The sequence below is a fragment of the Benincasa hispida genome, chromosome 12, assembly GCF_009727055.1.
Source record: "Benincasa hispida cultivar B227 chromosome 12, ASM972705v1, whole genome shotgun sequence".
Taxonomy (NCBI): Eukaryota; Viridiplantae; Streptophyta; class Magnoliopsida; order Cucurbitales; family Cucurbitaceae; genus Benincasa; species Benincasa hispida.
The window spans coordinates 51,948,235-52,020,323 of NC_052360.1; the positions used below are offsets into that span (position 1 = coordinate 51,948,235).

At 32.5% G+C, this 72,089-nt stretch overlaps 4 protein-coding genes across 7 annotated transcripts; 3 read left to right on the forward strand and 1 right to left on the reverse strand.

Moving 5' to 3' along the window:
• The first annotated feature begins 9,255 nt into the window (after window positions 1-9,255).
• Window positions 9,256-12,965, forward strand: LOC120092862 (kinesin-like protein KIN-10A). Its single transcript, XM_039051095.1, has 6 exons — window positions 9,256-10,109; window positions 10,546-10,701; window positions 10,797-10,904; window positions 10,996-11,106; window positions 11,217-12,470; window positions 12,562-12,965. Exons 1-6 carry the CDS (start codon window positions 9,450-9,452, stop codon window positions 12,784-12,786), a joined length of 2,514 nt encoding a protein of 837 aa, XP_038907023.1. The 5' UTR covers window positions 9,256-9,449; the 3' UTR covers window positions 12,787-12,965.
• A 1,911-nt stretch (window positions 12,966-14,876) lies between these two features.
• LOC120092712 (60S ribosomal protein L14-2-like) lies at window positions 14,877-16,509 on the forward strand. Its single transcript, XM_039050866.1, has 5 exons — window positions 14,877-15,015; window positions 15,121-15,222; window positions 15,791-15,920; window positions 15,998-16,110; window positions 16,195-16,509. Exons 1-5 carry the CDS (start codon window positions 15,013-15,015, stop codon window positions 16,246-16,248), a joined length of 402 nt encoding a protein of 133 aa, XP_038906794.1. The 5' UTR covers window positions 14,877-15,012; the 3' UTR covers window positions 16,249-16,509.
• A 2,259-nt stretch (window positions 16,510-18,768) lies between these two features.
• LOC120092841 (putative protein phosphatase 2C-like protein 44) lies at window positions 18,769-22,260 on the forward strand. Its single transcript, XM_039051069.1, has 5 exons — window positions 18,769-18,979; window positions 19,078-19,371; window positions 20,150-20,408; window positions 20,704-20,801; window positions 21,950-22,260. Exons 1-5 carry the CDS (start codon window positions 18,947-18,949, stop codon window positions 22,085-22,087), a joined length of 822 nt encoding a protein of 273 aa, XP_038906997.1. The 5' UTR covers window positions 18,769-18,946; the 3' UTR covers window positions 22,088-22,260.
• Window positions 22,261-23,654: 1,394 nt separating this feature from the next.
• Window positions 23,655-31,676, reverse strand: LOC120092840 (COP1-interacting protein 7). Of its 4 annotated transcripts, none has more exons than XM_039051068.1 (14): window positions 31,483-31,676; window positions 31,280-31,340; window positions 30,725-30,904; window positions 30,071-30,191; window positions 29,939-29,990; window positions 29,731-29,783; window positions 29,588-29,643; window positions 28,801-28,953; window positions 28,459-28,688; window positions 26,596-28,166; window positions 25,511-26,383; window positions 24,639-25,050; window positions 24,092-24,154; window positions 23,655-23,982 (listed from the first exon to the last, which is right to left on the reverse strand). In XM_039051068.1, exons 2-14 carry the CDS (start codon window positions 31,336-31,338, stop codon window positions 23,918-23,920), a joined length of 3,888 nt encoding a protein of 1,295 aa, XP_038906996.1. In that variant the 5' UTR covers window positions 31,339-31,340; window positions 31,483-31,676; the 3' UTR covers window positions 23,655-23,917. The 4 variants fall into 4 exon arrangements, 3 of the variants coding, with proteins under 3 accessions (XP_038906996.1, XP_038906994.1, XP_038906995.1); XM_039051066.1 differs by having other exon boundaries at window positions 29,921-29,990; XM_039051067.1 differs by having other exon boundaries at window positions 29,921-29,990; window positions 31,560-31,643.
• Window positions 31,677-72,089: the final 40,413 nt, after the last annotated feature.

A 72,089-nucleotide genomic window follows, 5' to 3' on the forward strand; every position in this document is an offset into this window, starting at 1 on the left:
CTCAGTGATCGCATAACCGATCTTCGACACGATGCGATCAACCCTTGATCGCTTATCCAATCGTCTACACAATGCGATCATCAGCGATCGCGTACTCCATCAACTGCATGATGAGATCAACACTTGATCGCATACCCCATCGTTTAACCGATGCGATCAACAGCGATCGCGTGCTCCATCATCTAGCCGATGCGATCAACAGCGATCGCGTACTCCATTGACTGCACGATGAGATCAACACTTGATCGCATGCCCTATCGTTTAACCAATGCGATCAACACTTGATCGCATACCTTCCTCGAAGAACCACAACGCTTTCTCTGATCTTCTTCGCGAACGATTCAAAACTCAAATAGACTTTGAATACAAAATCGATAACGATTATTAATGCCCAAAAATGTAGGGGCCTTTACAAACAACCGCAAATGTAAAGGAATTAAAACAAACCGAGGCTAACATCCACGTAAACATCTATAAATTCGCACATCCACAACAATTTAACGATTAAACAATGTAGAAATACACCCACCAAGAACGTATTTGCAATTCTTTTGCAGCAATGAATTGGAATATCAAAAAACCGAGTGCTCTGATACCAATTGAAGGAACTCTTATTTAAGAGTACCTACGAGTGGAAGCGAATCTTTCCTATTCATTGTGACAGAATTACCACATATACATTCAAACATACTTTCATGATGCAAAAGGGATCAAGAAATCATACCAGATGAAGATTTCTTCTTCACAACGACTCTGAAGCCCAACCGTCTACCTCGAACAGTCACCACTCAGACAGAAGGAATCGGAGAAGACAACACCATTTAGAGCTCTCAGTATTCTTGGAGTGAGAATCTAAAGTGTGAGCTTTGTTCGGATTTGGTAGAGGGAAGGAGGAAGAGCGACCATACACAACGATCAAGCAAGTGGGAGAATAGGTCATCTATCGCATAGATAGGATACTTGATCGTTTAGGTGAAGTATACGATCGTCTATACGGTTGTGTAGGAAAAGGTAAACAATCGTGTAGGAAATGGGTGAGCGATCGTCCAAAACGATCGTGTAGGAAAAACTAAGCGATCGTCTATATGATCGTTTAGTAAATACTGGGAGCTAAACGATCGCTTAGGAAAAAGGTAAACAATCGTTTAGATAATAGCGCGCGACGGTGTAATCGGTATGCAATTACTTAGTAATATCGTATATGTAAGCGATCGTGCAGTCCTATCGTATATGCATTGATTTTCTAAACGATAACACTATCTTCTTCACAATATTCGCGCATACCGAGATCAACATACTGTCTGCTATTTATAATGCACTCGTCCGTTATTTTAAACGAAGAGGCACCTTCCCATTTCCTTTAAAACCGTTCAATTAATGTGAACTTATCACATTCATAACTTATAAATTAATATCAAATATTAATTATAATTTTTTTCCTCTACTAGATATAAATCATATTTATATACAATTTTCTCTAAATTAATGTATCTCATACATAAAGTTAATTATATCATATTTAATTAACTCGTTCAATTATATCATATATAATTGAACTCCCTCTTGTCAATTTGAACATTTCAAATTGACCCAAAAACTGACTCCCAACTTGTATCCAAGCTACTAAGGGAACCTTATGGACCTATAGCTCGAAGCTCGAACGGTACGTGAATAGCTGACTAAACTCTTTAGTCATGATATCCACCATCCGTTAACTATCAGGCATTCCACTAAAAACCGACAGTTGAACTCTTCTTGCCATAGATGTATTTCTATGTCCATTGGATATAACCAATCATCAGTACAATGACCCTTCTCACATATGCTCGTAATTACAACAGGCCAATTTACCGTTTTCCCCCTGTAATTACATCTTCATTCTTAAGTACCATTGATCTCTCTAATGAACAATACAACATAGTCCTACTATGTGTGAACATCTCTCAGGCCATGAGAAGATGCGTGGCGCCACATCGTTCAAGCCCTAGAATCAGCCCTTAAGGGAGCTATCTATCTACTTGCCCCTACCTCGAGGAAGGAGTGAATTCCATCTTGTGTAGCTGAGTGCCCAGCTCCTAAATCAAACGAATCCCCAAAATGGTAAGTTTGAGTCGGTGTTCTGGCCACTCGCACCCATGCAAATCAAAGGACCGCCTTCAATGGCAGGAGTTTCCAACTCACTCAGGATTGAGGTCATGTTACCTATGGTCATCCTAGTGAAGTGAAGTCTCAATTATGAACGGTGTTATATAACGAGACATTAACATTTTGNGTGGTCAGGTCTTATACAAACTCTTTGCATAGGACGCCCCCGTGTCCCCTACACGAATGATCAGGATCAAATCATCTGTGAGAAGTCACAATACTTGTGACCATTCCAAAAAGCGGGCCACATCAGTAGCGTTACCAGGATGAGGTTTCCCTCCTATATCCATATGCTACAGACCATTTTGGTTATCACTCAAGACATGATCCACTTGTATGTCACCACATACATGCTTAAGTTACATACAGATAACCAGGGATCTTAAGTTTATTGGTTTGTGGTAAAATTAAAAAATATCTAAATGTGCAAAGTTAAGTAGTGAAGTAAATATCATTTATATTATACATCACAAGTGTTCGTACAAAGTTGTTTACAAACTACTGGACACGAGACTTTAAGGCACAAACCCCAATAGTTAATTGAATTCTGAGGCTGGTAATATTTGTTGGTGCTATTATTAATGGTCAATAACCACCCTTCTCCAACCACCCCTCTACCTATATAACATTGGTCTTTCTTTATTTACTGAGAGCCTCCATTGTCCGAGATTTAGTTTGTCAATCTGGTAAGTTGTTTAATTTGGTTTATCTTTCTACTTTATATTTTTTTATTCTGTTATTTTCATATTATTAACTTCCTAAATTTTAGTTCTTTGATGGGTGGTAGGGTGCCTCATTGTGTTTTGATCCGGCAACCCGTGGACTCTCCATCCAAATACTATTTCATAAAAGTTACATAGGCAATTCTCAATTCCAACTAGTTCTCTTCCTATATTTTAAGTATTTGTAGATTTTTTCTAACTACTGTTTTTTTTGTTTTGTTATGCAGCCCAAACTAATCTAGAACATTCAATTAGTTTGCGGTTAGTGTATTACTTTTTTTTTATTCCCCTATATTCTATGTTAGTTGTATTTTTTGGTATGCCTCATTGAGATTGTAGTTGTATTTTTTTGATGCGTCCATTGTGTACACGGGTTGTTTGACATTTTTTTGTGTTACTGACTGTTTATTAATTTTTCACTGTTTGACATTTTTTGTGTTATTAATTTTGGTGTAATAGACTGTTTACTAATTTTTAAATTTTAGATGCTTTCGATTCTGCCCGTAGTTGTAATACCCAAATTAACCTTCGATAATTTGATTTTATAAATTCAAATTAATGATATGGCTTTTTCAATGGAAGTTATCCAATCGTTAAAATCATATGAAAATAATAATATAAATTGAATCATATTTTTGACATAGTAACTGTTTATACTCTTCAATATGATTTTTATATTATTTAATCATTTTTCATTATTTTAGTATAAATTATAAATATACAAATTAACTAATCATTTTTAATTATTTTAGTATAAAATATCAATATACAAATTAACTAATCATTTTTAATTATTTTAGTATAAGTTATCAATACACAAATTTTGGTCAATTATCACTATTATAATCAATTTATTCATTAATTTATTCAATTTTAGTTATTAAGATAATCATGTTTAATTAAAAAAATTGAAACATTTTTTAAACTATCCTTTGTAATATAATCATGTCTTCCATTAATTAACTATTCATATAATGATGTCTTTAATTAATTTATTCATTTGTAGTAATCAATATAACTTTGAAATGTTTAATTAATATAATCATGTCTTTAATTAAGTAACTATTCATCTTAGTTGCACCATGTAAATTGTTGAATTAAAAACAGTCTTTGAAACGTTTCATTCCCAATAAAGATTTGAAACTAATATGGACTTTTGACCAGCTATGGCTAATGCAACAACTTTCACATACCTTTAACCAACTTATGAAAAGATTAATAAAAATGTAAATTATAGATTTTTAATATAATTCAAAGGTAAATTCTTACCTTTTTTTTATATGGATTTAAGGATGAGATGATTAATTTACCAATCTACTAGTTAAACTATCAAATAACTCATGAAGTTGTAGTAATGTATTTCAATTCAGATCCATCCCTGATAAAACTATTTTTCCTTTTGTATCCTAAGGATTTAGGTTTCTATCCCAAAATATGGAAAATGAAGAAGTTACTTTCTTTTCAATCATCACCACGTCCCAACGACAACTATTCCTAATATTGGCCCTATTACTAAATGACCATCGTAAAATAGAGAACCAACCCTCCTACACTAGACATCGAATTAGACAACTAAACTTCTTTCGATTTATTTATGAGAATGATGTCTGCTATCGCAAGAGCACGCGAATGGATTAACGGAATTTCGTCATCCTCTATGACATACTTTGACCGGTCATTTAGCACCTACTCAATGTTTTGACATCTAAGAGATGGTGGCAATTTTTCTCCACATTTTGGCACACGACGTTAAGAACTGAGTAGTTGGACGATAATTTGCACGGTCTGGTGAAATTGTTTCGAGGAATTTTAGGTATGTTCTGATAGCAGTACTACAACTTCATAAGTTATTGTTGAAAAAATCGGAGCCTATCACGAGCGATTGCACTGACAGTAGGTGAAAATGGTTTGAGGTATTACAACAATTTTAATTCCACTTCCAGTTAAATATCAGGTTCTATATTTTTTGGGAAACTAGAAAATGTTTATCTCTTTGTCAATCTATGATCCCATACAGAACTGTCTGGGTGCATTGGATGGCACAAACATAAAGATCAATGTAAGTGCAACCGATCGTCCCCGCTATCATACCCAGAAAGGTGAGATAGCTACGAATGTGCTTGTCGTCTGTTCACCAATTGGTGAGTTCATATTTGTACTGTCAGGGTGGAAAGGGTCTATAGTCGATTCTAGAGTGCTTAGGGATGTAATTTCTCAACCACACGGGTTGAAGGTTCCTAAGGGTATAGGCTTTTGTAATTCCATTGTCTGGATTCAAGAGTAAATAGTTTTCCAACTAATTTTTTGTATACCATGTCTAAGTTATTATTACCTATGTGATGTTGGATATTCCAATGTCAAGGGATTCTTGGCACCATATAAGGGAAAGTGGTACCATCTTTCAGAATGGCATGGTGTTGGAAATGCACCGACTAATCCATGAGATTTTTTCAACATGAGACATTCATCCACTAGAAACTGCATAGAAAGAGCATTTGGCGTACTCAAAGGTCGTTGGGCGATACTACGTGGGAAGTCCTACTCCCTAGTTAAGATCCACTGTAGAACAATAACGACATGTTGCCTGCTACACAACCTGATAATGAGGAAGATGGGCCAGACTACAATGTCTGGAACAACGAATGATGAAGATTCTATATCTAATGAGCTCGGCGATGAAAATATACAATTTATTGAAACATCCGACGAATGGACCAGTTTCAGGGACGAGTTAGTGACAAGAATGTTCGATGAATGGGAACAAGCATCATGAGCACAAAGTTTCTTGTTCAATTAGCTTTACTATGAATAACTTCCTCCTACTTTTAGACTATGTTATCTTTCGGTTTAAATAATCTACTATATTGAATTATCTTAATTTATGTTGTGTTAATTGGTTCATGTGAATGATGAAACATGTTCTACATTATTCATACTCAAAACTTTGTTTATCTAACTGTGCCCAATTTATTTTATTAAGTTATACATATGTATGTAGTTAAATGGCAAGACGTGAGAAAATGACAAAACACATTTGGACAAAGTGGAGTCACTATTGCACTTGGTAGAAACAGGTTGGCAAGCTGATAATGGAACATTCAAGTCTGAATATCTACAACAGCTACAACGTCTACTTATGGAAAAAATTCCTGGCTCTTCCATCGGGTTGTCGACAATAGAGTGCAAGGTTAGATTTTAAAGCCACAATATTGTGCAATCGTTGAGATGTTGAGTAATGTATGCAATGGATTTGGTTGGAACGACGAGTTCAAATGTACGGAAGTAGAGAAAGAGGTTTACGATGTATGGATTCGGGTAAGAGAACACATTATAGTATTATTATCTTACAATGGTGAACTCTTTCTAATATAATATTATGTTCTAACATAATATACGTTCTTGTTTGTAGTCTCATCCCAACGTGAAGGGTTTGAGACAAACCATTCCCATACTATGATGAGCTTTCAATCATATTTGGGAAAGATAGGGCCACTAGTGAAGGCAGTGACACCCCGTACGATCAAGCATCTACAACGGATGAACATTTGGAGGATATTCGATTGGGATCACAGGTTAATAAGCAACAAAAAAGTATACCTAACATGAACATATCTGACATGGACATACCGACCGTTGATGGGATGGATGAGGTTTTCCCAAATACACCAATCAGTAGACGTACTAAATCAAGAAATGATACGAGAGGAACGAAACGCAAGAGGACTCCCTTTACTGAAATGCTTAACATTGTACGTATAACAATGGATGTGCATGAAAGTAAAATGGAGAAACTTGTACAATGGCAGAAAGAGAAATATGAATTGGAGCTCAAGAGGCGTCCGGAGGTCATCGAACAGATCTACCAAGTTGAGGGTTTAGAGGAGGACGGTTAGTTGTCCCTCATAGATCTGTTGGTGAATGATATTCAGCGAACAGACGGTTTTTTAGTCATTCCACCACCATTAAGGAAAAGGTGTTGGATACATTTGTTGGCCAAGACTAACTAATTTTTTTGTCGGTGTTTACAAATTGGTTTGTTATTATTTTTTGTAACCTCCCCTAGTCTCTTATTCCATAGATTTTTAATATTTGTTGATTTTTTGTGACATGTACAAATGGCCCGTGGTATGTAGCCCTTAGATATGGATGAAAATATTTCTAACCAAGTTGTAAAATAGTCATGTATAAGGTCATCAAATTATGTAAAATCTTTTGAGGGGAATGAATTTAATGAATTTCATATTCGGTCTATTTTTTTTTTAACAGTGGAATGAATTTAATGAATTTCATATCTGGTCTAAATTAACACTATTTTGTAAAACCATTTGACTTTCTTTGATGAGAAGTTTGGAATGAATAATATGAAATTGAACCGTATACCATATCTTGAGATTGGAAAGAATAAAAAAAAATGCAATCAATGTCTTATTCCAAATAGGATGGATACAATAATTTGATTATAAGATCAAAAAAATAGTGTTCATATAGGCAAATTATTATAGAGTACAAAAACTGAACCAGATAGCACTAACATAATAATTTTGCACACCCAAACATAGACATATGAACTCAGACATAACGACTCTGCACACCCAAACACAGACATATCAACTCAGACATAACAACTCTGCACACCCAAATACAAACATCAGAACTCTCTAGATATCAGAACTCTCCACATCCTATATCATTTCAAATTATTTCATCACAATTTTTCCTGTGGCGTATGTGTTCGTGCGCGTGCGTGTACATGCGCGTGTGTGCATGCCTGTGTGAGTGTGAAGGATGAGAGAAATGATTGGTACATTGGGAATGTATCCTTGACAAGTATTACTCTAAAAACAATGGACATAAATTGTGTGATAGTTGAAGTAGAGTGATAGAAAGTGGCTTTTAAAAAAATAAATTAATTTAGGTCAAGATTGTTTGCCAATAAATATACAGATATTATGAGAATAAATGGAAAGAAATTTCTTCTCTCTTCTCAGAATATCTCATTATTCGTTTTTACAAATTCTTCAAATTGTTCGCGAGCAATATTCCTTTTAGATTGTATCATTATGCTACCTTTTTAACATGCACGGGAAGAGAAGGAAGAGGTTAAACTTTGAGGTTTTTTTTTTTTAAAAAAAATATATATTGTCATAAAATAATGAAATGGGATAAGATATTATGGCACCAATTAATCTAATCATCCTAGCTCATTTAGTTAAATCATATATAATGACTAAAAGGTCATAGATTTGAATTTTCAACCTTCCCACTTTGTTAATAAAAAGGATAATATGTTACCGGTCCGACAAGATTCTCAATAGAAACATATTTCCGATATTTTTTTTAATATGCTAAAGAACTAATAGAAATTTGGGGAATTAAATTTTACACCTAAATTTGTCAAATTATATCGACTTCATCAAACTAGACTCCAACTTAAATAGATGTTACCATTTTCACCCCTTTTCAATTATGGCTAGTATTCATCCATGATTTTCTATTAAAAAATGTGTATATATATATATAAAAGCTAAAACTAATTTGATGAAATAAAGGTTTACACAAAATTAAATTTGGTTAATTAAAAAAAGCAACCATTAAAAAATACCTTTAAAACTTACAAATTTATAAATAATTAAAAAAATCATGTTAAAGGTTAATTTTTTCCCTATGGTTGAGAAAATTTTATCCTATCATTCATAATACGGATTGAGGATACTTTTTTCAACGATTATTGAAGCAAAAGTCTATCATAAGTCAGAATTGCAACTCTTATCTTATTTTCCCTAATTCTTTTGATAATTCAATTAAATATAAAATTGGAAACCATGCCCCAAAACACCATTATTGGAAGGGAAAAAATATATTATTACAAACTTAATCTTCAGCTTTACTATTTGTATTTATTTAGTAGATGAACTTTTAAAATTATAAATTTAGTCTTTGAATTTTTAATATTTTTAATAAAAAATTCATGAATCTACTAGATATAAAACTAAAATTTAGGATCCCATTAAATATAAAATTTAAGTACATTTCTAATAGATTAATTCATTTAAAAAAAAATCAAAATTATCTAGAACATATTAGATATTAAACATAAAATTAAAAGTTGATGAACATAATTGAAAATTATATTGGAGAAATTAAAAAATTTATGAAATAGTTAGAGAAACTAAAAATCAAATAATTATTAAATAAGGTCGATTTTATTTTTAAAATTTTGATATGAAAAATGAAAGAAGAAAAATAATTTGGAAAAAAAATAAATAATGAAATTAGATAGTCCACAAAAGAGCGTGTGCGTGATGTGCTGTTGTTTGGGTATGTAAAAATGTGTACGTTAGGAAGAAGAAGCCGTAACGGCTATATTTTGTTTGAACTTCAAAACTCTCATTACGATTTTTGAACTTTCCATTTCTTCCTTTCTCTCATTTCAACGGATCTTCTTCTTCTTCTTCTTCTTCCTAGATTAGCTTTCTTGAACTCCATCGATTGAAAGCCCTAGTGATCTGCGAATCAATCTTGATATCAAATCAAGATATAAACTTCTTCTGCACTTCAGTTTTCTTCTGGATCGTCACTGTAATGGCACCAACACCGTCTTCTAAATCAAATCATGGTCACATAAGTCAATTGAGAACTCCTCAAGCGAAGCGGCTCAATTTCATCAACCCCCCTAGGCCACATTCATCACCTTTCCCCAATTCCGCCGTTAAAGACTCCCAATCGGAGCATCCGGTTGAAGTAATCGGCCGGATCCGAGACTATCCGGACCGGAAAGATAAACCGGTTTCGATTCTGCAGATAAATCCCGATGGACAGAACGTTCGGGTTCGGGCTGATTTCGGGTACAGGGATTTCAGTCTCGACGGAATTTCGCTGTCGGAAGAGGAAGATCTCGACTCGTTTTACAAGAAATTCGTTGAAGCGAGGATTCATGGTGTTAAGTTGGGTGAGAAATGTACGATTATGATGTACGGACCAACCGGTGCCGGCAAGAGCCACACGATGTTTGGTTGTGCGAAGCAGCCGGGGATTGTGTATCGGTCGCTTAAGGACATTTTAGGCGATGGAGAGAGTGAAGCCGCCACTGCCGTCGGAGAAGGTGGTGGCGAGCGGCTGAACGTTGGGATGTTTGTACAAGTCACGGTGCTGGAGATCTATAATGAAGAAATATATGATCTTCTATCGAGCAATTCTGGTGGAGGGCTAGGGCTGGGCTGGCCTAAGGGTAGTGCCTCTAAGGTAATATTATCAGAATCCCGAAAACACTTGTCTTGTGAATTAGGTTGAAATAATACTTTGGTTCTTGGTCTGGTCTTTATAGTTTTATGCTTAAGTTTAGTCCTATAGATGAGGGAACTGTTGAAAGTGGTTCAATCTGTTGTCAAAACATTTCATTCATGAAATATCAGTGTGTGGAACTTTTTTAACTATAGGGAAGGCTTTCCTGTTGAAATTGACTTCAAACTATCTGTTGGGACTATTTTTAAGATGTGGTTTTGAAGTGTAAGGACTAATTTGGATGTTTGAAAGTAGAGGGTATGCTGTTTTAATTGTTCGAACTAATAATTTTCATGTGAAAATGGAGAAAATGGAATCTGTTTTGGTTGTTTGGATCAATCTAGTTTGGACTGCGTTCGTGAGGGATTGAAAGTTTGAGACCATTATGTTGTTGCAGGTGAAGCTTGAAGTAATGGGGAAGAAGGCAAAGAATGCTACTTATCTATCTGGGAATGAAGCAGGAAAAATTTCTAAAGAGATTCAGAAAGTAGAGAAAAGAAGGATTGTTAAAAGTACTCTCTGTAATGAGAGAAGTTCTAGAAGCCATTGCATGGTATGTTTGAGGTTTTGGACTAAATATTGATTCCAGTATTCTTTGTCTAGATGATGAATATTTAATAATTTTGTTATCTTTTGGATGCTTCATAGATAATCCTAGACGTGCCGACTGTTGGTGGACGCTTGATGCTCGTCGATATGGCTGGTTCTGAAAATATAGAGCAAGCTGGGCAAGTTGGATTTGAGGCAAAAATGCAGGTGAAAATTGTTTTTTAAGAGCAGTCCTCACCCACACTCCACCCCTCCCCCCTCGTACTTTTTAAGAACTAAATATTGATTTCAATCACAGACAGCAAAGATTAATCAGGGTAACATTGCATTGAAAAGAGTGGTTGAATCAATTGCCAATGGTGATTCTCATGTGCCTTTCAGAGACAGTAAATTGACTATGCTTCTGCAGGTAGCTTTCTTCTTCTTCTTCCTCTCAGTGGAAATTGGTGCTTAGTTTTGTTTAGATTGTGATTGTAAAATTGATTTGATTTGATTTGGTTTTCAAATCCTTCTCTCCAGGATTCTTTTGAGGATGATAAATCCAAAATTCTGATGATTCTGTGTGCCAGCCCTGATCCAAAGGAATTACACAAGACAATCTCTACTCTCGAATATGGTGCGAAAGCCAAATGCATTGTTCGAGGTCCTCATACACCAACCAAGGATAAATGTGGTGCTGACGATTCTGCTTCTGCTGTTATTCTGGGATCGAGAATTGCAGCCATGGATGATTTCATCTTCAAGTTGCAGAAGGAGAACAAACTTAGAGAGAAAGAGCGAAATGAGGCACATAGAGAGCTCATGAAGAAAGAAGAGCAGGTATCAGCATTGAGAGCTAAGCTTGAGCTAGCAGGGTCGAAAGGATCAGGCGTGAGTGAGGAAGAGATCAATTCGAAGGTGAATGAGAGAACCCAACTTCTGAAACTTGAGTTGGAGAGGAAGCTGGAGGAGTGCCAGCGAATGGCCAATGAATTTGTTGAATTGGAAAGGAGAAGGATGGAAGAAAGGATACTGCAGCAGCAACAAGAGGTCGAAATGTTGAGACGGCGGTTGGAAGAGATCGAATCCGAGCTATTGAATTCAAGGGATGCAACAAACAACGACGTAAACAAATCAAAGGACATGGATGGCTGTAGGCTTGCTAAAAGGCTCTTAGGAGTATATGCTAGTGCAGAGGCAGGGATGGTGAAGTCCATGGACTTGGACATGGATGATCAAGAACCGATACACGAAGTAAAACTCATTGGCGGTATGGATTATCGACCAACTACCAACAATGGTATCCAAAGCCTACTAGACAAAGTGAATGAGAAAGTTGATCTTGACGTGTTTTCATCACGGTTTGGGGATGGGGATAGAGTATGCCTGAGTACCGTGTTCGAGGAAGAAGAAGCAGAGGAGGAAGAGGAGAAGGAAGTTATAGAAGAAAAGAGAGTGTGTACAGTTGAAGGGCTAACCAAACTGACACCGGATATTCCAGACAAATGTCAGAACAAAGATGATTTTCTCAAGGAGAGATCAGAGATTGGCATCGGATTGTTAAACGAAAACGAATGCTCCAAGGACACTGCATTCTCGAGAAAATTGAGAATTCAAAATATATTTACTCTTTGTGGAAACCATAGGGAGCTTTCTCAACAAATTGCCCCAATACCTGAGAAGAAGAGATCTGATGATGCTGAAAATCAGCACCCTTCATCTCCATTGAAGACAATTGGTGAAGTTCAGAAGCCTGCATCAGATCATTACACTCAAATTCTTTCAGACCTGACGGTAATAGCAATATAACATTTTTCGGTTCCAAAAATTTTTCTTTTCATTTTGTAATAACGATCATTATGGCTCTTTTTTGCTTACATTTCAGAACCAGAATGGAGCTGTATTGACAGAAAATGAGGAGACAATGCAGCCTATAAAGCTACAAGTAAAGGGAGGAGTAAACAGTCTTAGTGTTGTACCACTGAGTCCAATTCCATTGTGCTCAAAGGAAAACAAGCTACCCGTCACGCCAAACATCGTATCGCAGCAGAGTGATGGTCTATCACCGAGGCTCTGCGCTACGCCATTCATCACTGTAAGAAGACACTGAGGGAAGGAAAGGGAGAGATTTATGTTTAGGACTTTTGCCATTTTGTTGTGCTTGAGTATATAGAGATGAATATACTCTTGTGTTGAACTCCGAAGTTGTTAATAGGTTCATGAAATCTTCAATGTATTCAATTATATCTTATATACTTTGTTAAATATGAAAGCTACTCGTCCTTCCCATTATAGTTTCTTCTAGCATAACATATCAGTTTCAATTACTTTGGATTATATTTTTTTGGCTGCCTATACCATATACTTTCAAGTACCGATAGCCACTACTCCTTTGGACTCGATACTGTCAAGTATATAGGCCACTACTCCTTCGGACATGGTACATGTTTGAGAGTGACTATTAAATTATTAAAATCACTTGTCATATTTAAAATTGTTTGAAAATATGTATTTAATCACTCAAAATCAACTTAATGTTAATTTTACGCTTCAATGAAGCAATGTAGTCCTCTAACAAAAATGGGGAAATGTATTGAATGGAATGAAGTATGGTAAAATATAGATTACAAAACTTTTGCTATCTTAATATGAACTTTAAAAAGTGGATCCAACAAGGTTTCGTCCAAAAGTTTGATTTTAAAATTTATATATTTTTGGCTTCTAGGTTTTTTTTTTTTTTTTTTTTTGTCTAATTTCTATTTGGTCCTTAAATTTTAAAATGAAAGCAAGAATCAACAAGAATTTTCAAATGAGAATTACAAGGTATATTTGATATATACAACAATATGTATTTGAAATTTCTAGAAATAAAATAAGGTATATTTGATTAGTGCATGAACAAGACAATTTATACAATACATCATCTTATACACCAAACAATATATGTGATGTATATATTCACATTTTTAAGTTTATTTGTAAATAAACCAAAAAACAAACCATTGCATATGTGATGTAATTTTATATTTTTCAATATATTACCCGTATATTCAAGATATCTCAATGAATAGGTGGTTGATTTTAAGCGGGAAAAAAATCTCCTAAATTGAAGGAAATATCAATTTGTAATTTCATGCATTAAATGAATGCCAAGCAAAACTAATAAATAACAAAAACAAAGTCAAATTTCGAAAACGATGTTAATAAGGAAAGAATTAAATGTCAAAAAATTTATTAATGAAAGATGATGTAATTAACGATGTTACAAAAAAATAAGAATCCTTATATAATTAAAACTAAAGAATGACATATATTTTTTTTTTAAAAAAAAAAATCAAAATAAAAGGTGAGAGTGAATATATCAAAAGGTTAAAAATGTCATAAAATGTTGCTGAGATTTAGTTATGAAATATTATTAATTTTAGGACATTTGTAAAAGAGTAGTTAGGTAGCATGTTGATACCTAAAGCTTTCAATACTAAAAGTATCATAAATATTTAGAAAAAAAAAAAAAAAATACTTTTTTGGTCTCTAGGTTTGAGGTCGATCTAGGTTTCAAAATACATTTAATCTTTAAGTTTTGGATTTAGTTTCAATTTAGTCCCTAAATTTCAAAATGCTACAATTTTACTCTTAACAATTGTGTTTTGTTTGAATTTAGTCTCCAGATTTCAAATTTACATTTTTAACCTCAATTTTTTCATGAAATACTCGTTTTCCGTCTTCAATGTTAATGTATGGTAACGAGTTTAAAATAATTAAATGAATTCTAATTAATCAAGTTTCATTATTTTTCACCACTTTTAAAATTAAATTTAAAATTTGACTTCATAATTATTTTAAATTAATTAATAGACATGGATGTCAATGTTTGAAGAAAGTGAGTATTTGAAGAAAAATTAAGGTTAAAAAAATGTAAAATCTTGAAGTGTAGGGATCAAATTCAAATAAAGTTCAAATATCAAAGGTAAAATTGCATCATTTTGAAATTTAGAAATTAAATTAAAACTAAATTCAAAACTTAAGGACTAAATATGTAACATTTTAAAATTTAAAAGACCAAATAAAAATTAGAACTCAAAGGGATAAAAAAGAGGTTTATTTTCCCTATATCGTATAAAAAAGTGGGCCGGCAAAGGCCCAAAATAAAGCCTTTCAATTCAGTCTAAACTTCATTAGAAGGCCCAATTTTCTGGGCATCGAAAATGAAGCCCAAATAAATTCTGAGCCCTAGACAGAAGTTATTATAAAAGGCAGTAGGACGTCTTCTTCCCTTTCTCCCCTCCATCGGCGCCGCTGCTTTTCACAGTTGCTAACCCCTCGCAAGCCAGCAAAAATGGTGAGATTCTCTCTCTGTATCGCTAACTTCTCCTATTCTCTTAACTTTACCTTGTGTCTCACCGCTTCAATCTGTTCATTTTGGTCTTTGGTTGTGTTTCTTTAGCCGTTCAAGCGGTATGTTGAGATCGGAAGGATTGCCCTCATCAACTACGGTGAAGATTATGGGAAGCTTGTTGTAATCGTGGATGTAATCGACCAGAATCGGGTAAGCACACTCGTTGCTATTCATTCCACTTTTGTATTTGGTGTTCTGATGGTTTTAGTTAGGCAAGGAGAATGAAAAAACTTTGATGTTCTTTGCTTTTCAAAATAGCTAGATGGAATAACAGTAATACCTCAGTTTCTGCGGGGATTTTTACATTATATTCGTATCATAGGGTTTGGTGCTGAACCTGCTGGATAATGAACTAGTTTTGTTTCAGTTTTAAGTCTTCTGGGTTGCTTTTTTTTTTTTTTTTTTGCTTTAAAGTGTAATCCTTGAACTGATGGATAATGGAATTTTATAGATTTATGTTATTGCTTTAGAACTTAAGAGTGGCTGGATTTGTATAATGCTTTGTTTCAGTTGGAAAGTTTTTATAATGGTGGTTGTCATTTCGAACATCCTCAGGTCTATTGAAGTTCATCTATGTTTTCTACTTGGGGCTTTGTTGTTTGTTCTTGAGTGATTTTGAAACTTTTTGGAACGACAGTGATTACTATGACTTGTTTCTTCATGGAGTCTCTTGTTTAATCATTTGCTGCATGACTAGCTTGATTTTATGTATGGGCAGGCTCTGGTGGATGCCCCTGATATGGAGCGATCTCAAATGAATTTTAAGAGACTCTCCCTGACAGATATCAAAATTGATATTAAGAGGGTCCCTAAGAAGAAGGAGCTGATTGAAGCCATGAAAGCTGGGGGTATTGAGTAATTCCTTACAATTTTCTACTTATATTGTGTTTGCTTGCGCTTAATTGTTTTGCTGTTGAATAATCAGATGTCCAGAAGAAATGGGAGAATAGTTCTTGGGGCAGAAAATTGATTGTTAAGAAGAGAAGGGCCTCACTTAATGACTTCGACAGGTTCAAGCTTATGTTGGCAAAGATTAAGGTTTGTGTTGATTAACGATATGCACCTAAGTTTCTTTAATACAAATGTGATAACATTCAAATTGATGGGTTTTCGTTTTTGCAGAGAGCTGGATTGGTTAGGCAAGAGCTTGCAAAGTTGAAGAAGGCAGAGTCCTAGAGGTTCAATTTTTCAAGGGATTTTCTCATTTTGCTGTCGACTTTCTTCTCACTTCTATAGGTCGTTGATCTATAGTTCAAACTTTTTGTAGCAGTATTATTGCCTTAAGTTATCGTGTTCAACCTCTTCCATTTTTAATCTTATTACGCCAATTTCTTATTTCGATTTCAATTATCACAACTTTATCACCCTTTATGTAAGAGGTCCTTGTTTTAATTGGTGGTTTGAATGAGAGTACTGGTTTTCCATTTGTTTGAGAAAGTGACCCAGGGAAGGTAAGTTCTTGGTTTTTTTCTTTTTTTTTTAAATCTTTTGAAGTACAATACAGGTAGGTTAAGATGATTCGAACATATATCTCTTGGTCACTAACATATTCATTTTAGCCCGCTTTGGTGTAGTCAATTTTTGAGATGTGGAATTTGTTATAGGATTTATTAATAGGCCAATTGGTATCATGTCTGAAGTTGTATAATCTCGTTGAGCTCCAAAAAAAAAAAAATCTTAATCACAAGTGGACGTCTTTATTTATGGTTAAAGCAGAGTTGCTAGACTTTAGGCTGTACCGAGTTGTTCGTAGTTGTTCGTAATCATAGTTGTGTAATTGATTCATTCTAATTGAACAATGTAACATTTTAGTTTATTGTCTGGCTTGTATCCGAGTCTGTTACTCGAATTTTATCAGATAAATATAACTATTTAATTTGACTTGGGCTGTACATAAAGGTACTGAAAAACTGTTCCAGTTAAGGTCGGTTGGTTTTTGGTTTTCTTGTCATAGATTTTGGAAAACCGATCAACTGGTGTATTATTATTATTTTTTTAAATTTTAAAAAGTATCAATTAAAAAATAAGTCAAAAGATCAAATGAACAAAGTTTGAAAATCCCCATTAAGTGAACTTCTCATTCATCATGCGTTTGTGATTTATACTTCTATGTGCACGCAACCATGAATCTACGATATATCTTATGCGATGTTAATTAAAATGTTAAAAAACTATTGTGTTAACTTCCCCATTTTTTTCCCTCTTCAAAATATTCATAGATATGTATTGTTTTATTATTAAAAAAATGTCATGTATATTTCTATATTTTATAAATTGCATTATGTTAAGTCTTGTTTGGTAATCTTCGATTTTTAGTTTTTAAAAATTAAACCTATTTGTTCATAAACTAAAATCCACCAAACGAGATTTTAGTTAATATATCAATCATTTTTTACTAATAAGGTAGAATTTGAACCATCATCTATTTAGTTGGGCTTAGATGGACATTCAATATCAATTCATTTGATAGTATAATAAAAATATCCTTATTATAATCAATTAATTAGGTGAATGAATTTCAGGTGACAAATCCTAGGGAGAGTTTTAACATTTTACTCTTATTTCTTCCTCCCAATTAATTCCCAATCGCGGTTTGAAGTGAAAACAAACAAAATAGAGAGGGGGGAAAAAAAAAACACATTTTCTCACTTTTTTATTCAAAGAAAAAAATTAAAATTTTTCTCACTTTTGGCATAAAATGTTTGCATTTTGTAAATGCCAATTGGCTTAATGCTCTTAGTCCACTTTTAATGTTGATTAATCCACTTGACTTCCTCTCTTCCTCCACCTCCCACTATGATGAAATTGGATCATTTTTCTCTTTTAATAAAGTCTATATTGGAAATTTTAATGTGTTTCTAAATAGTTAAGAATTTGACTAGAATTGAAAGGCAAATTTGATATAGGTCTAAGAGGAGTTCGACCCCTTCAACTTTATACACTCTTTATTCATATATATAGTACTAATATTTGTGGCTAGCCTAGTGATAATTTTGGTTTTCAATCCCCTCTAGACCCAGCTTCTTTTTAGTTTTTATTTCTTTTAACCCTTTGATTATAAAGCTCCCGTCAACAAAATTTTTGGAACCACCATTATTAAAATCTAAATACAATTTTGAAACATTTCAAAAATATATTTAAAAAGTACTTCATAAACTAAAATCCATCTTGTTTTTTTTTAAATCAGTTCCTTATTTTCTTATTTTATATTCATTTTGACAAAAATCTAGCTGTTTACACCTCTAATATTAACTCTCACACAACATAAGGCCTCTTTCATATTGGACACAATTAAGTATATCAATTAAAAAAAAAACTTGATAAGGGCTTAATTTCATTCAATTTTCATTAATATATAAAAATTGAAGCGTTGGAAATTAAAATCAATAGCCAAAAAAAGGCAGTTTCAAATGAGCAATTTTTTGGGATTAAAGTTAAATCTGTTTTCTTTGCATTTTCATCTTCTTCTTCACGGGAAAGCGTCGAGTTTTACCTGTCTGAACTGAAAATATACAAAAAAGCTTAAACAAACCGTTACTTCACACTAAATTTTTGGTTATCTATATTAATTGGTAATTAGAATTTTAATTAATAATTATCTTGCCAATTCATTCGACCCAAAAATGGGGTTTAAAATGATAAATATATATTTTTTGTTTCTAGAAATTCTCTTTTTTCAAATAATACTCCCCACTAATTACAATAATTTCTCCCTAAGAAAGTCCAAACCCCTTGGCCTAATTGACTGATAAATCCCAGGAAAAATCTTTCGTTTTCCCTTTCAAAACAAGGGAAATACCACAAACCCACGTGAAAATTTTCGCTAATTTTTTCTTTGTTCATCGAGGGTTCTCATTTCTTCAGATTTCTCAAAATGGGTCTTAAAGATCTTCGTCTCAAACTCAAGGTAAACCCGTTTTCTTTTTCTTCTTAATCTCAGTTTCTTTTTCAAATGGATTTACTGTTTCATTGCATTAATGGCGGATACGGTGTAAATTTTTGTAGGGGCTTCGATTGGGGAGGTTTCTGATGAGGAATACAAGGAAGAACCGACGGGGGACGGTGGCGGAGGTGAGTAAGGCGTCGTGGATGGCGCCGGTGAATCATGGGTATCATGTGGTGGCGGATCAGTCGTGTTCGAGAATTTGGGAAGATGAATCGGATTATGACTCTGTTGTGGTTCAGAGAGAGCAGATGGAAGGGATTGAGTTATGGTTTTTTGGGGTTTTTGATCCTCAAATTGGTGATAAAGTGATCAAGTTCATGCAAACCCATTTCTTTGATAAGAACTTTCAAGAGGTAAATTCTCTGGATTTTCTTCATTCTTTTCTTTATTTTTTTTCTTTTTTGGGTTTTGAAATATTGTTATATCACAAATATTAGACAGTGGGTTTTGGATTTCAAATCTTCAATCTCTTTCTCATACTACATCAATTCAAATCTACACTTCGAATGCCTAAAATTATTCATTTAACCTTATAACATTTGAGTGTTAAAGAATCTTCTAAAATAGTAATTCGAATTAGGTGACTATCATTGATTGAATAATCTCATTAGATATTGTCTAACTCTATGACATCTAAGTGGCGATAGTACTTTTAGCATATCATTCTAGGACAATAGTGATTACGGATTGATATTCAAGTCTTTTGTTATATGTCTATGACCTTAATTGACTACTAGGCCAATCTAGAAAGGTCTTCTTTGAAGATGAGATACACTTCGAATGGATTGTTTTCTCCTGTAGCGTCACAAATTTTGGTCCTACAACCTTTGAAAGAATGACCATGCTTAGAATTGATTGTTTCTTTTTCCTCACATTACATTACATTACGAATAGTAAACAGTGATAGAGTTTTGGATTTCGCGTAAATAGTGAAAGAGTTTCGGATTTCGTTCGGATGAACATTTTAAAAACTTTTCTTGCTCCACAAACAAAGCTTTCACATCTATAAAACACAACCAATTTTGTTGTATGGTTGGTAAGTTAAAAGGTTATTTTGTACTTCAAATCATTTCATTATTCATGAAATGAAGGGGATGTTTAGTTATTCTAAAGAACAGAGTATGTCTGCAGTCGCAAGTAATAAAAGGGAAAGGAAGAGAAGCAATGAAGAAAGCACATCTGAGTGCAAGAACAAAGGTGAGAGAAGCAAAGGAAGGGAAGGTGTCATGGAAAATAGGATCATCTTCAGCATTGGTCATCGATGGAGATAAATTGGTGATTGCTAGCATGGGGGATTATAGAGCTATTGTATGTGAAGATGGCCTGGCTCATCAAATAAGCTGTGATCAAGATTCAGCCAGCCAACGTTGGCCTCGTAGATTAATGCTCGGTAATCTCTCTTTCGCAACTCTTTCGATTCATATTCTATTTTCAACCTCGAATGACATTAGGTAAGAACACAACCAAAAATCCCCATTAGAAGAGTATTATTAATCTATAAGTAAACACATTGCTTCTCTAGAACGAAACTTTTGTGACAAATAAAGTTACAGGTGAATGACAAATTAAGATACCACCAAATCTTGAATATGACCCAAGTTAGGGGTCTAAAGTGAATAATATTATACCAATATATATACTAACATTTCTCTTATAGCTTTTAACTCGAGCGAGTGTCTTCGTAGGAATGAAGCCTCGGAAAAGCTCTGAACTCGTGCTTGCAACCAAAAGAATCAACTCGGAAACTGAATTTGTAATATTGGGGAGCAATGGCATATGGGAGGTAAGATATAAACTCCAAGAACATTTAAAATCTTCCGCTTGAAAAGATCTTTGGTTCCTAATAAATGTAATTAAGACCCATATTTTAAAGCAACATCATATCTTAAGAATATTTTACGTGTGTATATGCACATATCTTCAAATTTACTCCATTGCACGTTCATTTTCAAAGTGCTTGCTTCAACTATGATTTTTTTAACCAAATAAATAAATAAATAAAATGGTTATCAAATAAACTCCACAATTTCAATTTCTACATTGTTTTCTTAGAGTTTATTTTTCATAACTTTCATTTGGGGTGAGTTTATTTTTCATAACTTTTGTTTGGGGTGTTCAAATGATCTGACAATCCGAACAATTCGAAGTACCCAACCCAAAATGTAAGAATTGGATTGGGTTTGTTTTGTTCTTTAGATTTGATTGAACTCTTTCCATTTTTGTTAGGTTAGATTGGATCACATATTGGCTTAAAAAAATCTGGATTGACCCAACCCAACACACACATATTTCGCTTTGTTTAAAATTTGATTAATTTGTAAACTTTTAAAATTTTTCTTTTAAAGTGAATATGATATCTGTCTTTGTTTAAAGTTTGTAATAAATATCGTGAATATTTGGTATTTAACATTTGAATTTTATGAAATTTTAGTTATTAATTATATGGTTGTAGATGAATTTACACGTTTTTAACTTTAAAAAAAAAGTTATAACCAGACAACACCACCCAATCTAACCTGAAGTAGGATTGGTTAAAAAAAACACCTCATTTTTGTTATGGAACGACCATAATATACCTTTCTCCCTTTTTCAAAGATAAGATTTAAGGTTTTTCACCTCCATCATTAGTGGAAAGCATTAAAATATGAAAAATTGATCTTTTTCCTTTTTGAATTTTAATAAGATTTTGTTAGATTTTTTGGTCAATGGTAATGGGAGACATTTAAAATCAAATAATCATGGAATTTCAATGCATTGAAAATTCCTTGGTAAAAAAATCACAAGAGAACTTGGATTTACATTTAAACTTTCTTTGTTGGTTTATATATATACATACATACCTACATATACATATATATATATATATATATATATATCAAAATTTTAAAATGTTTTATGTTATTAATTTTTTTGGGGGTGGGGGGAAATCAGGTGATGAAGAACCAAGAAGCTGTGAATCTGATAAGACACATGGAAGACCCACAAGAAGCAGCAGAGTGTTTGGCAAAGGAGGCTTTCACAAGAATGAGCAAAAGTAGTATTTCTTGTTTGGTCATACGTTTTGACTAAATTTAACATTTTCCAAATCCTTTTCTTCTAATATATTTTTCTATCCAATCTCTTCACAACTTGGGTTATAAAATGCTATGGTGTAAATATGAGCTATATAGTTTTTACTCTAATAGATTCCTTTCATAAACTCTCATCCAAAAACATAAAAATTTTGGAGACCTTATTGCTTAGATTTTCTTCATATATATATTTTTATAGTTATGTTTTTAAAATTTATTGTTAAAAGTTAGGTTGTTTAATATGTTCTACAAGAGTATAGCTCAACTCTATAGGAGAGATTCGAATCTTCTACTCCAAGGAACTAAAAAAATGTTGTATTATAATTATCAATGGACAAATAAAATAAAAGGCAATAACTTTATTATGATATTTCTTCTTTCTACTTAAAATATTCCCTTCCCTTTCTCCTCTTTTCATCTATCTGAAAAGTCAACTTTGTGGAACTTCCTTTAGAAAGGGAGATCTCACCAGTTGGGTACAGGTTTAACTTTCTTGATGTGAATGAAGTTAGCCACTCTAAACAGAACATTGAACATGCAAGTAAAAATAACCATTTCCGATGTGAAGGGATCAATTTGTATGCATACAATAAAAAGAAAGCTCCTTCAACTGGTTAAGATACATACCCTCAACCAAGAAATAAGAGGTGCAAATCTGCACATCTCAAATATTGTTTTGAATTAAAAAAGGGAAAAAGGAGAGGAAGAAGTTAAGGCATATACTCAACCTTGGTTGGAGGCTTGAATATTCCCATCGTTCAACTTAAAAGAATAATCATAATAACGTAAAAGAGCAAAAGGAGGCAAGTGAAAATAGAGCTAGCCCTATTATGACGTTAGAATCAACATTTGGGAGGATTAATCACCAACACAATTATGTATGTGTTACATTTATCACGCCCTCTAAGAAGGGTCAGTTTTTTTTTAGTCAACAGTGTGCAAGACTGGGATTTGAACTTCTAACATTTTGGTCGATAATACATACTTTAGGTAGGAAGGGAGGGATCTAGTTTTCATTACGTGATGTTTCCTACCCTAATTGGAGAGGTGCTGGCCTTTTCTTGTGCTGAAAATGAAATGAAATGATTTAAGGGGGCGTAAATGACCCCTTTCTAAAATGATATGCCTAAACACGTGTATATGATAGCTAAAATAGAATGATTCTACAAGTATTGAATCCACTGTGAGAGGCTATATTTTAGGGCAGCAGTGAGGATAATCGATGGAACAGATCCACCCACTTCCTCCATGAACGTTTTGTAATAGCTAGTAACTACTAGTAAGGCTGCAGAATCCATGATGATAATTCGATGATTGATTATCAAATTCATAACAGAAGTACCTATTTTAGACTTGATGCTCGTCCGGTGATCGAATGAGCACATTCGAGAATGATATGGCCTCCAGTCTCTCTTCTCTTACAACCATTTAGGATGATATAGTAAACATTACGACGATATTTGATTTTTCCCAAGCGATGTTCTTCCATCCCTTTAGTATGAGACACGGCCTTTTTTTTTCAGTTTGTGGTCATGGCTGCAACCAGCTTAAAACAGTAGATCAAATTTTGCATGATTTGAAACTGGTTTTCATTTAATAAGCTTATAATCCTACATGGAAATTCACCACTGGAAAAATATGTAAAATATACGACCATGTTTCAGATAACGTTATTAAAGATATTTTATATAGCCACAGTAATGAAAGAATAAATAACAAACCGGTGTATCCTACATAACCCAAGCACGCTTGCACTGTGCAAAAGACAAGCTTGAGCTTGATGTTACTCGACTTCACATAATTAATGGTACCACAAATCCGTGTTGTGTTATGCACTTCTCTTTTCACTGTTCTTACTTCGGAAAGGTGATAGCAGGGAAAATGCACGAGAAGCTGAATAAGAGCAAAAAAAAAATACGTTTGAATTTGAGATCATAATGATCTTACAAGATGAAGACAATAGGGGAAAAAATAGAAACATCAAATTTTTTAAAATGCTTACACTTATGAGTTTTGCTGGCAGTGGGGGTTTCGTCTTGAGATATCAGATTTTTCAGCGTAGGAACTGACGGCAGAAAACAAAGGGTATTAAAGATATATATAGTAAGCTCACAAAGCAAGATCAACAGAAACATACACATGGAGACATCTAGTCATATTTTAGTCAAACATGGACTTTGCATCATCCAACATAATGGTAGAACAAGAAAACCTGCCATATTAGTTGGTTAGTGTGGCATCTGACTTCTGATGAGTGGTTCACTTCTCCATATTTCTGTCTAATGTGAAAAGATGTACATGCGACTCAGCTAAATGAGTTTCAGTTCAAGATGAAATTTAATCATTGCAGCGTAGATAGTTAACATCATATATCTTAAGTGGTTCTTTTGATGGTAGAATCACTTTTAACGCATCATATTTGGACTCTCAGATTCATGTTAAGGAAAAAAAATGTAACTGATTGTTACTAGAGTTATAGGCGTTTCAGTCATCTGCTCAAGCATGTATCAATTATCAAGCAACTAAGACGCCATCTATTGGTATTTTACCTTCATCGTGAGAAGTGGAATTTGTCCCAACATCATTGGCTTCAGAACCATTTGTGCTGATATTATCTGATTCATCATTATGCTCATCTGTAGCTGGGCTTTGATTCTTTCTTCCAAACTTCAGTAGTAGTCTAAGTCCTTTTGATGATTTTTTTACCTCGGGCTTCTCCGATGCTTCAGGAATCTTTTCCAATTGTGCGTTTCCATAATCAGGAACATAAGCTTTTGCCGTTTCAGAGCCTTTTGCTGCACTCTCCAAATCTGATGGGGTTGCTTTTCCATACTCTGAAACACGAGTGCAAGGATCTTCAAAAGAAGAAACACGAGCATGTGGAGCTTTATATAATTTTTCAGTCGTGCTAGGAGATGAAAACTTTTGTGCTCCCTGATCTGATGCACCATTTGCTGTCACCTGCACATCAGAGATTTGTATGTAAGACTATCAAGGACACCTAGAAACGCTGTCCCAAATAAAGAAAAAAAACAAACAAAGACCCAACCTTCCAGGAGGGCAGGATAATGAAATCTGTTGAGTCAAAGAAAATAAATTAAAGGTGCTTTTTAAGTCGATAAAAGATGTACACATTATGTCGAAAGATTAAGGATTGAGAAACGAAGACCATAGACCGGTTAATGCACTCCCGGGGGGATGATAATGGAAAAATAATAAATAATCTCCAATTACTATAATTTTACTTCGAACTACTGTATGAAAAGAGTGAGAGAAGTGCAAGTGCAATTTGCTGCATTCTGACTATAATAAATTTCAATACTAGCTAATGAATATTATATTTTAAGGGCTTTACTTGTCCTCTAAGCATCACACCGTTGTCAGATAAACTTTCCACATCTGAGGTTGCAGCCAATCATACCTCATGAGAACTCAACTGACTCTGTGATTGGAGCTTGATGGGTTCTCTATTGACACCGGACACTTTAATTTGGGGATTAAGATTGTCTGATGAAGGACCTGTACGGATAGAGGGTTTCTCATATTCAAGCATTACAACGGTCTTTTCAACAACAGGGTTGTCATCCAGTTCATTATGATGTGAGACTTTGGCAGTGATTCCTTCCATGGAAGCACAAGCACCTTCAGAAACTGAAGGACAATTCACACTCTGCTTTGTTTCTTGTGCTATCGAGTTGCCAATTGTAGCACCAGGTCCCTTGGGCGTTCTAATTTTAAGTTCCGGAAGAGTTGCAGCCTTGCTCTTATCCAAATTCATTATAGCAGATATCTTCTTTTTGCTCTCAGTTTCATTTGTTACTTTTGCTTTTAAAGCTGGCTCACTCCGTGTCTTGATAGAAGCAGCATGATTGCTGATACTCATTTTTGGCTCTGATAATCTTCTAATTCGAGCCATGGATACTTTTTTGTCATTTGTGGCATCACTGTTCTCTTTCTTTAGTTTAGTTAATGAAGGTACAGATTGAATTAACCGATTGCCAGCTGAGTGATTTCCACCATTCAATCTGCTGGGTTTTGCAGCTTTGTTGGAATCGTTGGAACCAATTGAAGGCGTTCTGATGGGGAATCTTTGCAGAGGAGACGATGGTCCTGGATCTGAATCACTAAATTTTGATCCCTTCTGAGAGTTGGGTGACATTTTTGTTGGCAGGAGCTTTCTAGTTTGCTGAGAGGGCAATGATGACTGAGCAGTGTTGCTATTATTACCCCTTGCTGCAATTCTTTTCTGCCTCTCTAGCTTCAAAGTTTCTATTCTTTTTATTGCTTCCTCCTCCTGGATGGAAAATTTTAGAAGAAGTTATATATCCTGAACAAACTAGCCAGGAAAAAAGAAAAGAAACGGGGCGGGGGGGACAGACCCTGCAACTTTGAGACGTGACTAGCAAGAAAAATAATATATATGCGGGATAGAAACCATATCACTTGACTACTCTAGATTTAGGGTTCCGCTTAAATGTGTAAAGAAAAACACTACTAACATGGTACCTTCTCCTTCTTCAATTTCTGGAGATCAGCTTTATAAGTTCTTAGCTTTTCAGCACGTGCCCGTGCTTCATCTAAAGGACTCAACTTAGAAGGCTTTCCCTTCCTTATTGGCCCCCCAGTCTTCCTATCTGGAGTGGTTTTTGGCTTACGACCATTGTCCAACCTTTTAACCCCCTTTTTAACATCAGTCACTTCTTCCTTCTTTTTATCCACACCTGTTACCCGTCCAGCATGGCCCTGCATTTCATATTCGAAAGCAGGATCATAACCAGCAGGTTCATTTTCTGTTTCACGCTTTGGCATTAGATTCAGTACATCTGGCTCATAGGTAGCAACTCTATTGGACAATTTTTCTTCCTTACAATTTGAAGATGGAAACTCGGAATCCATGTCAACAGCAGTTCTACCTTCCTTTCCAACTGCATCCATTGACATCGATCTTAATGGAACTATGTAAGAATCACCATCCAAATTATTTGAAGAATTTTTATCATAGCTCATTTTTGTAATATCAGAGCCACTTACAGCTAATGGATCGAAGTGGACATTAGAGAGAGTTTGACCCTCTTGTCCATAAACCATAAAATCATCACTACCAGACCTCCTGTAGCCATTTCTTCCTCCATCAAGTTCTGTAGCCTGCATATTCAAATGACCATCCCCCGATAGACCATCTCTTCGAGAAGTTAATAATTCATCATTTGATGCCCTTGACATGCGGCTGATTCTTCCACCAACTCTATCAATATCTCTAGCACCATTTTCTTGGATTTCATCTCTGTTTGATCCTTGAGCAATTAATGGATCATCACCAACATTATTTTGGCGCCTTTTCTGCTTGGTCTCACGTTCCATGGTGAACAAGCTTTGCTCAGCATGTGGTTTGTCTGCATCAGCATCTCGAAGTAAAAGGCTTTGGAATGCCTGCCAATGTCCGTCTGCTTCTGGTGAAACAGTTTTTGCTGGAGTATTCGATTGATCTCCAAAATTTAGATGTTTTCCTTTGCTCCTTGATGATCTAGTAGATTTCTTCTGTTTAATTTCTGGACTAATAGCCTGTGAATCTCCATCTTCCCCACTTCCGCTTTCAGACAGTGAATCTGTTTCGCTGCCTGATGAATTGTGCCTCTTCGAGGCAATGTAGTTGATGTTGCGGATGACAACCACACCCGATTTTCTTTTACCTGAGCGACCGGCTTTTCTCAGATCTTCTGAAGCTTCTTGCTCTGATTCTGCATCATCAGGTATTCTTGTTTTTGAAGCATTCGTCTCCCAAGTTACTGGTTCGATGGAGTTATCTCCACTATCCATGGAGTGCCTTTTGCCTCCCATTTTTTTACCATCACCCACACGAGAATCCTCTGTCACTGGATAATGTGGATGAAAGAAAGGGCTACTTCCTGCATAGTTCTGATAGTAAGGCATTCCTTGCATGGGGTATCCTTGAAAGACAGGCAATGCACCTGGCGGAGAATTGATGGGCCAGGGAGGGTATACATGATGAGGATACTGCCCTTGAAGATACTCTTGGTGGCCTGGTGGTGACTGGTACATCATAGGTGTATTTCCATCTGGGAAAATGAGTGGACAAAAACTCCTTTAATACAAAATTGAAGAGAGTAAAAAAAGCAGCATTGTATAAGGCAGTGTAGTTCATGCAGACTCGACCAGTTAGTATTTAGGTTTGATCCAAAACCAGAAGACTGTAAATTCAACTTCAAGAACTAGTCCCATGGTTGATACTAAAACAAATATAATGGCGTAGCATGGATATTCTAAGTCTACGACGAAGACTTGAAGCTTAAGTTTAGAATACTTTTTCAAACCACAATTCATCAGATTTCTAATGTAATCATATCGCACCTGCACTTGCATTCCCCTTAATCATTGAAGATGGTTCTTGCTGAGATTCAGACCATGCTTCTCTAGATTCTGCCTGCTTGTCAGACAAACTTGTAAGTATAATTCCTGACGTATTTGTGGAAGGGGAAAAGTCTGGCCGGCTGGATAGTGTCTCTGCTGCTTCAATTTCAAGCCATTGGCCACTTTCATGCTTTCTTTTCCATAGTTCTTTGAATTTTAAGCATGCGTCCCTGTTTTTTGCAGCAGATTATTCAAATTATGAGTCATCAACTGCAAGAAATATGATGTCAACATCAACATAACGCTTTTGTATAATATTTAGAAATATCAATCTCTTCGTACATCAATCGTGAGGCTCCAAAGTTGTTCGCAAATGATATCAATGGGGACATCTGATCAATGTCAAAACCAGCAGCAACAGCTCGAGCAAAAGCCATTCCTTGCTCCTTTTGCAGCATAGCTTTGCGTGTCTCCAGGACTTTAAGAAGCTGAGCTCTAATGGGATTAAATGAAACTAAAAATACTCAGTATAGTCCTAAAATTTCATTGCATAACTATCCTAAACTAAAGGAGGCCAACACCAGATATACTTCAACTAACTTATTTATTTGAAAATTTATTAATTGTTTGCCATGGAAAGAGGAAAAAAAATGATGAGAGGAGAATCAACCCTGTACGATAGTTTGATTAAATAAAATAATGGGAGCACCTTTGCATCTGTGATATGGAAGTGAAGAAGTGCAAAACAGGCAAAAATTTGAGAAGAAATTTCCCAATTGTGATTACTGATCAGTCCTTTCTGTGTAAGGGCTTAGCAAAATATAAAACAGCTTTGAGACATAAGATATAATTCTCTAATTGCTATTATATAAGGTAAAAAAATTGAAAATTAGTTTGCAGAATGGAATCAAATAACATACTAGAATGTTAATAAGGTTGTCATTTGAGATTGTGATGTTAACTATTGTCATTATATCCAGACAAGACTTGCAATAGGCGTACATACACATATTAGCATTCAAGACTCTTTAAGTATTTCCAATTGTTCACTAGCGTAAATTTTATAATAAATCTATTCAAGTCAAGATGTTAGAGGACACAATTGACAATCACTAGAGATGGAATGTACTTTGAGTTCTCCTCTGACACCATATGTCCATTGGCCTCGAGTGAATCGGCATCAGGCTGCCAGATTTTTAAACAAAGCAAAGGTAGATTAAAATAAAGAAGTGAAATTTTGTTTGTTGAAGAGCATATTTGAGTGCCCCTTACCTTGTACAAAACAATGGCTTTCTCCTCGTTACCATCCAGAAGAGTCTTGCTTGCTGTTAAAGACCACATGAATCAATTTAGTTGTTAAAAATTGCAGGATCTAAGGAACATAAATATGACTTGACTAATGGAATTGAAACAAATGGAATATAATCTATGCTAAGAAAATGAAAGAGAATATTCTACAAACCTCCACTGATTTTAATACCTTCAGTGGTGCTTTCGGGAGGCTTTGTAGGCTTTCCTTGTTTGTCATCTACCTGTTACGTGAAACTGAATTGAAAGATGGACCTTTTGAGTCAACACGACAAGCATTAATAATATGCTAGAATTTACTTACAACATTTGGCCCCGTGTCATTGTTGCCCTGAATCAAGATTGCCTCCTCAATCTGTAATATCTCTGATTCGGTAGTGTACACCCGTTCCAAAATTTCAGGGGTGCTTACAAATCGGACAAACCTAAATGTGGCATTTTATCAGTATATCATATGACTATGTACTAACATAAGTTTCCCAAAAAGATTCAAGACTTATGCTGGGTAACACATGGCTGAACCTAAGACAATTTAGGCCAAAATTTAAACTTGCCTTACATTTTAAATAAAATTTACATTTACTACTTTAGTTATACATTTTTTTAGTCCCATCATTTCAGTTTCACTCATACTTATTCTGGATTTAGTTATAAAACTTCTATCAATTTTATTATGTGCTACACAAAATTTGGGAACTTGATAGAAAATGGGACCCTCTGGAACTATACGATCACTTCATTTACCTATACCCTAGGATGGGCACTGCAATAACAGGCCATTAGGATTAAGAACATGTTAATTTTTCAATGGTTGTTACCCGTTAGGCACTTAATATGAACACATTTATGTTGATTCTAGAGGCAATTAATAATATGAATAGAAACACATAGTTATTGAGAGTAATATTGATGCATATTTATGAATGGGAGAGATGTAGGTTTTTAATATCAATACAACCTCTCCATGGTACCCTTTGTGAACCATGTTCTATCACTGCGAGGGTCTGGCTCGAGAATAATGGAATAACCACCTCTGGCCATCTGTTCTTGTGCAATCTTCAAATGGGCAAGAAAAGGATTTAGTAAACCCGAAGCTATCTTCTCAGACTTTCCATTTGCAGATATAATCAAATCACACCTGATTAAGAGAGATGGTCAACTATCAATCACTATTAAAAAACTAGAAAGTTCAATGACTCGATGTTTACTTTCAGCAGAATGATGGTATAAGTAAAAATGCTACAATCTCAACAAATAAATCCTTAACTTTAAAGAGAAATGCTAAAAATTTTAAAAACTAAAATAAAACCATGGTAGAAGGTCAGAATGCTGACAAAATCCAACAAAATGAAACGAAAAGGATATTATGCAACAAGAACAAAGAAAGCTAAAATACTAAAACCATGAATTGGCTTCTAAAACAGAAGGCGACATAGCAGATCATCTAATCAAATTCTTCAAACATTGGCAAAGAAATGTAAAGTAACTCAAACAATAAGCCAATAGAATAAACCTTGTTCGAGTAGGTGTGAGTTGAAAAGTAGCCGAATCAAGCTTAGTCGAAGACTTCATTGCTGCAACGAAAAAAGAATCAGAAGAACAAAACTCAACAAGTAAGATACAAAAACCAAGGAATTAGCGTTACAAGTGAGATCAGAACAAGAAATAGAAGGAAATGAGAAAGAAAAGGAATCTGCGGAAAAAAACAGAAGATACCGAAAGACTACTAATAAGCAGGTTTGTGCCACCAAAAGAAGAGGTCGGAATTGTAAGTAAAAAGTTGAAGAAGAAACCTAAGGGAGAAAGGGCATTTAGCTCAAAAGATGAGCTTTAATGGCAGCTGCCATGAGAGAGAGAGAGAGAGAGAGGGAGAGCAGCTGCGGCAAGCGACCAGCGAAAGAATCCAAGACTAAGAGAGGAAAGAGAGTGCAACTTTTTGGCTGGGAATGGGATGAAAAGGTAAATATGGAAAAGAAAAGGGGTAGATTTGCAAAACAGAATAAAGTTGAGAAACAACGGCATGGTCGAAATGCTGCAAGAAAGCGACACATACGAAGCCAGAAAATGTCAACCGCGTTTTTTTTTTTAATATTAATGTCGTAAATAATATCGAGATGTCAATTTTAGTTAAATTAGTAAATATTAAATTTTCACAATTTTTAATGAAGTCAAATGCCTTTTTTTTTCTTTGAGTTCAAGAATATGCTAAATGGGAGTCCAAATTTTTAACATTTTGAGTAGGATCACGCTGATAATAAGTTCAAACTCGAGAGTAAAAGTTTAGTATTTTAAAAAAATGAAAATTCTTATAAATAGAAAATTTCTTAAAATATTCACATTTTATGGTAAACTTTTAGAATTTTTTTACTATAAAATGTAAATATTTTTAAATATTTTTTTTATATTTAAAGATCCTTTTCAAATTTTATGAATTAAACATAAACTAAATTCAAAATATAAGGTCAAAAAAATTTTCCTCTAAATATTAAAATGAACTAAAAAGGCAAGTTATTTTTTTATATTTAAAAAGATCCAAAAATTATTTATACTTTATAGCAAAAAATTCTAAAAGTGTTTTGTAATTTTGAATTTTTTTTTTTTTTTGCTATAAATTTTAAATATTTTTTTTAAAAAAATTAATATTTTAAAAAAATTCCTTTAAAATTTTATGAATTAAACATAAACTAAATTCAAAATATAAGGGCAAAAAAAATTTATTTGAAAGTTAAAATGAACTAAAAAGGCAAGTTATTGGTTAAATTCTATGTGTTAGGGAAAGTAGAAGAAAATTCATGTATTTATGGGTTTTTAATTATGGAAATGAAAATTAAAACAAATACACGTTTTAATTTTATTAATCAATGTCACTATAATACTTTAGAGAGGCCAATTACGAGTCAATGGGAACATAATTTAATAGCTAAAAATTATATTATTTCTCAAAAAAATTGATGGTTAGATATTAGTTTTCATATTCATATAATTGAACATATGAAAGGTGAAGATCCCATTTTATTGTCATTTTATTTTTTAAAATTAAGTCTATAAACACTAATTCTTTCTTCAAATTTCTTCATTTGTTATCTACATTTACCAAAGGTTTAAAAAACTAAGTTAAATTTTGAAAACTAAAAAAAGTACCTTTTTTTAAATTTACTTCAGAATTCAATCATTGTACTTAATAAATATGCATATCATTGTAAGAAAATGGATGAAAATAGATTTAGTTTTCAAAAAGAAAAAAAAAAGTAATTCAAAATAAATTTGGATTATTATTATTATTTACATTTAAGTGGGTAATATTTTGTATGTTGTCAATTAAAAAAATGCTAAGTATCTGTATTAAATTTCGATTATTATTGGTATATTTAAATTTAAGTGGGTGATATTTTGTATATTGTCAATTTTATCCTACACTTTTTATATTATATTGGTACTTAAAAATGATGACTTTTTTTTTTTTTAACTAATAGAGATTGTAATTGATATCTTATATTAATTGTATCCTTCCACTTATGAAAATATTAATTAAGAACTACTCCAAAGTTTATAATAATTTTAGTCTCACAATCTTCTTTGCAACTATTAGTACTAATTTAACAAATTGAATTGATTTAAAGTTTTATCTACAAATCATGTCTCTTCACTTTATTGGAATAGCTTTTCAACATCTTTGTGAATAGACCCAACAAAAAAAGGCCAATGTCATTATCCATCATCAAACATCACCATGTAACAAAACTCCATGTTAATTAGAAGAAGAGACAAAACAACTAAATATAATAAAGTTGAAAGAAAATAACTCAAAAAAGGAAAAAAAAAAAAAAACAATGTTGAAAGAAAAATGATTGAGTATAATATAATCAAATTACAATAATATATTATCTATCTTCTTCTTAGTTAAAATATTTGTTTGGATATTGTACTTTTTGACTTGTTTTATTTCGATTTTTGTATTCTTAAATGTCTAAATTAATATATACATCTCGATATATTTTCAAAATAGTTTATTCTTAATTTCTATATAAAAAATCAGGCTCTCTTAGTTGTCCTATAAATTTAGAAAATACATCCACACTGTCCTTTGTTATCTTAAAATTATTATTATTATTATTATTATTTAATCAATTTTTAAGAATAAAATAAATTTAAATAATGATTAAAATTTATTTTTGAAAATACATAAACTAAATTTAAATATCTAAAAGAATACAGATAAAAATAGAAGGTAAACTAAATTACAGAATCAAAATTATGTTTTAACTATTCTACTTTAAAAAACAAAAAGGTGGTTAAGCGAGAGTCGGATTTTAATATCCAGCGAAGAGATTATTTTAGTCAAATTTGTCAACATCTCCTTTTATTAATAAATTATTTATTAAAATTGAAAACGAAAAAAAAAAAAAAAAAAAAAANAAAAAAAAAAAAAAAAAAAGAAAAAGAAAAAGAAACCATGGTCCACCTTTACGACTTTGTATTTAAAAAGTCATTAAACTTTCAATTTTGTATCTAAAAAGTCAACTTTAAAAATATTTTGTAAATCTTCAAACTTTTCAATTTTGTGTCTAATAATATACGTCTAACATATTCAAAAATTTTAATGACTAACCAAGATTTAAAATGTCGATTTCCACCGAAATACGAGGTCTTGATTTTACGAAAATTTCAATTTGAATAGATATTTCTAAAAAAGTTACAAAAAAAAAAAAAAATTAAAAATAGCTTGTAGCCACATTAGCTGCACTTGGGATACATCTTATGATTGTCATCTATTATTTATAATATATTTAAATTAGTGACATTTTATTGCTTGTTTTTTGTTTCGTGAATTTTTGTACGATATAATAGAAATATTGATTCATCTCTCGTGTAGATATTGAACTGATTGACATATAGATGGAAATTTAATTCTCTGTAACTAACTAATATATATTTTTATATGATTATATTTTATGTTTAATAGGATTCAAAACTATCAATTTAGTGTCTAATATGCACAAATTAAAAAATAAATCTTTAAAAATTTCCTATTGGATTTTAGGAATTAAAAAAAAACTAATGTTCATATACTAAAATTGGTAAATTAATTTTAGGCAAATTTTTAAAAATAGAAAAATAAGGAAAACCAATCACACGAAATAGCAAAACTTTAATCTTCTTTAATAGAGATTCTAGAAATTGGTAGAAATTTATCATTGATAGATGGTGATAAAAGTCTATTAGTATCTATTAATATTATTTTTTATTATTTTTACTATTTATATTGATAGTCTAACCATTTTTTCTGTAGGTGGAAATTACCTTTTTAATTTATCATTGTTTTATAAAAAAGATTTTTTTTAATACAAAATTAAAAGGACTTTATCATTATCATTATTATTATTTATTTGTTGTTGTTATTATTATTATTATTATTTGCTATTATAGACTAAAGTTTAGCTATATCCGATTGGTGTGTGATAGGCTGGCATTTCCCTTATGTTTCGATTGAGTAGTTGTCTTTTTCTAATTCAAAACGGGACATTTTGATTTTTGGTTTGACTATTTGTCTATACTACCAAACAACACTTATATTTTTATTTCAATTTCTTTTTAGTATTCTGTTTTAATTTCAATTTATTTCATTATTAATGCTCCCCCACTAATTATAGTATCATTATGCTATTAACGAATTTCAACCATTTATAACGTTATCATCTATGCTTATCATTTTCTTATATTACTATTTATTGGATAACTAAATATATTTTCAAACCTATTTTAATTTAAATTTAATTCTAAATATGTTATTAAATATATATCTGGAGATATGACATACAATTTTTTTTTTTTTTAATCTCTTGTTTTTAATGTTATATTTTCAGATTGAACAGACTCTTGACTTTTTAGAATTCAATTTATAAATATTATTTTCATTTTTTTTTGTTGTTAATTTTTCACTAATGTTTGTAAGTATCATGACAAAATTTGAAAGTTAAAGGAATTAGAGATTGTTTGATAACCATTTGATTTTTTAGTTTTTAATTTTTGTAAAACGGATTTGTTCAGAATCCAATTGCATTTTTTTTTTTTTTTTAAAATTTCAAATACGTTTTTAAGATTATTAAGGAGTCGTTTGATAATCAAAATTAGTTTTTGGTTTTTAGTTTTTGAAAAACATATATGTTTGTTAACTAATTGAGTGTTCTGTTTTTTCTTTCAATTTTAAATAAGTTTTTGAAAATGTAAAGAAATTTTAAGAACCAAAAAAAGTCGTTTTAAAAACTTTTTTTCCTTCTTGAGAACACGTGTTAGGAGCATTTTATTTAATTTTTTAAGTGTGTCATTTTGAAAATAAGTATTTTTTAGAAAATTGAAGTTTCTAACACCCACTCAAAATAGCCTTTAAAATACTTTCAAAATGTATTTCGAAGAATTTTTATCAAAAGAGGTTAAATAATAATAACCTTTTTTAAAAGTATTTTTTTTTATCTAGTCAATGCAAGGGATGTGTTGAAAATTTGTCCTTATATTATACATTCTCACATTAATTTTTATTTTTCATCTTAACAAAAATATATTATACTTTATCTTTTCACTTTATTATTCTCCATTTTATTATAATGATTTTCATTTTTTATATGAAATTGAAATTATTCATAAGTTAATTATTCATTTTATCTAAAAGACAATTGTTCATGGCACCTTGAGCACCATAAAAAAACAAAATTCTCTTAAAAAAATAAGATGAACTTTATATAAATTAATTGTTTCATCATTTCCTTATTCTAATATAGTTTGCTCTTACAAAATAAAAATATTTTATTGTGTTTTGTTGTATTTTTATTTTTGTTAGTTTTCATTCTTTGATCTGTGATAAATCAATACATTTAAAAAACTAATTACCGATTTGTTAATATGATTTTTTTAAAAGAAAATTTAAGAATAAACATATAATTTTTTAATTATTATATTAGATGGAAAATATTGTAAATATAGTTTGATTTTATTTCTCATATAAAAGATATAAAATTAAAAAAGTAATCAAATCTTATTTTGCGTTTTTAACAAACAGAAAACCAAAACACAATTATCAAACGTGTTTTTAGTTTTTAGTTTTCAGAAGCTAAGAACTAAAAATAGTAACTAAAGATGTATGATTAAAAAAAAAAAAAAAAACTAAAAATCGAAAGTAGATTTTTAAAAATCAATAACTAAGGCCTCGTTCGGTAATTATTTGGCTTTTTATTTTTGTTTTTTAAAATTAAACCTATATCATCCATATTTCTTATAATGATTTACATTTTTCTTAAGTACAATTGTTGAATTCTTAGCCAAATTACAAAAACGAAAACAACTTGTTGAAAACTATTTTTTTTTTAGTTCTCAAAATTTGGCTTGATTTTTTAAACCATTGATGAAAAGTAGATAACAAATGAAGAAATTTGAAGGTAGAAGTAATGTCCATAGACTTAATTTTCAAAAATGAAAAAAAAAATAAAATGGTTACCAAACAAAACCCAAATGATTATCAAACGGGACCTAAGGAATATTGAAAATGGAAAAAAAAATGTTTTTAAAATTTCGTTTTTGTTGAAAAATATGAATCAAAATGTTATTATTATTTATTTCCACATCAATTATCTCTCTCTCTCTCTTTTTAACAAGGATATTTTAAAGATTTTTTCAAAGTTAAACTGGTTGAAAAATATGAATAAAATTATAATCATAATAATAATTATTATTATTATTATTATTATTATTGAATTTTGAAAATCGCAACTCTCCACGAGAATGTGTGTGTGTTTTTGTGAATGATATAATTTTAATAGAAGAAAAATATTATTATTATTGTAATATTATTAATTTAAATGTATACCAATACAGAAATAAGCGAGTCAAGGTCGGATTCGCACCCTACAACTTCGAGTTCGAGCGCAAGAAATGTCCCTGACACCTATGTTGTCATACACAACTGTGTGCATGTATCAAAGGATTGACTTAGCCTTTTTCAACCACCCCGAAAAGGAAAGTAAGTCAACTCCAAATGAGAGATCTAAGCTTTTTTCATTTTCATGCTTAGCTGAATTAGTCACTTATAATACTAACTTAAGCATCAAGTTGCAGTAGCAACGATGTGAGTATCTCTTACGCAGGTCAATTCGAACAAGATTAAGATCAATCTTAAGGGAAGTTGATATGAACCGTCAAAGGCGTCAAATTGTTATTTAAATTTTATTTAATAAATTTGATATAAATTAAGTATTTTTCAATTTTATTCTTTTCATGTCACGTAGAGTGTTTTTATAATTTTGTTATGATTAATGATGTGGCATTAGGGTTTCATTGGGAGGCTATATAAAACCTTGTCATTAGATTGGATTGTGCACACAATTTTTGGATATTGAATTTATGAAGGATATTTTTCCTATGTGCTAATGATAGAGATTCATTGCCAACCTTCTTCGGGTAAGATTGATCGACTTGCTTGTAGAGTGTTTAGACCGTGAGTAGGAAAATAGTTCTCGTCTTATGGTCTTCATTCAAAAGGTAATCCAAATCTAATCTTTCCTCTTGAATGGGCATCAACATATTTGGGAGTTTTAGAATTTGATATTAGGGGTTCATCCCAATTGGGTGGAGGAACCATTGAAGGTCCTTGAGCAAAAAAAGGGATCAAACCCAAAAATCCAAAATTTACCGAATGTTTATTTTACAGCAAACAATTAAAAATTATGCATCTAAAAGTCAATTTCAGCATGCTTGAGAAAAAAAATACAAAAAAATAAATTTGGTTTCAGAAACCCTTACCTTTGAAGAACCGTTCTTCAAGTAAAATCCCTCGAACTGATTGAACACCACCACGATATTTTCACTGTATTCCTTGGATGAAAATCGAGGAGGTATGGGCTTTGGCTATTTTGGAAGAGAGGGAATTTTTTAGAAATGAGAGAAGAGATTGGAATGCGATTGAAAAACTTACAGATAACCTATCTGTAATTTTTCTTCACGAAGAAGAAGATGATTGACTAGCAAAAAAAAAAACTGAAACCCACTCTCACGTTCTAAAAAGAAAAAAGGGAGGAAGTTACAACTCCTTCCCTAATTTTTTTTAAAAACCTAAAATTAATAAAACAAATTAATTTTAATAAAAACTTTAATATATATTTATATGATAACAACTTTATCACATACTATATATTAAACTATATGTTAAATCAACTATAACATTCTATAGTTTAATATTGTATCAAATACACTATAACTATAGTTTAATTCTCTCAATAACGATATTTAATATCAATTTCATTTATATTAAATTTAATTATATGAATCCAATTCACATAATTAATATTTGAATCATATTCAAATATTTAATTTCTCTCAAATAAACTTGTATATTATAATGTATCAAATATACTATATTGATTATATCATATATAATTAAATTAAAATTATATTACATATAATTAATTCCCCCAATCAATTTGAACAATTCAAATTAATCTAAAAATTGATTCTCATTAATTCTCGTTGAGCTAAAAGGGGACTTCATTGACTTGTAGCTTGAAGCTCCAACAATACATGAATAATTAATTAAACTCGTTTATTTAAATTATTCATCATCTATTAACTGTTGGACACTCTATTAAAGACCGACAGTTGCACTCTTCGCACTACAGATATATTTTTGTGTCTATTGGATATAACCAGTCAACAGTACGATGACCCTTCACAAATTGCTCGCAAGTACAGCTGGGCGAAAATTACCGTTTTGCCCCTATAGTTACATGTAACTCCTTAAGTACCACTAATCCCTCTAATTAACAATAAATCATAGTCCAACTCTGACCAAACCCCTTTCGGGCCAGGAGAAGGTTTGATACCACATTGTTCAAGCCCCGGAATTGGCTCTTAAGAGAGAAATTTATCTACTTACCCTGATGTTGGGGAAGAAGTGAATTCTTTCTTGTGTACCTGTGTTCCCAGCTCCCTAATCAGACGAATCCTCAAAATGGTAGGTTTATTGAGTCAGCGATCTGGCCACTCTCACCCATACAAATCAAAGGACCGCCTTCATAGGCAGGAGTTCACAACTCATTCAGGATTCAGATCATGTCACCTATGGTCATCCTAGTGAAATGTAGTCTCTATTACGAACGATGTTATATAATGAGACTAGTCATTTTGTGGTCTAGTCTTATAAAAACTCATTTGTATAGAATATCCCTACTCACATGTCTCTACATGAATGATCAGGATCATATCATTTGTAGCACTTTACAACAATTATAACATCTACAAAGGGGTCATACTTGTAGTGTCAACAGGATAAGGTATTCAACCTTATCCATATACTACAAACCATTTAGGTTATCACTTAAAACATGATCCACTCGTATGTCTCTACATGAATGTTTAAGCTACAAGATAAACCTTGGATGTTAGTTATTGGTTTGTGGATTAATGCAACTAAATATCAAATAAAATATCACATGTTTGTACAATACAGTTACAAACTATAGAACTCTATGAGATTACAAACTATAGGACTCTATGAGATTGTAACTATCTACAAACCATATAAGATAAATAAGATGTTTGTACAATACAATTACAAACTATAGAACTCTATGAAATTTAGAGCACCAACCTCAACAATCTCCCACTTGACCTAAAGCTAGTTGGGTGTACAATATAAAAGTAAAAGTAATAAATATAAAGTATACAAACAATAAACTAGGGCATAACACGCCTAGTACAAATCTTCCATTTATCCTAGTCTAAACGTGGCATGTCCCATAGACCCATACTTTGTAAGTGATCCTCAAACACCTTGGTCGTGAGGGCCTTTGTAAACAGATCAACATCATTGTGCTCCAAAGCTATTTGCATGACGATCACCTCTCATCGATGCACAATCTCTCGGATGAGTTGACACTTTCACTCTATATGCTTCTCGCGCTTGTGATTCATAGGCTCTCAGGAACTAGCCACAACACCACTATTATCACGATAAAGTGTGATGGGCCTTGACATGTTTGGAACGACTTTCAGATCTATCAAGAATTTCTTGAGCCAAACAACTTTCTTAGCAGCTTCACAAGACGCTACATACTCTGCCTCCATGGTGGAGTCAACAATGCACCCCTGCTTGGTGCTCCTCTAGACTATTTCCCCTCCGTTAAGAGTGAACACTGATTCTGATGTGGATTTCCTAGAATCCTTATCAGTCTAGAAATTAAAGTCCATGTATTCTATAAGGATCAGATCCTTATAATCATACACGGGCATGTAGTCCCTCGTTCTCCATAGGTACTTGAGGATATTTTTAACGGCAATCCAGTGATCATATCCTGGATTAGATTGATATCTACTCACTATCCCCACCACATAGCAGATGTCAGGTCTAGTACATAACATCGCATACATTAGACTGCCAACAGTCGATGTATAGGGGATCCATCTCATTTCCTCAACCTCTTGAGATGTCTTAGGATAATGTTCCTTAGTCAATATAACTCCATGCATGAAAGGTAGTAAACCTCTCTTGGAGTTATGCATCGAATACTTGACAATCATTTTGTTAATATATGATGCTTAAGACAAAGCTATTATTTTGTTCTTTCGATCTCTAAAGATCTGAATTCCTAGAACAAACTGAGTCTCTCCCAAATATTTGATTTGAAATTGGGTCGCTAGTTAGTTCTTAACTTCAGTCAGTAGACTTACATCACTCCCAATGAGTAGAATATCATCTAAATACAACACTAGAAAAGCTACTAAACACCTCTTGTATACACGAGGCTCATCAACATTCTAATCAAAGCTATAAGATTTTATTGCTGTATCGAATCTTATATTCCAAGATCGAGAAGCTTGATTCAATCCATAAATGGATCGATTAAGCTTGCAAACCTTTTGCTCTTGACCTTGGGTTATGAATCCCTCAGGTTGCTGCATATAAATGGTCTCTTCTGTTGGGATTGGTGTCCTAAATATCCTTATAATCTCGTAGTTTGTAAACTTTGTATAAACATATTGTTGTTAATAAAATAAGTATTATTTTATCAGCATATACTCAATCCAATAAACTAAGATCCGAGGTTATTTCATGTAATTTAAATAAGTATGTAGAGACATACAAGTAGATCTTGTTTAAACAATAACCTAAACGTCTGTAGTAGATGGATAAGGCTGGGTACTTTATCCTCGTGACACTATGGATACGACCCGCTTTGTAGGTGTTAAAAGTGTTGTAAAGTGCTACAAATGATCTGATCCTGATCATTCATGTGGAGACATGTGAGTGGGGTATCCTATACAAAGAGTTTGTATAAGACCAGACCACGAAATGATTAGTCTCTTTATATAACGCCATAATAATAGAGACTTACATTTCACTCATTCCCCAATGCAAGGACAAGTAGATAAATTGCTCCCTTAAGGACTGATTTCAATCTTGAACGTAGTGGCCACACCCTCTCCTAGCCCAAGAGGGACTTGATCATAGTTGAACTATGACTTATTGTTCATTAGAGGAATCGGTGGTACTTAAGGAGTTATATGTAACTACAGGGGGAAAACGATAATTTTGGTTCAACTGTACTTACGAGCAATTTGTGAAGGGTCATTGCATTGATGATTGGTTATATTCAATGGACACAGAAATTTATCTATATTGCAAAGAGTCCAGCTGTCAGTCTTTAGTGGAATGACCGACAGTTAACGGATGTTGGGTAATTTAATTAAAGAGTTTAATTAATTATCCGAGTACTGTTGGAGCTTCAATCTACAGGTTCATAAGGTCCCCTCTGTAGCTCAAAGAAATTTAATTAAGAATTAATTTTGGATTAATTTGAAGTGTTCAAATTAATTAATTAAATTAGTTATATATGAGATATAATTAATATAATGTATTTGATACATTATAATTTAAGGTAATATGAGAGGTATTTGAATAAGATTCAAATACTAATTATATGAATGAGATTCATGTAATTAAATCTAATATGATTTATATTGAGAGGAATTAAATATTTGGATATGATCCAAATATCAATTATATGGATGAGATTCATATAAATAAATTTAATATAAATGTCATTTATATTAAATGCCATGTATTGTTGAGAGAAAATAAAATCTATAGGTTATATTGTATTTGATGCAATATAAAACTATAGGCTATATGTTATATTTGACATAACATATAGTGTGTGTGTGTATATAATAAAGTAATTATATATATATATATTTAATTGAAATTAATTAAAGGGAAGGAGTTACAACTCCCTCCCCCCACTTCTCTCAGTTAATTTATGTGGGTTGTGAAAGATTCAAGTGGCAGGAGATTCATCTTCTTCCTCAATTATCTCTGAGAAGGATTATCACTGGAAAAACTGAAAAAGAGAATAAAAGTTCTTCTTCTCATTTTCTTTCTCTCCATCTCCTTTCCCTCTTCCAAGGATTCAAGCAAAGCCCACAACTCTTGCTTGAATCATTTGTCCTCAGAGAATACAGAGGGTTCTCAAGTGGTGGTGTCCTTTTCGAAAGAATGAGATTCGTTCGTGTTTTGTTCGAGAGATTCTTGAAGTAGTCTTCAAAGGTAAGGGTTTTTGAAACCCTAAGTTTTTCTTTATTTAAAGCATGCTATAATTTATGTAAATGCATATCTTGTTCTTGTTTTACTGTAAAACTTAAATTCAATAAAAAATGGAAATTTGGGTCGATCTTGCTCCCGCTCAAGGATCTCTCCCTTAGTTAGAGTTTCCTTCATCTTCAAGATTGTCATGCAGAAAAGCAGTCTTGACATCCATTTGCCAAATCTCATAGTCATAATATGAGACAATGGACAGGAGGATCCGGATAGACTTTAACATGACAATAGGTGAGAAAGTCTCCCCATAGTCGATTCTCTCAACTTGGGTATAACCCTTTGCCATAAGTCTAGCCTTGAAGGTTTGTACCTTCCCATCAACACCCCATTTTCTCTAGTAGATCCATTTGCATCCTATAGGTTTAATCCCACCAGGTTGATCTATAAGATCCAAAATCGAATTGAAGTACATTGACTCTATTTCGAGATTCATAGCTTTGATCTACTCATCTTTGTCAACGTTCTCCATTGCCTTCTCATAAGACAATGGATCCTCAATATCTCTGTCAGCTACTAGCTAGGACTTCTATTAAACCTAGATAATGGACAGGAGGGTTCATAACCTTCCTACCATGTCGAGGTTACCTCAACACTTGAGGTGGATTTGACCTACTAGATGATCCAACTTCAACAATTCTTGTTAAGGTGTTGGGTTCTTCAATAACTCTTGTTGAAGGTTCAATAGATTCCTTGGAAAATTCATTCAACACTATTTTTTACTGCAGGGCTTGTGCTCCCTTTATGTGGTCTTCTTCTAGAAAAGTAGCATTTTTCGACACAAACACTTTATTTTCCTTAGGGTCGAAGAAGTAACCACCTCTCGTTCCTTTAGGGTAGCCTACAAATGGGCATGATTTTGAACGAGGTTCTAGTTTCTTAGGATTTGTCTCAAGCACATGTGTTGAGTAACCCCAGATTTTGAAATGACGTAAACTAGCTTTACGACCATCCCATAACTTCAAATGTGTTCTTGTAACACTATTGGATGGAACAAAATTTAAAATATACATTACAATCTATACTGTAAAACCCCAAAACGAATTAGGTAAGGAAGCGTAACTCATCATAGACCGAACCATGTCCAACAAGGTTCGATTTCTCCTTTTTGATACACCATTCTGCTAAGGTGTACCAGGTGGTAAGAGTTGGGTTACTATTCCATGTTCTATCAAATAGTTTTGGAATGTAAGATTTAAAACTCTCCACCTCGATAAGATAAAAATGTCTTAATTGTCTTATTTAATGCATTTTCAACTTCGACCTTGAACTCTTTGAACTTTTCAACGAATTTAAACTTATGTTGCATTCATCAGCAAAGGTGATGAAATATTCAAACCCTTCTTTTTCTTTTACATTCATCGAACCACAGAAGTTTGAATGTACTTTAAGGGTTTTTTTGCCCTGTTACCTTTTCCAGTAGAAGATCTTTTAATCATTTTGCCTTCAAGGCATGACTCACACACAGGTAAAGAATTTTTTTCTAACTCGCTTAGAAGTCCATTCTTTACAAATCTCTCAATCCTATTGAGATTGATGTATCCTAATCTCAGGTACCAAAGTTGGGCATTTTCTTTAGGAGAAATTTTAAGTCTTTTATTTTGAGTTATTGGAATTTTAAACATTTCAATGTTAAGGAGGGATTTAGTTGCTAACGGTCTTAGCACATAAAGATTATCTTCGAGATTTGCAGAACAAATATATACACAATTTTTGTAAATAAACACTTTATTTACATTAAAATAGATAGTACAATTTTGTTCTAAAAGGAATTTTACAGAAATAAGGTTCCTTTGCAAACTTGGAACCAAAAATACATTATCTAATATAACATAAGATTTATGTAAACAAAGTCGAAGCCCTCCCATTGTTGTAGTTGAGACAACGTGTTCAGTTTCGACTCACATCATCATCTCCCCAGCTTCTAGTTGCCGCCAGGAACTAATTCTCTTAAATGAAGAACAAACATGGTTAATGGCGCCCGAATCAATTATCCAGATCAAATCATCATTCTCCACTAAACATATTTTCAAAACAAGCAAATCATATTTACCTTGCTTGGCCTTCTTCTTTTCTGCCAAGTATTTGGGACAGTTCCTCTTCTAATGTCCATCCTGATTGCAACGGAAACAATTTTCCTTCACAACCTTGGTCTTCTTGTCCTTCTGGATAGCAACTGGTGGGTTAGCTTTCCCCTTTCCACCTTTCTTTTTATTCTTCGTCCCAAAGGTCGAACCTTTGAAGAACTTCTTAGAGAATGAAGAAACATTTATCTCACTCTTCTTTTTCTTAGTTTTCATCAAGGATTGAAAGGTTTATAGCTCGTTGAGAAAGATGGTCAGGGTGTAGTCAATCATGTTCATAACAGTATTGCTATGGAACTGTAGGAAACTTTCAGGTAAAGTTTTTAGGATGAAGCTAACCTGATTGGCTTCATCGATGACGGACCCATTCATATCCACCACGTTGAAGTGGACCATTATATTGAGAACATGTTCTCTAATAGATTCCCCTTCCTGTATACGAGAATTGAAGATGTATTTGAGAGCGTTGTGCCTGAGCTGTGCGGACGGTTATCCAAACATTCCACTCAAGGACTTCATGATCTCATGGGCCGTAAGCATGGGCTCATGCTTCTTGCTCAAGACTTCAAAAATGCTTGCCAAGATGTACGCTTGGGCCTTCTTGTTTGCCCGTGTCCATCGCTCATATGCTTCTCGAACATTTTGAGCATTATTTGGAGCTGGAATGGGATGACGATCTTCCATTAGGACAAACTGAAGGTCATTGATGATTAAGATACTGTTGATTTTGTTTCCAAGTTGCGTAATTATTGCCTGTTAGTTTGTCAACGGTGAGCAAATTAAGAGTTGCGAAAGTCATTATGAATAAATTTGCTGAAATTGTACAAATTATTTATATTAGTATATTTGCATTAAACCATTTAGAAAAACCAATCAATTTTAGCAAAATAATTTAATGTACCCTTAGTGACATTTATTTTGCAATGATTCTTCAGTGAGATAAGACAAAAGGCATCGTACGGTGATCAAGTGCCCCTTCACTCAAATGAGACAATCTCAACCAATAGACAGAACAACTCTTTGTTACTGTAACTATCAGTCACCATTATTCGGTCAAAAAATTGTTAAACTCGCTTGACATTTCTTGTAAGTGTAACTCCTCATTTTAGATTCCATAGTTTCGCCCCAATGAGCCAACTATTGGGAATGTCCTAAAACTTGCAGTATGTAATCATGGAAACATATTCTATTTATCAATAAAAAGTATTATTGAAGCATTTATTAAAAAAAAGTGTTATTGAAATTGCATTATGTAATAAAATCTAATAAACGAATCTATGGTTATAGTATGAATACTTTAACTTTATGTAGAGACATAAAAGAGGATCAAGTTATAATATATAGCCAAAAAAGTCTATAAGTATATGGATGAGATTAGTACTCGTCCTGGAGACACTATGGATGCGGCCTATTTTGTATCTTAATACAAACGATGTGATCTCAGAATCGTCCATGTGGAGACATGTGATTGGGGGCATCCTATGAAAAAGAGTTTTGCATAAGACTGGACCAAGAAATAGTCTATTTTTCTTTATAACAACCATTTACCGTTAAAACTGACTATTTTAATTCGATGACCTAGGGTAACTCAATCTTAATCCTGAGCTAATTATGAACTCTTGTTTATTTGGAATTATCATTTGATCTGCATAAGTGGGAGTAGTTCAATAGCACTGCTTAACAAGCCTCCCATTTTAGGGATAATACCAGATAGATAGCTGGGGACATAGTCCTACCACTCATACCCGTTTTAGGACTAATAAATAGGTTGTTCCCTTAAATACTGATTCCTGGTCTTGAACAAAGGGGCCCGCCCTCTCATGGCCGAGGGGAACATAGTTTATTAATTGGACTATTAACTAATTGTTCAATAGAAGATCAATGGGAGCTTAAGAAACAATATGTATTCATAGAGGTAAAATGATAATTTTGACCTAGCTGTAAATATGAATGACCTTTGAATGATCGACTTACTGATCATGGTTAAATCAAGTAGATAGAAATGTATCTAGAGTGAGGAGAGTGCAACCATGGAAAGCCACACTCGTCTCTTTGGGGGCCCGCACCCTCTCTTCCTTTTTAGATGTTAGTTTATTGGTTTGTGGATTAATGCAACTAAATATCAAATAAAACACATATTTTATTAGATAAATAAGATGTTTGTCCAATACAATTACAAACTATAGGATCCTACAAGATTTAGAGCACCAACCCAGTTCTTAATTTCTCAAATTTCTAGAATTTTCATATCATTTGGTATTAGAGTCTAGGCTCTAGATTGGATATATGTTTCTTTTTATTCATTTTTTTTGTTGAATATATTTTCTATTCAGGATTCTTGTTGCATTGTACGTTTGAAAAGAAGGAAGAAAAAAATTGCACAAAAATTTAGTTGAATTTTTGTTTCAATTGAAGAAAAAAAATTGTGGTTGTTGTTCTTCCGAATCAAAATTGGGGAGGTAAAAAAAAAAAAGATAAATCGAAAGAAAAAAAGAGGTAGATCGATATTGTGCAGATTTTGAAATTGTAGAAAAAGAGAAACTAAATCGAAATCGATCATCGGTGTAGGGAAAGAAGACAAAAAATTTCGAAATATGTGCTAGCAAATTGAGAAGCAAAAGAAAAAAGAAAGAGAAATTGAAAACAAAAGTTGGGAAAAGATTGGGTGAAAAAAATTTGAAGAGGTGGTGGTGTGTGAAATTGAAAAAAGAAAAAAAATCGAGAAGGTTTATGACGACAGATTGATGAAGGTGTGAAAGCAACTAAGTCAAACAAGCATGTTAATTAAACAGCTGAATTTCATGAGTTATGAGCAATTGGATTTCTTAAGTCATGTATATATAAAGAGGAGCTTTGAGAAATAGTTGTCATGTTTTCGAAACATGCTTCCATTGTTCTTTAGAAATACTTCAAATCTAGAGGAGTATCTTCATTGTGAGAAGGAAATTGATGTCATATTTGATCACAACCACTATAATGAAAAGGGAAAGGTAAAACTTATTGTCTCTACATTTGAAGACTATGCACTAACTGTTGGGGTTGATACCCTAAACTCTCGTAGGGTCCTGTAGTTTGTAAACACCTGTATGAACAAAGGTTTGTGATGTAATAATATGAAATATTTTATTTGCTTTTTCGTTGTAACTTAAGCATATTTATGGAGACATACAAGTGGATCATGCCTTAAGTGATAACCTAAATGGTCTGTAGTATATGGATATATGAGGGAAACCTTATCCTAGTGACACTACAGATACAACCCATTTTGTAGATAGTTACAAGTGTTGTGACGTGCTACAGACAGTCTGATCCTGATCATTTATGTGGAGACATGCGAGCGGAGGTGTCCTATATAAAGGAGTTTGTATAAGATTGGACCATGAAGTGTTTAGTCTCGTTATATAACGTCGTTCATGACAGAGACTTTCATTTCACTAGGATAACGATAGGTAACATGACCTTAATCCTAAGTGAGTTGGGAACTCCTGCCTTTGAGGGCGGTCCTTTGATTTTCATGGGTGCGAGTGGCCAGATTTCCGACTCAAACCTACCACTTTGGGGATTCGTCTGATTGGGGAGCTGGGAACTCAGCTACATAAGATGGAATTCACCTATTCTCCAAAGTAGGGGTAAGTAGATAGATTGCTCCCTTAAGTGCTGATTCTAGGGCTTGAACGATGTGACGCCACACACCTTCTCATGGCCCGAGAGGTGTCCACTCATAGTAGGACTATGATGTATTATTCATTAAAGGGATCAGTGGTACTTAAGGAGTTAGATGTAACTACAGGGGCAAAACGACAAATTGGCCCAGCTGTACTTATGAGCGATCTGTGAAGGGTTATCGTACTGTTGACTGGTTATATCCGATGGACACAGAAATATATCTGTAGTGAGAAGAGTGCAGCTGTCGGTCTTTAGTAGAGTGCAGACCGTTAACGGATGGTGGATCTCGTAATTAAAGAGTTTAATAAGCTATTCACGTACTGTTGGGGCTTCAAGCTACAGGTCCATAAGGTCCCTTTGGTAGCTCAATGGATTCAAGTTGAGAATTAGTTTTTGGGTTAGTTTGAAGTGTTCAAATTGACAAGAGCGAGTTTGATTATATATGATATGATTAAACTAGTTCAGTTATATGTGATATAATTAATATGACGTATGAGATACATTAATTAGAGGAATTTGATATAAATATGATTTATATCAAGTAAAGAAGAAAAGGGCTATGGTTTAAATGTTACATATGATGTGATATTAAAACTATAGGTTATAAATATAATATGATAAGTTAGTTATTATATTTATTTATAATTAAACAATTATGTCATAATTGTAGGTGGTTTCTCCTTTAACCGTGCGTGAAAGTGGGAGGCTATGTTCAGTTTTCATAACTGAAGGATAAAATAAAAAAATGTTTTCATTTTGTAAAGAATCGCTTCATTAAGAGCATTATTAATCGTTTAGCTGAAGAGAGACTATACGATAGCCTTCTAAGTGACAACCTAAACGATCGTGTAAGCACTTTTATCTAAAAAATCGTGTAAAGTTTTACTAAACGATCATGTGCCTAGCGAGTTTCTCTAAACGATCAAGCCTATTTTTCTAAACGATCCTGTACCTGTTGAGTTTTACTAAACGATCAAGCACACAAAGTCTATACGATAGACAGTACATTCTCCCACTTTCTTGATTGTATAGTTTGATCGTTGCTTTCCTCCAACCCTCTACCAAATCCAACAGAATTCACACCTCCTGGATTCTCACTCTGAAAATACCAAGATTGCCGAGTGGTGGTGTCTAAGAGGTTACTTGTTCGTGGAGAAGATTGTTCGTGACTACTAAACTATTGGATAGGTGTTCGTAGCGACAACAAGAGGTTGTTGGTCTAGTTCTTCATGAGAGTAGGAGATCTGTGGAAGAAGAGTTCTTCAAAGGTAAGTCTCTTACTTCTTTTGTATTTAATTTCTAAAGCATGTCATAATTTTGGTAAAGATGCATAACTAGTTTGTATGTTTGTGAATTCTTGTAATCCTGTCACAATGAATTTGGATTGATCATGCTTCCGCTCATGGGTTCTCTTTGATAAGAGTTCCTTCACTAACATGGTGAAATATTTTATTATAAAAAAAGGACAAGAAGAAGGAAATCATGTAACACCCCCGTGGAAAGAAACCAAGCTTTTTATGAGGAAGAATTTTGTTCCCAAGGCTTTCCACAAATTGCTAATTTTTAAGCAATTGAGCAAAAGTGTGAACAATTACTAAGAGGAGATGTTATTACTTGATGAGGTTAACGCATTTGAAGATGAAGAAGCTATCATGGATTGATTTTATAAATGACTTAATGAGGATATTTTCGATATACTTGCCGATCAAGAAGTGATTCGACCTTATAAGGATTTGGAAGAAATGATGTGCATTTCTATCAAGATAGAAAAGCAACTCTACAAGAGATCTTCGAGGTATACTAAATCTAAGACTAGTTTCAATGCCAATACATTAGTGGAAAAAGTTAGGAAAATTGTCAGACCTAGTACGTTTAAGTTTTTACCTTACAAAACTAGCATTTTTAAAATAAAAAAAAAAAAACTCGTAAAAATAATTTTTCTCGGTCCATCTTGGGCGAGATCGACCCTGAGATTTTAGTTAAACAATCAACTTTTTCCAACCTATCGATTGTTTGAGGCTTTCTCGATACACCTCACCAGAGTATGCACTGAGATTATGTGCATCTCGGTGCTAATCTTGGGCAAAAAAACACCAAGATTCTATATATTTGAGCTTTCTCAGTGAAATCCTAGGCATAATTAGCACCGAAATTCATATATTTGAGCTTTCTCGATGAAATATCGGGCATGATTAACACCAACATTCTATATATATCCCAAATCTTACCCATTTTCCAAAAATTTGATCTTTCTCAAAATTTAAAAATGTTGAATCAATTTGAAAAATCTAATTTGATAATTGGCAAAACGCATTTAAAATTTTGGAAATTCATAAAATTGTGAAAACATAAATTATGCTAAAAAAAATTAAAAAAAATTACATAATAATTTAATATTTAGTAAACATAATCGAATTTGAAGAAAATTTGAAAATAGTATAAGATTTGGGAAGATTACAAAAAAAAAAAAAAAAAAATAGCAAGTCTTGATGTGTAATTAGGCGAGATGTATAAGAAGACCCAAAACTTGAAAAAATGTTGATTTTTTAATTAATTTTCGATGGTTGATCTCGCCCGAGATGGACCGAGAAGTACTATTTTTATGAGTTTTCAAAAAACGTGCTGATTTTGTAAAGTGAACCTAAACGTGTTATTTTTCACAATTTTCCAAAAAGTTAGTTTATCTACTATATTTGAGCTTTTTGATAAGGTGGAAAGTAGTAAAGAGAAACTTAATAATGTTGTACCTATGCATGATAATGATGTTTTTTCTAGTAAGTCATTAGATTGCAAAAAATTTCTTGATTGTTATCTCAAAGCAAATATATGATATAACATATCAAATGTATTTTTTTCTTCTAAAACTAGAATGTAATAAGAAAAACAAAAATGCATTCACAAATTAACTATTTATGCAATAATTATAAGCATCATAAGTTTCAAATTTACCTAGAAGCAATGTGAAATATAAATAAGATTTGACGTCGGCAAAAAAATAAAATCAAACATATAAAAAAATATCTAAAAATATTCATTTTTAGCAAAAAGTTCTAAAATACAAATCACTTTTAAAACATTTTATTATAAAGTGTAAATATTTTTGAAAATTTTTAATTTATAAAAATTTTCCTTAAAATAACTTAATTTTATACGACCCCGAGGCTAATTTTTTTAATCTCTCCTAAATCTCTTTATTTTTGTCCATTTTTCTCACTCTTTCGAAGGTTTTCTTGAATTATATCTATTTTCTCTCTCTAAAATCTTTCTAACTTTGTTTCCTTCTCTAAAGTTTTATTTTTAAAATGTCTCTCCCCCCTCTATATTAAAAATTTCAATAACTTTATTGTCTCTAAAATATTTATTTTTCTCTATAAAGTTTTTGTGTTAACATTTTTTTAACTCTATTTAAAATTATAGAAAGTAAATCAAAATCCCATTCTTACTTATTCTATTAATTTATTTTACCTTCAAAGTTTTTTCTGGCTAAAGTTTTTTATTTTTCTCTAAACTTCAATGGTACTAAAACCTTTTTTTAGATAGTAAACAAATGCATGGTTTCTTTTTTATTATACATGTTTCTCACCCACAACCTCTACCTGACATAATACATGTAATAGTCATCGCTAGCAATTGTATCTATTGGATTCAATAAACGCATATGTTCGAAAATCATGCTCCACTTCGAAGAGTTGCATCCCATCAATATCAAAGAAATTTATTAAATTCAACAGACACCTACGTTCATAGAGTTGTGTTCCATCTAGAAAGAGTAAAATAAAAATTTATGAAATAGTACGGGTAAAGAAGAAAACAAAAGATTCTCCTACATTGTCCCATTTATATATAAACTAGTTAGAGAACTCCAGTCTGGTTTAAAATCTTTAAAACATAAAATTTTAAATAAATACATTTTTTTGTTAAATTTAAATTAGATATCTAACATGAAATTAAAATGAAATGTGTTGTATACAATTAAAAAATTTTGAAATATAATTTCATAGAGTAAAATATAAAAAGTTGAACGTATATAATTTTTGTAAATATTAGAAATGAAGTTTAAAAATAACTAAAGAGATCAAATGAAGTAAGATATTTTCTTTTATAATTTTAAATGGTATAAATTATCAATAATTTTAATAATAATATATTCTTGAAATTCTTTTAAATACGAAACCATATCATATTTTCTAAAACATCGTGAATTTTATAGATTTGATAACTATTATTTTTTGTTTTTTCAATAAAAAATTAAAAATTTGAAATAAAGAGACTAATCTTCGATAATTTTAAATTTTACTCTAATGATATTTTTTTACTTTTTCAAAATATTAACCAAACATTGAATTCAAATGAAAGGATAAAATCAATGGTGAAATATAATTTTAAAATAATATAAATATACATGAGAGAATTGTTAAATTATATGTGCATGTGTTTCTAAATAAGTTATCAGTAAATAATCCGTTTTTAAATAAAAATAAAATAAAATATAATTAATTATGTGTATGATCTTGTTTTTGAAAAAAAATTGATTGTTCATAAAATATTATCAAATAATTTAAGTATAATTTTTTGGAAGGAAAAACTCCAAATAGGTTTTTTGATTTTTATTTATATTCAATCTCATATAATTAATTATAATTATATCTTTTTAAAATTAAAACAAAAAGAGAAAAGGAATTGGTTAGAAAGAAAAAAAAAGGTGATTCAAGCTACAAAACTCATGATTATTAACACACTCATAGTCAATTGAGCTATACTTGGTTTTGTGATTGGTTTACTTTTGGATTGTGCCTATTCTTTTTTTTGTTTGCTTTACTTTTTTTTTTACCTTTCAATTGCACACATATTTTCCTAAAATTTTAACACTCAATCGAGATATCAACTTAAAACCTTCACATATATTTTATAATTTTTTTTATATGTCCATTGTATTTGAGATAGACAAAATAGTCTTGTCTCATTCAAACAACAAAATTACGATATATTTTCACATTATGGAATGCTGAGTGCAATATGTGTAGAAAGGTAGGTCATTAAAAGGTTTAGGGCTTTTATGGCATCTTATGTTAAATTGTAGCTTAGGGTTCATTATGCATGCATGTTGGTATTGTGAATGCGATCAAAGTTCCACATTTGATAAATAAGGAGATGATCATGGGTATATGAGGGAGGACAACCATCACTAATGGTATGAGGTCTTTTAAGCGAAACCAAAAGTAAAGCTGAGAGGTTTTTATCTAAAGTAGACAATATCATACCATATAAAGATATCTAGACATTTGTTGTCCTTAACAAGTGATATCAAAGAGATATTAAGCCCTAACTTAATCATGTTGGTAAAATTCTCAGGTATCGAATAAAGACGCGAAAAGCCTCAGAAGATGCAGCCATGGTGTGGTATCCTTACTTGGTTGGTATCGGAGGTGGTAGGCCGCTGAAGATGATTGTCAGAGGTGGTTTTTGCTAAAGGTAGTTGTCGAAAGTGGTTGTTGAAGACGTAGCTGGAGTGAGTTGGAAGTAGTCGCTGGGGGTGGTTCTAGTCGGAGGTAGGTCGTCGGAGCATGTCGCCGACGATGATTGTTGGCAAAGTTGGATCAATGGTGGCCGACGAGTGGAGTTACTGGAAACAATGGAGGGAGGGAGAGAGAAAGAGGTGAAGATGGAGTTCTTCGATAAATATGCAAACTTCAATAGTGAACACTGTAGAAGTCCGAGGAGTTTGGTTATTTTACACGAATTTCAAAAGTTGACGGCCCTAACATTGAGTTGGGTTTTTAACTCAACTTAACTCAACCATATCAATGCTCCAAATACCTCCTAAATTTTGAGTTTGATTTCAATTTAGTACGTAGGTTTCAAAACATCATAATTTCACTTTACCTTTGAAACTTGAATTTTGTTTCAATTTTGTCCATAGGTTTCAAGATTTACACTTTTAACCTCATTTTTTTTCACCAAATACTAATTTTCAGTGTTTGATGACCAATTAATTGCGTATGAGTGATAAAAATGAGAATAGATATGGTCTAAGTACAAGTATACATTGCCAATGAAGTAATAAAATTCGGAGTATTCCAAATTTCGAATCCCACGAGATTAGTTCCAATCTAAATTATTTTATGGTAATGCAATCGATGTAACCAAAAGTAACAAGTTGTGTAAATAAATAATGAATGGGCTAAATGTTGATTAAAAATAATAAACAATAGTGATAAACAGGGATACAACTATGTTTTAACCAACCGGGTAATATGCTTTGGGCAATGCAACCACATCATACCTGAACAGTGACTTAATCATGAACAGAAAACATCTCCTAATCGGTCTTGTGACAAGTTCCTTTAGAAACTCTAAGCAACTAATGCCTATATTTCAATGGTTAGTTGGATCTTAGACTAATTTCATGCAATCATTTTTATCTTATGGTGTACCTTATTTCTAAGGCTACGTCACAATCTTATTCCTAAGCTTTTAACCCATATTTTGTTGCGACATCAATTTACATCTTAACCTTCTTGGAATTAAGACTCCATTAGATTGTTAAATTAAATGACCAATTTAAGTTAACAATTTTTATTCATAAAGTCAACTAATAGAATGCACAAGTCAAGGGATATGAAGTATAGACATTGCTCTAGCCTAAACCATAGGGTATCCACATAACTGAACCCCTTAGAGAATTTAACTCTAGATTAAGAACAAATGAATGAATTTCATTAGAAAAGTAAATTAAGACAGTGATATAAAATATAGTAGAAAAACTTTTTGGAACAATCTCTCCAACTCTTCAAATCTCTCTCTAAGTGGATTATCTTTTTCAAGAATGGGTCCTCTCTCTACACACGTTCTCACAGGCAAGGATAACCCAGAGTTAAAGTTCTTTGAAAGAACTTTCATTTTTGAACATTTTCTTACTAGGAAGATAAGATCTCGTCCAAGGGTGGTTAAATTTCTAAAATTTAAATCTTTGAAAGATCTCGTCCAAGGGTGGTTGAATTTCTAAAATTTAAATCTTTGAAATAATTTGATGAAATTGTACAAGGTTTTTGGGCTTTAATAAAAGGATAGAAATTAAGCCTGTGTTTTGTCTAACTTTATAAGTATTTAATTTCGAAAATAAATCATTTTAGAATAAATTAAAGTGTTTAAAAATTACTCAAAATAACTTTAGAAATATTTTAATTTTAAAGTTTATTTTAAATAAATTTTATCAAAAGAGTTTGAATAAAAATGATTTTTGTATAATATTTTTTTGTCTAATTAATCCAAACACGTTCTAAATAACCTGGACAAACCATTCAATAGCTATATACTACAATACAACATCAAATAATCAAAGTAAATTATTAGATATAACTTGTATAAACAATAATGTAAAAAATTATTGTGCACAAGGACAATTCAGTGGCAGTTTTATAGGGTCCCCTTACTTTGTCTCTCATAACAACACCCAATTTTCACCAGCTTTTGATGCCATTAATGGGAGAGAAAGGAACAAGCTAAAGAGTTAATATTGATTCTTCTAAACTCAACCATTTACCTTCACATATTTAAATACCACGACTATGTTAGCTGACCATTTTTATGTTTGGACTGCATTTTCGAATATTTAATTTAAAAAACAAGTCATTTAAAAAAAATTAAATTTTTGTCAACATTCAAAATAGCTTTTGAAATATATTTTAAATAATTTTGATCAAAAGTATTTAAATAAAAATGAGCTTTTTGAAAACACATTTTGTCTTTAAGTCAATTCAAACGACTCTTAAGAGACATGCAAATTCTTGAGTTTACATTTAATCGTATTGGGAGGTATTCAAAATCAGAATATCAAAATAGAAGTTGAAATGTCTAAAGAGGATAAATTATTTAGAGAACCATAACATATCTTATAGTTTCGCATGGTAGATATATGAAACAGAGGTGCTCAAAATATGAATATCCAATCAACCCAATCCAACGCATACAATTTGAGTTGGGTTCAAATCAATAAAAATTTTATGAGTCAGATTGGTCTATGAGCCCACTTAAAATAATTCGAACCAACTCAAATTTATTGTTAATTATGAAATGTATATTTTTTTACTTGATGATTTATTCTCTATCAACTTCAAGTAATAATTTTCTTAGCCGTTTAAAAGAAAATTTCCATAATACAAATTTTAAAATTGAGTTGCTAATTTTAATTCAATATATGAACATAATTAAAAAATATTTTTATATATAATATTTTACTTCTTTTTTAAAAAAAAATTAAAAAAAATAAATCGAATAACTCGAACCAACCTAATCTAACCCAAATGTTTCATAGTTGGATTCGATTGAGTTCATTATTTAATGAAGATTATTTGGATTGAAAATACTCACAATCCGATTAATTGAATTGAGTCTGGAAAGTGTTTAAGTCTAACCAAACTCACGAACATCCCTAATAAAAAAGAAACTACAAAAGTATTTTGAATTTCATTTTATGGGCAATTGTAAATATAGACATTATACCGTATTAGTAGATATAACATAATGTAAAAAAATTACAAATATGACCAAATTTAAATAGTCTATCAGTGATATACTATATTATTGCTAGGAGTCTATCATAGATAGTATGACCACATCACTAATAAGAGTTTATCAACGATAGAAGTCTAATGCTGATAGATTTGAGAATCTATCAACGATAGAAATCTATCGACTATATTTACAATTTTTTAAAAATAATGTTATACATTTTTATTATTCTTCGAAATACTATCCATTCCAATTACTAAGTAGTAAAAATCTGTTGAGCCACTGCTTCAATATTGAATAAGTTTTACTCACAAAAGCATTGATATGGAACAGAATATGGCAGTCACCAACAAAACAAACAACCCCACTGGTCCTTTTACAAAAAAAAATTGGAAATATCTCTCACAAACATTACATCAAACAGGTTTGGAACGTCAGCAACACCTACCCCAGTACCCACTGGAATTAACCTAACAAAAAATTGGATTTTTCTTCTTTCAGAGGCATCATATCAAACAGGTTACGGACGTTGAGCAGCCCCACTGGTTTCACAGCAAAATGGAATAATTATCTCTCAGAGGCATTACGTCGAACAGGTTACGGATGTGAAAATTAGAACATTCAAATGTGTGAGAGAGAGACCCACTTACAATAAATGAGATTTTTGGGTGGCAGTTCTTAAAGTACGTTGTCACTCCAGAGGGAGAAATGGTTTAATCTTCTTTGATTCTTGCAATTTTTGGGGGTTCGAAGTTCAAAAGGAGACGAGGCTTTTTGTGAGAGACACGATGGGGTTTTGTGCTGCTGAGTAAACAGCCGCTAGGGCCCATGAATCAGAGGGTGGTACTTTCACTTTTGAAGGACCAAAAGGCTTTTTGAAGGATTGTTTGATCCAACAAATTCATAAACTACGGTAAATAGCTCAATTTCAATCGTATTTATTATTGAAATTTGTAAATGTATTGAATCTCTCCCTTTCTCAAATGTTTTCTAACTCTAGACTAAACAATCATGTACCTCAATCATTGATTTTCTAGTTCCAACTTTGAACTCAACCTCAAACCATCCATAATATTGACAAATCTAAAAAGAATTGGACTAAAATAAATCAAAATTAAAATATTAGGAATTAAAATAAACATTTTTAAAATATAGAACATATAGAATGAAAGAAAATGAAAAACATAGGGACAAAAATAGTATTCGAATAAACATACTCATTAAGATCACTATAATAAAACCATCTTTTATTACTTTTGTTGGATGAAATATATAAATATACATTTTAAAACCACCAAATATAAATTTGAATTATTTTTGCAATTTCTATCCTATATAAATTTGAATTATTTTTGCAATTTCTTTCATATATTGTGCCAGTTTCTTTAATAACTTTTGTGGAAATGTTATTTGTCAACAACTTTGCTAAAAAAAAATTCTTGGCAAAGAAATTATTTAAAATATAGACGATGTAGCATCACAAATGTTGAAAGGGAAATTCAAATATACAATCTACAATAATAATTGCAAAACTTATAAGAAATAGCCAATACCTATGCTTATGTCGTCATAAAATAATCTTACCGAGACAAAATTTAAAATTTAGAAGGAAAATCAAAATCCCTTTTTCAATTATGCTTTTAGATTTTATTTTTTTTTTACTTTTTAAATGTAGTTTTTAAAAATATCTTTGTTGTTAATAACAATATTCTTTAGATATCAATTTTTTTTTTTTAAAAATAAGCATATAAATATCACTTCTTTCTATAGATTATGTATGATTTCAAAGTTCATGCTATATATAATATAAAAGTTGAAAATCTAAACAAAAAGTTTTTAAAAGTTTTTTTTTAATTGCTATAAATTCAAATGATTCGATGAAAAATATGAAAAATTACGGAAAATAAATTTTATAGAAAAAAAGCATAATTATTTTGTCTTTTTTTTTTTTTTTTTAAAAAAACGAGAATCACATATTTTAAGTTTATTTTTAATAAAATAAAATATGGAGAATAATGTGATAAAAAGTTTATGACTTGATCTAGATTGAAAACAGCCAAATGTAAAAGTATCCACATCAATATAAAATAAAAATCGCCAAAACGATTTAAATTAAATCAAATAATTAACTAAAAAAAAGGTAATTATAAATAAAATATTATCCGAGAAGAAAAAGTAAAATAATATATAAATAATGTATATTATATATATATATGGCCTACATTTTGATTCAATTCCATTTCACAGCTTCAATGTCAGGTCAAGTTTGCTGAAATACAGTCGACGGCCGTCGTCTTCTTCACCTCCATCGCTCATTTTCGGTAAACATTTCTCCAATTGATTTATATAAGGCTTCGTACAATCGCCGGCTGCTTCCTCCATCGCAATCAAATTCCTAAAGTACTGACCGCCGGGCGGCGGATACGGCGGCGGCCCCTCTCTAAACAGGCCTCTTGAGAATGGAGAGAGTTGATTTGGCCAAACCGATTCCGTCGCGTCAAAACCTAGCGAATTAGGCGCTGAAAATCGGTTTGGCAGAAACACCGCCGTCGCTCGTGGCGGCGTTAAGAACGGCGGACCAGGCGGAAACCGATGCATTTGGGTTCGTTGTTGATTCTGTCTTCTGGAAGCTGCGGCGGAGGTGGTGCCTTCGTCGGAGACGTGAGCTCCGATGTGGTTAATTAGGGCTTGGCTACTGGAGAACACAGCGTCGCAGATTCGGCAAGCGACGAGTGGACTGCCGGGAATTGGAAGTGGGCGGAGATGGTGGAGGTCGGCCATGGCAGCGTCGGAGAGAGGTTTGGCCGGAGAAAATGGCGGAGGTTGAGGGAGTGAAGAAAACAGAGGATGATTGAATTTTGCATTGAAGGGTTTCAGGAATTGGAAGGCAATTTATAGGTAAAAGGAAAATTTTTCCCATTTGTGGGGTTTTTAAAGGATTGCAAAATTAATTATCTCAAGTGTCAATTAACTAAGTTTTTGACCAATGAATGCTAGTTAAGTTCTTGTCATAATTAGTTATGAATTTGGGAGTGACACCATTATGAAAAAAAAAAAAAATTGAAAAGGGAAAACAACTTTGGTCCTTTATCAAAATTATCTCGAACAATAAATCATAATAACTCCTTTTTTTTTTTTCTCTCTTTTTTTTTTTTTTTTTTTTTTTTTTTTTTTTTTTTTTTTTAAAATAGAAAATTAGTATAACAAGTCACATATGAGAATTACTGAACTTAACCTTCAAAGCTTGAAAAAAAATTAGATGTCAACTACCATCAACTCATTTAAGTTCATTTTGATAATTTTAGGTCTCGTTTATTAACCATTTGGATTTGGATTTTTGTTTTTGAAAATTAAACCTACATTATCCACATTTTTTGTAATGATTTTGTATTTTTTTTTTTAAATACAATGATTGAATTCTAAAAAAAAACAATTTTTTTACGGTTACTTTTTTTAGTTTTCAAAATTTAACTTGATTTATTAAACCATAGATGAAAAATAGAGGAAGAAATTTGAAGATGAAAATAGTGACACAAACTTAATTTAAAAAAAAAATAAACAAAAAACAAAACAGTTATTAACGATTTAAATTGATATAAAATTTAATAGTCATTGTTCAAAGGTTGAAAATAAGGATTTGAACTTTACTTCCCTTTAGGATAAATTACATGCAAATTGCCACTGAAATACTCGTATTGACAAATTTAAAAAAGGATATAAAGTTTAACTGGTTAAAAAACATTGTAATATATGGCAAAGCTGGTTGTTGGAAAATTATATATACTTAATGTAAAGTTATACTTCATGAGATTAGTTGATTGGGATCTTTAACTAATTGAGTTATACTCGATAATTGATTAGTTAATATATATATATATATATATATATATAATCTCCTATTTATTAAAACCTTTTCTATGTATTAAACATTTAATGTTATTGTAGCAACAAATACAAGATTTGATATGCAAACTAATGAAAATGAGTCAAATATATCACAAATACATTTTTTTTTCTTTTGCAAATTATTAATTATGAATAATACACCTAATTATCCATTTTCAATTAGATTGATATAAATTTATTGTATGTCCAAACGTAATTAAGTAGACAAGACATCAATTACTTAATTACATGTCCAGTCTCCCACTCTCACACATATAATTGGAAACAAAAATTAAGAACTTATTTGGATTTACTAGAGAAAAATATTTTTTTAGAAAAGTCATTTTTATTTAAACTCTTTTGATAATAACTTTTTACAATGTAACTCAAAAGTTTTTTTAAAGTTATTTTGGATGGTTAATTTTTTTTTAAAAAATAATTTTTTAAAAAAATTAAATAACTTGAAAAATTAAACAAAGCACCCCCTATCTTTACTATCTACTCATTTGAAAATTTTGTTAAAGATTATAAAAATACTGCTAATGTTTAAAACAATTCTACATAATCTAAAAGGTTTAGTTTGCTTAAAATAAAAGTAACTATGTTTAGTATGTGAAATTTATCATTTTAAGTTAAGAATTTTCTTTTAAATAAATCTTAAAATTGAATATATATATATATATATACTGAAATACATAACATCTAGATTATAAAACTCACCTTTTATACTGTATATAATAATTTTTACTAGTAAAAAAATATATTTACCAAAAAGTTTGATAACATAATAAAATTGACCAGTACATTAATTAATATTTAAAATGTTAACGGTTTAGTTTAATTCTGTACTCATAATTATTAAACTAAAACAAATAATAGAATCGATCAACCGCGTCTCGTATTTTAGCAATTACATCGAAAATTGGTAGCATTTATTTCCATAATCATTGTTTTATGTTTAGACTTTCTTTGTTTGTAATTAAGATAGTAATATCTTGATTTGAAGGATTAAATGAGAAATTTGGTTTAGTTATTATGTCCACATTTGGAAGGAGACCTGTCTTCTTTAAAAAAAAATCATCACAACAAAGGGGTTATAAATTTTAACAATTTTTCTTAGATTTTCCTCCACATTTTCTATTTTTTTTTTTTTTGGATATGTATTAATTTCCTTCTAAAATTGACAAAAGTACAATATTTTAGAAACAAATTAATTAAAGTCATTAAGAAGATTCCATAAATGTGTTTTCTAAATTTCATTAAATTCTATAATTGCATTTATACAACCTAATGTAATGCTGGGTGCTGGAATTAATTTTCTTTCTAGAAGCATTATATTATTATGGATGAAATATGAATAATGATAATTAATCGAATAATTTTCTTGCTGTTGATAAGTCCACAAGATTACATTCCAAAATTGAAAAACGAGAATTGATTTTTCATTTATGAAAACATTTAAGGAACAAATGGAGTTGTCATTACACTCTAGGCTTGGTTTTATCTTTAATGTCTAAAGAAATCATTTAAAAGTACAATTTAAAATTTCATTAAAAAAATAAATTTATTATAAATATTGTAATAAAAATAGATGGCCATCGGTACCCAAATTTAGTATCCTAAAAACAACAAATAGCCTATTCCCCCATTATTCACGTGTTCTAAAAAGAACAAATGTTTTATCCTCATTGTTCCATACGACTTAGTGCATTTTATCCATGTATTTTGTAATTATACATTATTAGTATTCAAATCTGTCTACCTCCTACTTGTCAAATTGTCTATAAATAGTAACATTTGGTATGTTTGAATAGATAAGTGATTTTGAGAGGAAAATAGTGAGATGCCCCACTTTTCGTAATTTCATAATTTTCACTTTGATTTTCTAATTTTCTTTTTTTAGATTATTTATTTATTTATTTATTATTATAATTTCTTGATATACAACACGAGCTCATTTGTAGCATTTTGTTCCTCAATTTCAAAACACATTATCAACATGAGCTCCTATCATTCCCCTCACCAAAGGTAGGCTCTAAAGGTATGTCGTTTTCTCCCTCTCTTCACTGCAATTAATAAATTAAATATTTTTTTTACATGTTTTGAATTTCTAATATAAATACAATGTTTTGTGATAGATTACCACAACAAATCTTACAAATTACAATTTGTAGCATTTGATATTAAAAATAGTAATTATTTGTCATGGGTGCTTGATGTCAAAATTCACCTGGATGCCATAAATATATGATCATCGGAGAACAATTATTCTTCCTAAAGCTCGTTATGGATGGATGCACTTAAGGCTCCAAGATTTCAAATTAGTAAGTGGTTACAACTCTAGATTAATTAAAATCAGCTCAAAATTATAATTACTCGAAGAGAAAGTTATTGATGCAAATATGTTAAAGAAGACACTTTCTACAATCCATGTATTGAATGTGCTCCTGAAGTAGCACTATCGAGAGAAATATTTTACAAAGTATTTTGAACTCATTTCATGTCTTCTCGATGTTGAACAAAGTAACGAGTTATTGATAAGAAAATCATGAATATTGACCAGCAATTAGAGTAACACCATTCCCTAAAGTGAATGTTGTGAATTTTAACAATTGTGAACGAGATTGTGACCGCGGTAGAAGGAGAAATAACGATTTTTCGTAGTTGGTTATTATAATTGTCCAGATTTCAAAGGAACCACATGAAATGATGATTATAAAGAAAAAGCTCCACAAGGAAAATGTAAGAATGAGGAAGCAAGATTTGCCTACCAAGATAATGATAAAAAAAGATTTTCTACCAGAATAATGATATATTTGACCCATTCAGTATGACAAATTTGGATGTGGAAGACTTCTTTAAATCTACTAAAGAGAAAATTAGTGTCATCGATGAAACTATTGGGATTTGTGTCCTAAAGCCTCGTAATTATTAGTTGATTAATTTAATCATTAATTATGCAATAATGAATCCCATTAGCCGAAAAAAATCTAAGGTTGTTGCATGAAGTCTTGAACGTGTATATAGTTGACATATGGGTGGTTCATGTTCAAGAAATAACCTAAAGGTCTATAGTATTTGTATTGTTGGATTTAGCGTTCTGAATCTCGTGGATCTTGTAGTTTGCAATTTGTAAGTACAAATTATTTAGAAAATTTTTCACATATAGAAAAAATGTCAAACTATTTACAGAAATAACAAGAAAAAAAAAACATTAATAGATACTGATAGATTTCTATCAAAGTCTATTAGTGATAGACTTCTATCAACCTCTATCAGCCTATCAAAGAAGATTAAAATTTTACTATTTTGTGTAAATAGTTTCCCTTATTTTTTTTTTATGAAACTCTCCAAATTATTTATTTAATAGAATAAGAAGTATTTTATTTGACATTTACATTGCATTAATTCAATCCGATAAACTAAGATTAAAGGTTATTTAATGTAACTTGAATAGTATGTGGTAGACATACAAATGGATCATGTTCAAGTAATAACCTAAAAGGTCACTACTACAAAATCTATGTTACTTGACACTTGTAGTTTTTAATTACTTGACCTTTCTTTGAAAAAAAAAAACGTCAAGTAATGTGATTTTGGACAAGAAAATGTCAAGTAAAAGGGTTAAAAAAGCGGAGATTGACGAAATATTTCGAATATTTTCATGCGAACCTTTACTTGACACGTTTTTTTTTTATGTCAAGTAATATAAGGTCTTACTTGACATGTTTCATATGTCAAGTATAAGAAGCTCTTACTTGACATTTTTTCGTGTCAAGTAAAATATAAAAAAAAAGTGCCTAATAATATTTTTTTCTTACTTTAATGAAAATCCCTAATTTTTCCTTCCATTATCTTGCGCTGCGCCATTTCTCTATTACCGTGGTTGTGTGAAAGGCGTTCTCCGTCATCCAAGCTTGGCCGTGCGAATCAAGTGCCGTCCGTCTGTGGTGCCATCTATTCGTGGTCGTCCATTCTGAATGAAATCGAATCTGAGATTTCCATGAGCAGCGGAAGAAAGATAATTCCAAATCATAATCATGAATGAACAATACATTTACAGTTGACTTCTAACAAGCAGTTATACAATTCATACAGAAATTACAACATGAAATAACTACAAATGCTCAAAGGGAAAACTGTACGAACATTTGCAGATGCGTCTCCATGCTCTTATGTGCACGATAGCTCGAACAACAACAACCTCGAACGCTCGATCTACACGACCGTAACACCCCACGAATACAATAAGAACACTTCGCGCTCGTCCTTAACGATTGCCTTGGCCACGAACTCCTCAGCAATAGCACGAACACCACGCTCATCCTCAATGATCGCCTCAGTCACGAACTCTTCCGCAACAGCGCGAACGGCCTCCATAGCACCACGAACAGCCTCTACAGAACCTCGATGGTATCGAATTGAGTCTGAAACCACCAATAAGACTACCTTGGTATTCTCCATGTGAGAATCTAGAGGGTGGACTCTGTTCAGACTTGGTATGAGGCAGACGAAGGAGGAAACATCGATCGTGTACATGATTGGCCAAATGGGAGATGGCGGAGACCTATCGTATAGGTCGATGCTCAATCGTTTAGATAAATCTAAGCGGATCATCTAGCAAAAGCTATGCGATCGTTTAGTTCATCATTTAGCTCAGTCTGTCGCCTACAGACTCTACACGATCGTTTACTTTGGGCAAACGATCGTCTAGAAAAACTATGCAATCATTTAGTAAATACTGCACGATCGTTTAGCTCACTGATGACATGTAGAAATGCATGTCATCTTAGGCCTTTTATTTAGAATTATGAAGGCTATTAAGCAGAATATGCGGCAATTATGTTAGGAATTCATGAGAAAATGAGTTTGCGGCGTTCAACATTAAGAATCTTGGCTAACCCATTATTATGCGTTAATATGCGTTTAATTGTCTATTTTTGTAGCTAACGCAGGAAGTAGACGCAAACACGAAAGTCGGGTTACCGCATAGACGACCGCATGTGGAGAAACTCTCCATTGCAAAGGTGAATGCATACGAACAACGCATGGGTGTTGCAGTGATCAGCCGCATGCGTCCATCACATAGGAGTTGCGATCGTCAAGCGATTGCAGTCATCGTGTAGAAGTTGCGGTATTAAGTGAATGCGGTCATTACACGATTGCGGCTACACGATAACGCATATTAGAGGGATCAACGTAAGGTTGATGGAATGAACGCATCAATGCATATCTCGAGAAAACCAAAATATGATGTTGACATTTCACCTACCATGCCGTTAGCAGCAGAGATTTAAAAAAGGACTAACGCACTGCGAATGTTAGAATCAGAGCAGTCCATAAATGCTGTCGGCGATCCAAGCTCTATAAATAGAAGCCGCTGAGTAGAATTTCAACTTATCCAGGGTTTTTCGCCTGAGGCTCGTCTTAGGGCGGATCCCTGTGATCCAGACTAACGCATGAGAAAGAAGCTTGAGAGTTTTTCATCTCCTTCATCCCTTTCGAGTGACGACCAGAGCCTTCGCCGAAGCTAGATCTCAAGAGAGTCAGTTCCATCACCCATCCATGGCACCATCAGCAACCTTGACACACATCCGCTGGAAGCAAGACATTTCTTCCAGCTCGTCCTTTCATTTTCTCTTCTTTTCTCATATTGTATTGTATTACATTTTGGGACTAAGGAATTAATACATCATGTGTTCCATGCATTTTTGTGTTTCCTTCGATTCCATCTCCATCTTTCTTTACTTAGCATCCTTAACTTTCATTGCATCACTTATTGAGATTGCTAGAGTATCGCATACTTAGTCATGTGGATTAGAGATATGAAGCATGTAGCAAACCACCGAGAGGTGTGCGTTGCGTAAATGTGTGAGAAAATCTTATTTGCTTAGTGTAAAGCTGTAACAATGCTTATCTATGAGTAAAGTTAGCAACAACCAACTGCCTGGGAAGGTAAGTGGTTGGACACATCAAGCAATGTAAGCGATTGTTCACTAGAGATAGGAATAATCTTGCGTCAGTCAAGTTTATGTGGTTACCTAGTCTTATGTATGCGTCCATCACACCTTTAGAGCTACTCGAGAGAGTCTAAAGAAAGAACCTAAGGCTTGAGAGAGCTAGGTTAGAATCGTTTCTCGAGAGAGCTAAATTAGGTTTTCATAAGCAAGAATGGAGACTTAGGAATAAGCTCCGTTTGCTATTACACAGCGTATGCACCCTACGGAGAGGACAATGGTTGTGTCCAAGAAGTAGGATACGATGGCTGTATGCGGTCATCTTGACCCTTTTGCATACACATCGCATACGTCCTAGATTTAAGCTCTAGTGTGTGTAGCATGATCGCATAGCTTGCATTGGCTGAGGTTACCCTTGCGGTCACTCTTAAGGGTTGCAATGAAGACATCCTCACATTTTATCTATTTACCATCCATTTACTACGCGTCAACGGTTTTCGTGTCTCAACCTCTCATTTATATTCTTGTTGCGTTGTCTGTTAGCTAGGAGTAGGAGTAGTGTTAGCTTAAAAACCCCTCCATCATACACATTACCGCATACGTCTAGCTCTTTGAGTTTGATCTCGGATCACCCGAGAAACTTGCGTTCGTATTATACTTGGCGTGAGCACAAGAAAACTTGTAACAGGAATGCATGGTCATCGCATACATTCGTTAACGCATAGTTCACTCCAACGCATGACAGCCAACGCATGATAATCAACGCATACATTAAGAACATGCATCGCATATTGCGTTCACCTAATTTTAGTCGTCAAATAATTGATAACTAATTTTTCGTCATCACTCGCCCAACCATCATTTAGTAAATCCGTATTTACTTGACGACTACCATGAGATCCCTTTTTCACCGAGAGATAAATCTCAAAACTTTTTTTTTTTTTTGGAAAAACCTTTTGTAAAACTTCTTTTCAAAATAGGAAAACCACTTTCCTTTTAAACTCACGATTACCATGAATCCAATAACCACCCACTATATTTATAACCTATAGTTTTAATATTTCATCTCATGAAACATATAAACCATAATTCTTTTTCTATTCCATGGTATTTAATGTAAATCTCATTTACATCAATCCTCCACTGGATGTATCTCATACATCATACCGATTATATCATATATAATCAAAATATCTCTTGTCAATTTGAACATTTCAAATCAACACCAAAAACTGATCCTCAACTGAATCTATTGAGCTACCAAAAGGACCTTATGAACCTGTAGCTCGAAGCTCCAATGGTACATGAATAACTGACTAAACTCTTTAGTCATGGGATCCACCATCCGTTAACTGCCAGGCATTCCACTAAAGACCGATAGCTAAACTCTCTTACAGATATATTATGTGTCCATCTTAATCAATCAGCAGTACGACAATCCTTCACAGATCGCTCGTAAGTACAGTTGGGCCAATAACCGTTATGCCCCTGTAGTTACATCTGTCTCCTTAAGTACCACTAATCCCTCTAAAGAACATAAGTCATAGTCCTACTATGACTGAGTCTTCTCTTCCAAAGAGAAGCTATGGCCACTATGTTCAAACCCCAAAATCAGCCCTTAAGGGAGCAATCTCTCTATTTATCCTTGCTTCAGGAAATGAGTAAATTCTATATTGTGGATTGAGTTCTCAGCTCCAATATCAGAAAAGTCCCCAAAAAGGTAGGCATGTTGAGTTGGCAATCTGGCCACTCTCACCCATACTAATCAAAGAATCACCCTCAAAGACAGAAGTTCCCAAAACACTCAGGATTGAGGTCGTGTCATCTATGGTCGTTTAGGTGAGATGTAAGTCTCTAGTATCAACGACGTTATATACAGAGTCTAGTCATCTCGTGGTCCAGGTCTTATACAAGCTCTTTGTATAGGACACCCCCACTCGCACGTCTCTACATGAATGGTCAGGATCTACCATCTGTAGTAGTTTACAACACTTGCAAACCTCTACAAAGTGGGTCGTATCCGTAGTGTCACCAGGATTAGTGGACACAAAAATATATCTGTGATAAGAAGAGTTCAGTTGTTGGTCTTTAGTGGAATGCTTGACAGTTAACGGATGGTGGATCTCGTGGCTAAAGAGTTTAGTCAGCTATTCACGTAACCGTTGGAGCTTCGAGCCACAGGTCCATTAGGTCCCCTAGGTAGCTTGGATAAAGTCGAGAACCAGTATTTGGGTTAATTTGAAATGTTCAAATTGACAAGAGGAAGTTCGATTATATATGATATAATTAGACAGGTTAATTATATATGATATAATTGGCTAAATGTATGAGATACATTATTTTGGAGGAAATTAGATATAAATATGATTTATATCAAGTAGAGGAGAAAATACTATAGTAGATATGTGATATCAAACTATAGGTTAAAAATATAATATGATTATATTTGTTAATTAATTAGTTGGTTAATTATAAGATAATTATGCCAAATATCACATTCGGATGTGGGTTAGTGGACAACTTTGGTTATTGTAACTGATGACTTAAAATGAAAATTGTTTTCATTTTTGCGTAATTGTTCATTCGCCCAAAATATTTCGTGAAGCGCACGTTGGTGAAAGAAAATGATCGCTCGAGAGCCTATACGATAGTCGCTTCTCCGCCTAAACGATCGTACACTCTTGTCTACACGATCGGGTAGCTTCTCTAAACGATCGTTTAGTGTGCTAATTTAACTAAACGATCGTACATCTTTTCCTAAACGATCGTTCAGTAAATCCTACACGATCGTGTAGCTCCTCTATGAGATAAGCACTTCTGTTATGTATCATCATCATCACCGGATTTTGGTGAGCTTTCGAGGTGACGTCGACCACATTCTGGAAAACAGTAAAGGCAAGTATAAGAGCATTGAAAAAATTAATAGAATGATATTTATTTAATGCATCTGTATAATATGTATTAATTATTTGCTTCGTATTGTAGTATCCTTTACAAGTAGAAACTGTCGAATGTGGGTATTATGTTATGAGATATATGTAAGAAATCGTAACTAAAGAGAAGAAGATTATCACAGATGCAGTATATCTTTAAACTACTTATATATTGTAACATTATAAATAGTGTAAATAGTAAATATATTTATATATATATATATTTGACTTTCTATATTTTATAGATTGATACGTGGAGCTCGTACTCGCAACTTGAATTGGATGAAGTACGCGTGGAATGGGCTGAATATTTAGATCGCTATATCTGATGGACTTCCTATAAATTTTGTGTTTGTGGCTACATGAGAATGCCCAAAACCCTTTTGTGTGTAAATGTTTTGTTCAACCATTATAGGTTACATACTTGAAAGAAAGGTGTGGTGGAGGATAGAATTTTAGTCATGTGATTTTTGGAATACATAGCACATATAAATTGGTCTTACAATTTTGGAATGATCATATATTGGAGTCGGTTGATAGAGTATATACTGTTGTACGATTGGTCTTGTAAATTTTGAATCGTTCATATACATGGAAGGTAATAGAAGAATGGAATTGTTTATTTTAGTATTCTGAAATGTTAGTTGGATATATTGGGCTGATATGTAGACCTAAAATATGTGCAACTATTTATTTAGTTGATGAAATTGTATTATTGGAATAAATATAATGCAGAAAATGAGAAATGGAAATTAAATTCAAATGTTTAATTTGGAAAAAAAAAGCATAGATGACATTGGAAATGTGTCAAGAATTAGATTATTTGACCATTATTTCGTGTCAAGATAAAAATATATTTGACAAATAAAAAATGTCAAGAGTAATCACAACAATAAGTGTCAAGAATTAATACACTTGACATGTCATCAGTGTCAAGTGTATTATATTTTTTGACACGGGAATTGTGTCAAGAAATATTTCTTTTGACGTTTTTACAGTATCAAGTTATGACATTATACTTGACAGTCGAATGCTCGACTCTTTTATTAGCATCAAGTATACCCTCTACTTGACATTGGAAAAATGTCAAGTAATCCAATTTTTGTAGTAGTGGGTCTGCATTATATGAATAAGGTTGAGTGTCTTATCCAGGTGACACTACAGATACAACCCACTTTCTAAGTGTCACATGAGTTATAAGTGTTACAGACAATATGATCCATATTGCTCATGTGGAGACATGTGAGTGGGACTATCCTGTATAAAACATTTATATAAGACCGGACCATGAAATGATTGGTTTCTCTTTATAACACCGTTAATTGATGAGATAACATTTCACTAGGATGACCATAGGTGACTTGATCTTAACCTTGAGTGAGTTGTGATCTTCTGTTTATGAGGGCAATCCCTTGATCTGTAAGAATGAGAGTGGCCAGTTTAGCCGACTCAACAAGCCTACCATTTTGAAAATTTATCCAAGTAGGGAGCTGGGAACACAACTACACAAGATGAAACTCACTCATTTCTGTTGCTAGGGAAAATAGATAAATTGCTCCCTTAATAGCCGATTTCGGATCTTGAACAATGAGGCCTCACCCTCTCATTGGCTCGAGAAGGGTTAGTTTATATCTAGACTATAGACTATTTG

Coding starts and splice junctions, on each gene's coding strand:
- LOC120092840 (XM_039051066.1), bottom strand. CDS start 31,338: ATGAAGTCTTCGACTAAGCTTGATTCGGCTACTTTTCAACTCACACCT. Junction 30,905..31,279: donor CTCACACCTACTCGAACAAG/GTTTATTCTATT, acceptor TCTCTTAATCAG/GTGTGATTTGATTATATCTG. Junction 26,384..26,595: donor AGAAATTGAAGAAGGAGAAG/GTACCATGTTAG, acceptor TTTTCCATCCAG/GAGGAGGAAGCAATAAAAAG.
- LOC120092712 (XM_039050866.1), top strand. Junction 15,921..15,997: donor TGAAGCCATGAAAGCTGGGG/GTATTGAGTAAT, acceptor TTGAATAATCAG/ATGTCCAGAAGAAATGGGAG. Junction 16,111..16,194: donor TTATGTTGGCAAAGATTAAG/GTTTGTGTTGAT, acceptor TCGTTTTTGCAG/AGAGCTGGATTGGTTAGGCA.
- LOC120092862 (XM_039051095.1), top strand. CDS start 9,450: ATGGCACCAACACCGTCTTCTAAATCAAATCATGGTCACATAAGTCAA. Junction 11,107..11,216: donor AATTGACTATGCTTCTGCAG/GTAGCTTTCTTC, acceptor CCTTCTCTCCAG/GATTCTTTTGAGGATGATAA. Junction 12,471..12,561: donor AAATTCTTTCAGACCTGACG/GTAATAGCAATA, acceptor CTTACATTTCAG/AACCAGAATGGAGCTGTATT.
- LOC120092841 (XM_039051069.1), top strand. CDS start 18,947: ATGGGTCTTAAAGATCTTCGTCTCAAACTCAAG. Junction 18,980..19,077: donor ATCTTCGTCTCAAACTCAAG/GTAAACCCGTTT, acceptor AAATTTTTGTAG/GGGCTTCGATTGGGGAGGTT. Junction 20,802..21,949: donor GGAGCAATGGCATATGGGAG/GTAAGATATAAA, acceptor GGGGGAAATCAG/GTGATGAAGAACCAAGAAGC.